Genomic DNA, 72,089 nt, shown 5'->3' on the forward strand with positions numbered 1-72,089 from the left:
AACTGTAGGTCAAGCACTTCGTATTTAATAAGAACCAAGAGTGCACCCAGATGATCCCATGTAGTTCTGAGAAACATCCCTAAGGTGGGTTTTATTCTCACTGCACAGGAGAGGAGCCTGCAGCACACAGAGGGCAAGCACCTTGCTCCAATGTCAGCACTAGGAAGGGGCAGAGGTGGGTCTGCACCCAGACCTCACGGAGGCCCTGACTGGCTCTTCCCTGGACCCGACCATAGTGAGGTCACCAGGCAGCTTACCGCCAGAGTTCACTTTTGCAATCTGCTCAACTGCCTGTAACAAAATGAAGAAATATTGGGGGAGGGCAGTAATGACCCCAAAATACTCTAAAAACTTGACAAAGCAGAGTTAATATTCAGAACGCTAGCAGTCTATACCCTTTTAAGTCCTTCGTGCATGTTTGTGGCTCCTGAAGGCACTATACTCCGAAGTCTGTTAAGACCTTCCTGTATTTTTTTTCTGAAAAAACAATGAAAGAGGTTGTGGTAGAAGGAGGAGTTGACCATTGCAAACAGCCCTGAGCTGTCCTGACCCCATTTTGCTGACATGCCTGGATGGGAGCGGACCAGGCAAGCAACCGTGTCATGGCCCTTTTGCCCTGTCTTTGATATGGACAAGCCTTGTCCAGGCCCACCCTGTTCTCCATTTGGTGAGCACTGGATGAGGCTGGGAGAGACTGCTCTGCTGGTCCCAAGATTATGGCCTGGCTTCCTGTGCCCTCATTCCTGTGTCAGGCATACAGACCTCATGGGTCCTCACCAAAGGCCCTGTCTTGACCATTCCAGGTCAGAGTGGGGAGCTTCCATGGATGTGCAGTGTGAACCCCAACCTCCAACATGACTGGCAGCATGTGAAGCTCCTAAGAGGCCCCTCATGTGGACACACTCCTCCAAAAGAGAAGGCTGAGTTTGGGAAAGGTCATCCTGCTAATCTCCTGCCCTGTCCTCTCCTCCCCTGCCACAGACTCTGACGTTGACTCAGTCTCCAGAAGCCCCTTTCCCTTCTGGATCAGTGCTACAGGAAGTAGCCATGCTGCTTAATTCCAGTGCTAGGGCTCCTAGCCATCATGAGCTCCGGAAGTCCAAAAGCTGGGGAAGTGGCCCTGAGGGCTATCCATGCAGGCGGAAGAGCAGTGAACCACAGGCTGCCTCGGGTATGTGGCCTGTCAGCCACTGTTAAAGCAGACAGCGAAGGCTGGAACTGGGACACCTAAAAGGTGGGGGCTACGTTCCGGCTAATCCAATGTGACGGGGCTTAGTTTGCACACCAAGGTGAAGCTGAGCTTGGACTCTAAAGGCTGGCTTCTTGCCATGGGCAAAAGTGTTGCTGCCCTGGGGTTTGATCTGCGAGGCCCAGGTCCAGCCCTATCTGGCCCAGCTGAGGGGGCGAGGAGGACTGGGCCCCATGGCCAGTGGAGGCCAAGCCAGGCCCTGCCCCGCCCGGCACAAACACCCACCCCTCCTCTTACCACACTTCGGATGATTTATGGTTTGTCAATAGCAACTCAAAATATGCTTGAACGGTCAGCCCTCCCCAGTTCTGATCCAGAAGCCAGCTCGCCAGCCTTTGCTCCTTTTGGTGGCTCTTCATGGTGCTGCTGGTCGAGTTCTCCTCCCAGTTTTGCTCCTGGAAGGGACACCAGGCTCCGGTGCCCTCAGCAAGCACTCTTCCTCTTAAAATATCACTCTCTCACACACATGATTTCACATCTCTCCACTCCTGACACCCTCCCGCATCTAAGATGGCCCACTTTCACGCTTCGGAGTGGACCTGGGAGGCTCTCCACCAGTCTCTCCATGGCTTGTCCTGGTTGGCCCTGAGCCCCCTGTCTCAGAAGAGGCAGTGGTCTTCCTGTTGCCCAGGAGTCGCATTTCCACTAGAGGCACACCTCCAGCCCCCTCTGCCTTTCTCTCTGCCACCTCTCTCATCCACCTCAAACCCACTCAAGGTCTCTCTCTCATAAACAAACCACAAACTCACAAAAAATTAAGCCTTTCCATTGTTGAGAGAGCAGCCAGTCCCCTCCCTGATTCTCCTCAGAGCTAGGACTGGGTGCACTGTCCCCATGCACTGACACCACAATACCCTTTCCGTGCAGCCTGGCTGTTCCTGCTTCACTCGACGGCTCCTGATTCTCTCCAAAGTCCTGAACAGCAACTTTGTGCCACAAATTTTGGAACCCTTCTGTCTTACCTGTAAGTGTCCTTTAACCTCTCTTAGGTGCTTCTGTCATTCTGAATTGGGTTCCAGTCTTTTGCGTCCATGAGAATCTTAACTTCCCAGGTACTCAGAAGCTCCATAACCTCTCACCAGCGGGCCTTAGACATACCACTAAGGTATGGACATACCATTGGGCTTACCTATGGCCCACCTAGGATTCAGGCTTGTCATGCCTTCCTTAAGCACCCAGCCTAGCCTTGTGTTGAGGACCCCACTCATGGACTCTCCTGTCATAGACACACCAGGGGACTTAGCTCCCTTTCTTTGAAACCATCTATCCCTTCCACCCTGCTCTGTTACCTCTAGGATTCTGTTACCTCCAAAGCCCACAGGCCCAGAGCAGATAGTGACACACAACAGCGTGTGCCGAATACAGGCCAGCATTCACAAAGGATGCACAGATCTATTCTGCCAGACTCCAGGAGTCCTCATAGCCAGCCTGTTCTAAGAAAATGGAAGAAAGCCAAGGGAAAGGCTTGGGACAGGTAGAGGGCTGGGGAGCCAGGAATGGGGAATCAAGGTGGGTACTAAGGAGGATCCAGGCCAGCCCAGCCTGCACACCAGTGGGCCCCCCACTGAGGTCTCAGAGAACCTCTTACTCCCTGGCTCTCCCTGCAGCCTGGCCCACCAGCCCACCTTGGAAGATCACAGCAGCACTTACCTGTCTGAGGTGAGGCTCATGAAGGTGCTGCCCTGTGAGGAGTAGATGATGAAGGACATCCGCATATTCGGGCTGGGGAGGAAGCACTGCTCGTGACATGCCATAAATACGGGTTCAGTATAACACCAATGAGCAACCAGAGAGGTGTGTGGGGGAGTCATGACAACTTCCCTGTTTCTCATCCCAACTCTTCCATTTTGGGGCCCATTTCCCAAACCCCAGAAGTTCCCATAACTTTAGTGAAAGATTCTGAAACATTTGCAGATGATGGTCCTTCCTGGAAGAGTGCCAGGATGGGATTCTGCTGCATTTCTATGCTTTCAACATCCCCAAAGTCTTACACACTCATGTGTGCACATGCGTAAATACAGACACACACACAGGCATGTGCCCACACTCAGTGCACGCATAAGGAGGTAGACACACCCGGCATCCTGTACGAAGGCCTCCCAAATGGTCTCTTCTACTGTAAAATTATTTTGACCTTCACTACCCTTCCCTTTTCGCCTCCCTTCCTTGCCTCATCTTACTTTAAATTATTCTCACTCTTGACAACCATTCATATAAATCCCTCACTCTCCTCTTCCTGACCACCATCTTCATTATCTGCTGAGCTTCATTATCCTTTAGCTAAATGGCAACTGTAAGTCCTTAACTTTGCTTGCTACTGCTCCTAGCTCTTATTTCATTTTACCAATAATCATTAGACTTTTCTTCCTGGAATACAACTTTGATCATTTCATATTTCTGCTCAAGAATCATCCATAGCTCCCTATTGCTCACAGCAGAAAATTCAAGACTCTCAGCCTGGCATTATGAGCCTCTATGGCCTTAGTGCCAAGGTATCTAGTCTAGCCTCATCTCCCAGCCCTCTGGGTTAACCCCACTCTTTAGCCATACATACCACTCACTCCACAAAAGTCTCCTTGATGGTTCCTGTTATCCAGTCTTTCCCTATCCTTCAGGACCTAGTTTAACTTTCCATATCATCTGTGAACCCATCCTTACCTTTGTTTCCTAGGACTTCTTGTTTTTTCCTTTAAGTTGCCCTGTAAGTCCTTTGCCCTTTTATTTCGGCTCTCAGCATCATTTAACCAAGTGTTGAGTCACCGTTTGTTGAGTTACTAGTTTGCCTGTTTTCTATTCTGTGTGGCCCTCAATGGCAGTTTGTGTTCTGTGTACTATGACCTGACTCCTAGTGAAGAGCCAAACAAAGTTGCTGAGACCCAATGGAACCCGTATGATCTGTCCTTCCTCCCTGCTTCAGAATACCACCTAGGGTTCTGTGCCCCTGACCCGATAGACTAATGCATACTGAGTGTAAACAGCTGTTTACTCTTCCTGGAATAGGAAAACACCCTCCAACGCGAAGAAGCCATACTTGTCAAACTTCCGTACCACGCCCTCCACAAGATTGCAAACATGCATCCAGTTGTTGTTCACACTGCCCGACCTGAAAATGAAGACTGTGTCAGAGGGATGAGGCACCTCCATCATGTGGGCATGTTTCTGTCTCCCCCATTCCAGCAGGCCCTTTATCAAGCTCCTCCCCACTGCTTGTAGTTGAAGGCTGCCACGCACCCTCAGTGACTTCAGTGGGGCACCCTGGTGGTGACTTACATCACTGTGAGTCGTAAGAATGTTGACCAACCAGACCTATGTGTTTGGGACTGAGGGGCTTTCAGGGATGAGGGACACAAACCAGGATGGTTGGTCATGCTAGGTGGGCCTGTTAGATAAGAAATGAGGTAAGATGCATTGGTTGGAAAAGCCTCTCGTGATTCTGATATGTTGGATCTCCTGGTCCCACTTCCTTTTGGAAATAAACATTCCCAGCTGTCTACTCCTCTCCTACCCCTTGAAGGTGTGTATGGATGGGTGGGGTGCAGGACTCTTGGCTCCACATTGCAGCAAAAAGCTCCTGGCTTTTTCTGTCATTCCTTCTGCCTCATCTTTTAAAAGAGTCAACAGATTGTGAGGAAACTAATGATAGATAATTCTAACAATTTGAAGGTTAGCATTTATTGAACACATATGTACCAGGTAGTTTACATACAGGATTTCAATTCCAGAGCAACCCTATGATATCAGCCTTATTTCCATTTTACATATGAGAAAACTGAGGCTCTCACAGGTCTTTGAATTTGCCACAATTTCCATTCCTAGCATGGGTCTGAACCGAGTTCCAGCCTCAAAACCCATGGATCTACCTATTACCCTAAGCAGATGGGGGTGGCACTGCTGAGTTAGACAATTCTGGATAGCAAAGCACTAGACACTCACAATCCACCAACAATACAGATTCTGTATTGGAAGATCCCATGCCAAAGTTCAAGGCAACTGTTACCTTAACTAATGTTGGCACTTTCCACTTTCCTTCTTATTACTTCTCTCCACTTTTTTCCCTGAGTGAAAAAGGTCTTCCAAAAAAGATTTACAAAAAACAAGTCTTCAACTCATCCACCTACTCTGGGAAAGTTTCAGTTTGTGATGATTTTGAAGGAAGGTCTAGATTCTAGAACACAGTTCTAGAACATGAGTTCTCATGGGCAATGGAAAATACCAGAGACCTACTCGTCCCTAGGAAGGAAGCTCTGTGGGAGAGAGCAACCACATGGAGCACAATCATGTTTTAGTGCTCTGCTCTTAAGTGAGAATGCAGGATCACCAGACATTTGAGGACATCTCTATGTAAAACTTGAAGCCAAAACATCCTAGTGATATACTATGCTAGATGAATGGAAATGGTGGGAACAAAATTATGAGGGGAGCTGAGCTATAAGAATACTAAGTTCTCTTCCCCCATAGAAAGAAGTTAATAGAGAATGTTCAACCTCAAACAGCAAGAAACAGCAGTTAGTACAAGTCTGGTATTAAAATCATTGTCATAATACCAGGAGAAATGTGTTAAAGATTTGTAAGTGGCTGTTCTGGGGAGTGGGATTAGAAGTGTGGAAGAGTGGGGCAGGAACCTTGAATTTTTTGTTGTGAACTTTGTAATGGTGTTTGATTTTAAATTTATGCTCAAGCATTTCCTCAATAAATGTAAAAATAAAATTACAAACAAAAACTTGTAGTATAAAGTGATGTCAGCAAAATGGCAGACTCAGAAGCTCCAAGCCCTGTTTTCCCAACAGCATCATTCAACAAACAGAGGCCAAAAGTGGACAGAGCATACCACCATGGAACACCAATCTATAAAAGTAGGCAGAAACAGAGAGAAAGGAAACAAAAATACAAAAAAAAAAAAAAGAAAGCAATCAATAAGATGACGGTAGCAAGTCCTCACATATCAGCAATCAGTGTAAACATAAATAGATTAAATTTACCAACCAAAATGCACAGTCACTTGATGGAAAAAAACAAAACAAGACCCACTCTATGCTGCCTATAAGAGACAAATTCATTTTTAAAGACACATATAGTTTCAAAGGGAAGGAATGAAAGGAGATATTCCATGCAACAGAAAACCAAAAGATATTGGATAGCCATACTTTACTTGAAATAAAATTTAAGTAAAAATGTACAAGAGTCAAAGAAGGTCATTATAGAATCATAAAGGGGTCAATACATCAAGAAGATCCAACAATTGTAAATATATATTTACCCAACATCTGAGAACCTAAATATATTAAGCAAATATAAACAGATCAGAAGAGAGAAAAGGCAGTAATAGTAAGGGACTTCAATACCCCATTTTCAGCAATGACTTGGTCATTCAGACAAAACATCAACAAGGAAACCTTGGAATTGAATCATCCTATGACCAAATAGACTTAATAGACATATTAGAGCATTCCATCCAACTGCAGCAGAATGCACATTCTGCACAGTCCTCACAGATTACTCTCCAAGATTGATCAAAAGATAGGACACAAAACAAATCTTAGGAAATTTAAGAATATTGAAATCATACCAGCTTTCTTTTCCAACTAAATGGTATAAAACTAGAAATCAACAAGAGGAAAGCTGGAAAATCTACATAGGTGTGGAAATTAAACAACACACTTTTGAACAACCAATGAGTAAAGGAAGAATAAATGGGAAATAAAAGCATTTTGAAACTGAAAATGGAAACACAACATGCCATAACCTATGGTATCCTGCAAAAGCAATTCTGAGAGAAAAATTTATAGTGATAAGTGCATATATTAAGAAATTAATACACCTAACTACACCTCAAGGAATTAAAAAAACAAACAATATCAGAATAAAATCAAAGTTAGCAGAAGGAGAAAAGAATAAACATTAGAGTGGACATAAATGAAATAAAGAACAGTAAAATAATAGAAAGGATCAACAAAACTGAGAGCTGTTTCTTTTTAAAAAAAAAATAAACAAATTCAGAAATACAATTAAAAATAGGAAAGGAATCAAATAAATAAAATTAGAAATAAAAGAGGAAACATTACAACTGATACTCCAAAAATACATTGGGTCATAAGAAACTACTCTGAAAATTTATATGCCAATGAATTAGATAACCTACAAGAAATGGATAAATTCCTAGGAACACACAACCTAGCAAGACTGGGTTAAAAAGAAACAGAAAATATGAATAAACCAATAATGAGTAAAGAGGTTGAATCAGTAATCAAAACTTCCCAATGCAGAAAACCCTGAACTAGATGGCTTCATGGGTGAATACACCAAACATTGAAAGAGAAATGAAAGCCAACCCTTCTCAAACTCTTTCAATAAATTGAAAAAGAGGGAATGCTTGCATACTTATTCAAGAAGGCAGCATTACCCTGATACCAAAACCAGATGAGGACGCTTCAAGAAAAGAAAACTATAGACAAATCTCTGATGAATATAGATGCAAAAAGTCTCAACAAATTATTGGGAAACTGAATTCAAGAAAACATTAAAGGGATTATATACCATGACAAAGTGAGATTTATCCCTGACATGCAAGAATATTTCAACATATGCCAATCAATAATTAGGATACAGTACATTAATAGAATGAAAGATAAAAATTATCTGATCATCTCAATAGATGCAGAAAAAGCATTTGACAAAATACAATAAACTTTCATGAAAAAAAACCCAAACAGATTGGATAAAGAAGGAATGTACTAGAGCATAATTAAGGCCATATATAACAAACCATTTATACTCAATGGTGAAAAATTGAAAGCTTTTCCTTTAAGATCAGGCACAAGACAAGATGTCTACTCTCACCACTCTTAATCAATATAGTACTGAAAGTCACAGCTAGAGCAATTAGGGAAGACAAAGAAATAGAATTATCCAAATCAGAAAGAAAGAAGTAAACTTGTCATTATTTGCAAATGATATGACTTTATATATAGAAAATCCCAAAGACTCAATCAAAAATATGTTGGAACTAATTAACAAATCCAGTAAAAATGCAGAATATAAAATCAATACATAGAAATCAGTTGCATGTGAGACATCGGAAAGAGAAATAAAGAAAACCATCACATTCACAATAGCGTCAAAATCAATAAAATACCTTGGTATAAATTTAACCAAGGAATTAAAATGTCTGTAAAATGAAAACTGTAAGAAACAAACAAATAAAAGATATCTCATATCCCCAGATCAGAAGAATTAATATTGTTAAAATGTCTATACTACTCAAAGCCATCTATAGATGCAATACAATCCCTATTAAAATTCCAACAGCATTTACAGATAGAGAAAAAAATAACCCTAAAATTTGTATGAAACCACGAAGGATCCCAAAATACCTAAAGCAATCCTGAGAAAGAAGAAGAAGGCAGGAAGCGTCACACTTCCTGATATCAAAGTATACTACAAAGCTGTAGTAATTAAAACAGTATGGTACTGGCATAAAAATAAACACACAGGCAAATGGAACAGAATAGAGAGCCCAGAATACCCACCAGGGAAAGAATAATGTCTTCAATGTATTATGCTGGGAAAAGTGAATAAATACATGCAGAAAAATAAAAATGGACCCATCTTACGTCACTCTCTAAAATTAATGTCAAATGGATCAAAGAATTAAACATAAGACTTCAAATCATATAATTCCTAGAAAATAAGTGTAGTAAAGAAGCTCCTTAAAATTGATCTTGGCAGTAATGACATAAAAAAAGCACAAAGAACAAAAGCAAAAATCAATAAGTAGGACTACATCAAACTTAAAAGTTTCTGCACAGCAAAGGCAACAGTCAACAAAATGAAAAGTCAAACTAGAATGGGAGAAAATATTTGCAAGCCGTATATCAGATAATGGGATTAATATCCAAAATGTATAAAGAACTTGCATAACTCAATATATAAAAAACAAAACAATCTGATTAAAAAAAAAATGGGCTGAGGACCTAAATAGACATTTTTCTAAAGAGGACATACAAATGGCCAACAGACCTGAAAAAATGCTCAACATCACTAATCATCAGAGAAATGCAAATCAAAACCACAATGATGTATCACCTCACAACTGTTAGAATGGCTATCATCAAGAAGACAAGAGATAACAAGTGTTGGTGAGGATGTGGAGAAAAGAGAACCTTTGTACACTGTTGGTGGGAATGTAAATTGGTTTAGCCATCCGGCCGCCCCACAATATAATTAATTGATTGAAGAAACCATACTACATGATCATTTCAGCTGATGCGGAAAAAGCATTTGATAAAATTCAACACTTTTTTTATACAAACACTCAACTTAGAATAGAGAAAACTTCTATGATGATAATGATAAAGTCCACATATGAAAAACCCACAGCTAACATCACAGTGGTGAAAAACTAAAAGCTTTTCCCCTAAGATCAAGAGTAATACAAAGATGTCCACTTACATCACTTTTATTCAATATGGTATTGGAAGTTCTAGCCAGAGCAACTAAGCCATAAAATGAAATAAAGGCATTTAATCGAAAAGGAAGATGCAAAATTATCTCTGTTCTTAGATGATATGATATGTAGAAAACCCCAAATATTTCACGAAATAACTATTTGAGCTAATACAGAAATTCAGCAAAGTTGATGGATACAAAATTGACATAAAAATCAACTGCATTTCTATATAGTACAATGAATATTCCAAAAAGGAAATAAATAAAACAGTGCTATGACAATATCATAAAACAGAACAAAATGTTATGAATAAATTTAACCAAGAAGGCAAAAGACTGGTACACTGAAAACTACAATACATTGGTGAAAGAAGTTTTAAAAAAGCATGAATCATTGGAAAGACATCATATATTCATGGATTAGAAGAACTACTATTGTTAAGCAAGCAATATTAGCCAAGGCTATCTAGAGATTCAGTGCAATCTCTATAAAAATCTCAACCGCATTGCTTTTGCAGAAATTGATCAATATACCCTAAAATTTATATGGAATCTCAAGGGATTTCAAATAGCTTTAAACATGATGAGTAACAACAAAGTTGGCAGACTCAAATATTCTGATTTCAAAATTTATTACAAAGCTGCAACAACAAACCAAGTGTGGTACTGACATAGGACAGACATATAGACCAATGGAGTTAGATAGGGAGCCCAGAAATCAACTGTAGCGTTCAATTAATTTTCAACAAGTGTGCCAAGACCACTCAATGTAGGAAAGGACAGTTTTTTCAACAAACAGTACTAGGAAAACTAGATGTCAACGTGCAACAGAATGCAGTTGGACTCTTACATTACACCATATATAAAAATTAACTTAAAATGAATTAAAGAGCTAAGTGTAAGATCTAAAACCATTAAACTCTTAGAAGAAAACACAAAGGAAAAGCTTTATGATATTGGATTTGATAATGGTTTGGGACATGACACCAAAACCATAGTCAATAAAATAAAAAAAAATGAATGAAACACACTTCATCAAAATTTTAAAAATTTGTGTGAAAGATATTGTTAACAAAGTGAAAACGTAACCCCCCAAGAATGAGAGAGAATATTTGCAATCATATACCTGATAAGGAAATGATGTCCAAAATATATAAAGAACTCCTACACTCAGTAACAAAAACAAACAATCCAATTAAAGAATGGATGAAAGACAAGTAGACATTTCTGAAAATAAATAAATAAAATGGGCAATAAGCACCTAAAGATAATCAACATCACTAGTCTTTAGGGAAATGCAAATCAAAACCATAATAAGATATCACTCTACATCCACTGGATAGCTATTATCAAAAACAAAACAAAACAAAACAAAACAAAAAACTTGGAAAATAACAAATGTTGGAGAGAATGTAGAGAAATTGGAACTCTTGTGCATTGCTTATGGGAATGTAAAAAGGTGCAGCCACTGTGGAAACAGCATGGCATAGTTAACATAGTTAAACACAGAATTACTGTATGGTCCAGCAATTCCACTCCTAGGCATATGCCCAGAAAACATGGAAGCAGGGACTCAAATAGATAAAGATACAACAATGTTCACAGCAGCATTATTCACAATAGCTCCAAAGTGGAAACAACCCAACTCTCATTGACAGATGAATGGGTACAGAAAATGTGGTATACAATGGAATATACAGCCATAAAAAGAAATAAATTTCTGAGAAATGCTACAACATGAGTAGACCTCAAAAACATTTTGCTAAGTGAAAGAACCATACACAAATGGCCAACTATTATTGTATAATTCAGCTTATATGAAGTACCTAGCATAGGCAAATTCACAGATACACAAAATATAATAGAGATTACCAGAGGTTAGGGAGGAATGAATGGTGAGTTATTGTTTATTATGCACAGGTTTCAATGCCCGCTGCACCCGCCAAAGCACATAAACCATGGGCACCTGTGAAAGTTTGGGACTGGTCCTGAGAAGGAGAAAACAAGAGACATTGGGATGACCCTCCAAAAGGGGATCACAGATCAACAGCCTGGCCTGCACAACCCTGTTCTTCGCTTCATCCAGGCTTGAGTGGCCACTGTGAAGGACACATACATGCTGAGTCCAGATGCTCTTTTGAAGATGCTCCTTCAGCTGTCAGCCCCTTTGAGAACTCCCAACTGGCAGACTTGCCTTGCCCAAGACCACACCTTTTCCGGGGCAGCCACCTGGCTCAATCACTTGGCCCAAATTTGGAGAGCTTCGAGAGCACCTGTAAGTTCCAAAGCTCCCCACTTGTTAGCTGAGGCTGTCAGGCCTTCATCAAGGCCCCTCTGAATCTGATTTCTGCCCATCCTCGTGCACAGGTGTGGATGACAAAGCACTCTCTAATGAGCCTCCTGCACAGGTTGTGTCCCTGGTCAGAATGGATCATGGAGCTCTGCTTCTCTCCTCTGCTAGCCCCACTTCCTCCTCCTCTGCAGCTCATGTGGATGCCCCCTGGGTTTGGTCTCATTCTCCTCTCATTGGGCAAACCTACCTGGGCTCCCACCTGCCTTTCCCTGGCCGTTCAGGCCCCAACCCTTCCCCTTTTTACTCCAGCTGCACTTCTGTTATTCCCCCTTCCAGTCCATCAACCCTAAGGCAGCCAAGAGGCTTTTTCTAAAACACGGATCTGATCCATCTCTCTGCTGATAAAAGTCTTTCTTTCAGTGACCCGCAAATGCCTTAGAGGTGAAGAACACACCTCCCACTGGGCCCAGGGACCACCCTCTTTCTTTAACTTTCTCCCTCTCCCTCCTCACACTCAGATCTTCTGGGATCATCTGAGGACATTATTGCTCAGGTCATTGCACAGGCCACTCCCTCAGCCTGGGCATCCCTGCCCTCAAAGGCCACTGGCCAATACTCAGGGCACATGGGAGGATGCATTCATTTTCACTCAATTCAATGCTATGAATGAACAAATGAACAAGGAATCTAATAAATGACCTGGGAGCAAACCATTCAAGACCTTTCTACATGTGACAGATCGGTTTTTGCCCTCCAATCTGCTACCCACAGGGATTTGCCCAGCTACCACAGGGATTTTCAGGGACCCACACAGCCTCGGAGTTTTTGGAATTAGCTTGGGTATCAGAAATTTCAGTTTCATTGCTGGATTGATTTTCTTATCTGAGGATTTGGGTGGGTCAACTTCTAGCCCTGAGCGGTCTCCTTCCCTAATATGTAAAATAAGGGTGATAATGTTTATTCACAATTACGAGGAAATGCAGTAAGTAATGAAGCTGCTACCTCCCCCTCCCCTTACCCCCGGCCAGGGCCACACCTGGTATCCCCCCAACAAATCTGTGGGCAATCTTATGGCCTGGATCTGTACACCAGACCCAGACTCTCCTCACTCATAATCTCTACTCTTACCCTACAGGTCCATACCCCAGCTTCTCCTCTCTGGATCCCTGCACCAACCAGCCCCCTCACTGGTGTCCCCACATGCTCTGCCTTTGTACCCTTCAACTGTGGTCTTTTGAGAACAAGATCCAATCAAACACCTCCTCTGCTTAAAAAACACCCAGTCCCTCACCCCCTTACCTTCCAGTGTGTGCAGGGGATTGCCCTGACCACTCCTAGAACAGACCCTCCATTTGCACTGCCCATCCTCTTGCCCTGATTTCCCCCCTGGCACTTATCCCCACATAACACACTGCTTTCTCTCCTCTTTTATCTATTTCCGGTCTCTCCACTTAAATGGGAGCTCCAAGAGGGCAAGGACTTTGCCGAGTTTTGTTTGTTGCCTTATATCCCCATTGCCCCAAATAGTGGCTGACAAATAGCAGTTGCTCAGTAATTATTTGTGAATGGATAAATTAATAAGGGAACAAAGGAATGAATAGGACTTCTCACCACATGGGTGAAAGGTCCCAGAGAACTATGGAGCGCTACCAGCCGAGGCCTCTGACTAGAACCCCTCCTCATCCCCAGAGGGCCCATGAGAAGAAAGTCAGAGAGTCAGGGCTGGATCAGTGGCCCCTGCAGTACAGGGGAGTTCTCAGAGTGTCTGGCTCTGCCTTACCTGGCAGCTCATTTCATACTCATCCTCCATGATTGCATCTTTCGTTATGCTGTACAAACTACCTACAAACGCCCTGTCGTGCGGGGTGTCCGGCGGGGCGGCCTGCGGGGTCTCTGTTCCCGCTCCCCACATAAGAACGCAGGACATGGTGAGGCCAAAAAGGAACACCCACGGAGCCATAGGTAGGGAAGTCATACCGCTATGGTCTCACTGGAGGCTGGGTTTACACGACGTGCGATCTGCTGTCCGCTTTGCTGCCAACCGACCAACTGTCCTCGACTCTCCTTACTCTCCCTCAGTCTCCTCCTTCACTCTCCTCAGCTCCCCTCCGTAGCCGAGGCAGTTATATCAGTGGCCAATGGCTTGATGGCTACAGCTGATGGCTAAACCAGCCACAGCTGACAGCCATCCACTATCCGAGCCAGCACCTCTCCACATGAGGCCGAGAGCCTGGAAACTGCTTTCTGGGGCTCTGTCCCCACACGCCCCTTCATCCTCATCACAACCTGGTGAGGTGGGGGTGAAGGCCCACCTGAAGAAATGGGACATCGAGGCACTGGAGATGAAGTGACTTGCGTAAGGCTGCCTGACTGCTGAGGGGAGTTTGCCTGGTGCAAAGCTGCGGCTGCCTCCTCAGTGGTCATTATTCCCTTTCCCCAGAGCATCAGGGAGCAGCCGCCGGAGGGAGTAAGTCTCATTCTCCAAGAACTTCTCACCAAGCTGGGCCCCCAGGGCAGCAAGGCCTTCAGTGATGGGTGGGCAAAGATCCAGGGAGATGGGGTTATTTCCCTGGGCCGAGGGGTGTGCTGTAGTGTCAGACAGCCTTGCCTGGCCTGCTGTGCCACATTTTCAGGGTATGCTTCACTGATGGCCTAAGGCTGGGAAATGGGGGTGTGAGGGTGCTTTCTGGGACCCCCTCAGCACCTCCTTCCCTTTGTAGAGTCACTAGGATTCCGTCCTGCCAGGTGAATGGCAAGTGTCAAGAATGACAGTGAGTAAGGGTCCAGGCAACAGCCTCAGGCCTGGAACCTGGCTGGTTACAAGGGACTTAAGTGGCTCCCCTTCCTCCCCTGTCCTCCCAGCTTTCAGGGCAAGGCCCATGCCCTTCACATGGAGCTATAGCTGCAGTCATCTGTGCCTGAGGGACCTGTGCTGCGCCAGCATTTAGAAGCCAAAGGGGCAAGAGGTGGGGGAGGGGAGATGAAAGGGGTGGGAAGAGAGGGTGCTCTGGCTCAGGAAACCATTTCTGTGGTGACTTTCTAGTCCCCACACCTCACTCCCTCCTTGGGAGAATGAATAGGGGAGCATTCTCCTACTACCTAATGTTGTGCAGCAACTTAGCTTGGATTCACATCGAGCAAATCACTAGCCCCTTCCAGCCTCACTTTTATCAACCTAAAATAGGGAGATACAATCTACTCCCTCAAGCTCGTGGGAGGCCCCAGTGGTCAGCACATTGCCTGGCACATAGTAAGTGTTCAATTAATATAATTTCTATGACCCTCCTGTGCCCACAGCCCTTCCCCACCCATCCCAGGGCTAGGCTGTGCGCACACTGGTCCTAACAGCAGAGACCAAGGGCATGGGCAGCGGCACCACTGTAAGAGGATGGCAGCTGAGAGGACCCTTTGAGTCATTATTACTCTGTGGAAAGGCTGACCCAAGAGGCAGTGAGCCCCCACTATGCCCCTCCATCACCAACCCCAATACCCAAGAAGGGAATCACCACCCCCTTTGGTAAGGATCAACCTTGAAGACTTGTCCAGGGCATCTCAGAATTCCCTCCGTGGACAGTGAGGAAGGACTTGTGTTCTGGTGGGCAGGATGTCTCCCAGCTCTGCTGACTTTGCTCAGCAGCTGGTGGGCTATGCACACCTGCCCCCAGTCATCAGTATCCAGGAGAATCAGAGGAATCAGAGGCAGTACAACCTGGGATGCTGGAATGAGGGCAGCACAGGAAGCCTGAGTTCTGTCAGCACCAGCATCCTCTGGGCTACTTCCTCCCACGTCTAGGAGCTGCCTCCTTTCCAGGAGATTGCATATGCAAACACCTTCCCTACTCTACATCCCAGTATTCTGAGGATGACAGAAGTGCCGTGAAAGGCCATTGGGAACTGTAAAGTGATTCAATGACACTATTACCCAAATGCACGGTCCTGCTTCCTAGGGACACACCCAGACAGAACAAACTGTTCTGAAAGCACACACAAACTGTAATGTGGGTCTCCAGGATGTTAACAAAAGCAAAAACACTTAGCAGTAGCAAAGCAAAAGACTGTCTAAGCAGTAACACTATGGGAATGCCTCACAGAAGCACACAGCAATCTCTCTGGAGTCGAGTAAAAATGAAGTCCTTTGGGTGAAAAACAACACCAAACAACAAAACCCAAAACCCACCTGAGCTTGTAAATGCTGCTGAGAGGAAGCTCCTAGGAATCACCTGCCCATCCCGTTGTTTAAGGGGCATGTGGGCAACAGATCCTGGCCAAGGTGAAGGAGGACTGAGAGCCAGCCAGAAACCCCAGTGTCCTTTTCTACCTTTCTAAATGAAAAAGCCCCAGGGAACAAATGCCTAGGGTATTCCTTTTGCCTCAGGAACAAAGAGGCCACAGAGGTCTGTTTCTTGGGTCTGATGAAGACTAAGCTTGCTTCCCCTCTCTCAGATGCTGGGGTCCCCTCTAACCATGTCCTGCCCATATTGTCCCTAGGAACAGCAGCACCCTAAGGGTCACCCGGGAGGCCCACTCACCTGTCCAAGACGAAGTAGAGGTCATATGAACTATGGCAGGATTTCTTGTTTTTTGCACCTTTGTCTTGCTGCCAGACACCTGGGCTGCGGCGGTGGTAAAGGGCTCCCCCGTCCTGGCTGAGGTGGCTATGGAGGCTTCCCCAGCTTGGGCCAACGTGGTAGAAATCTCTGGATCCTGGGACGCTGTACAGGAAACTCCCTTTGCTCATTAGAAAAGGTGGCAGCGCCAGGAGGAGGAACAATGCAGGACCTGGCACTCGGGGGCCACCAGTTCCCATTTTCCTGGCTGTTTCTGCTGCCACGCTGAATGCCAGGCCACCTCAGGCCACCACAGATTTCCTTCTCTGCTGCCTCTGCCCATGCCCAGGGGCCTCGGCCCTTCAGCCCTTTCACCAAGGCACTGCGAGTCTCCACTTGGTATCTGTCCTGTGGGTGGAAGAGGCAAGTGGCTGGTTCTGGGGCGAGGCCCCCACCACCTGCAGGCCCTTCCCCCACCCTGCAGAGGGAGAATGCCCTGTTGTTATGATGAACAGGAAGGTTGGCATGGTGACTTTGTGACCTGCAGTGTCCTGCCTTTTGACAACTCCAGAGGAGCGTCATAACATCTGGAGGGATGGTAAAAGGAGGCCTCCATTTGTCTCTTATCTCAAACCCTCACAGGTGACCATTAAAATCTTGGAGAAAACTTACCCTTTTCTAAACTGCAAGAGGTGAGTGAGATAAGGATATCACTGTGGGTGAGGACGCTAATAACTAGAGACTTCAGGGTTGTAATTGTCATTTGTGTAGACACTGTCACACTTGGGATGGAAGTGTCCAGAAGGAGAAGAAGGTCATGCAAGGGGGCCAAGTCCTTTGTGCATTAGGGACATTCCAGTTATCTATTGTTGTGAAACATTCCCAAACCTAGTGACATAAAACAAGAACCATATTATTATGCTCACAAGTTCTGTGGACCAGAAATTCAGAGAGGGCTGAGTGCGGATGGCTTGTCTCTGCTCCATGGAAATACGTGGGCACAGAGACTCTGAGTCACAAGTGATTCAAAAACTCAGATTGGGACTGTAAAAAGTTTTTAACAGTATCTTAACCAATTTATTTTCCTTGTTTTTGTCAGCACAAAAGAAGAGTGATATATGCTAAAAACTCTTTTTTAATAAGCATAAAACAGGTTTTTCAATATGTATAACTAAAATTACAAGTGATAAAAACATTGCATTGGCGGTTGTTATTGTTGTTTTGGAGTATATAAAATAATGGACTATCTTAAATAACTGACATTTTAGAATTGATGAAATTTGGTATACTTCTCCCAACGGCATAATAGGTTTACCTTGTTTGACATCGTTCATGACACTTAGTATTGTTATATTTTATATATTTACATATTAATTAGACATCTCACTGTGGTCTTATTTGCATTCCCCTAATTACTGTTCAAGAGATTTGGAATTACTCATTTTTCTCATTTGTGAAGTACCTGTTCCTGCCTGTATCCATTCTCTGATTCCGGTGTTCATCTTTATCATATTGATTCTGTATCATTCCTTATATATTTGGGATACTAATCCTTTAACAACTGTTGCAAATATCTTCTTCCAGTGCATGGCTTGTTTTATTCACTCTGTTTATTGCCTTTTAATAAAACAGAAGGTTTAAATTTTTAATTTTTTGTTTTTAATTTTAACATAATTGAATTTGTCACTTTTTTAAACTTTTAAGATTTGCAGTTTGTAACTTAAAAAATTCTTGCCTGATACAGGTTTAGGACATTATATCTGAAAAGTTTTAAAGATTTGCCTTTCCCATTCAGTATTTAATCCATTTGGAATTAATTTACAAGTGTGATTTGTGTCAGGGACACAAAATATGATTTCGTATTTTGCCATTTATAAATTGCCCAGCATCATTTGTTGACTGCTCCATCTTTTTCTCCGTGATTTGCATGTCACCTCTGATGTGTTTTAACTTCCATAGGTGTGGGTCTGGTTCCATGCTCTCTGTTCCATTCCCTTTATCTGCCTACTGGTTTATATTGATAGTATCAATTGCACAGTACCTTAATTGTTGTAGGGTGGACCATTGCATTACTGTTCCTCACTGTCTTCCTCTTCAGGGAAGCGTTGTGCTTCTGTGCCACATACATGGCAGGTTTGGACTTGATTCCACCAATGAAATGTCAATAGAAGTTACATATGCCACTTTTGGACAGCATCTTTAAGAATCTAGGTATGATTCAGGTGAACCCAACAGTCTGGTACCTGAGCAACTATGATATGCAGGGCACTTTTGGAAACCTGAAATAAATTGTACATATGGAACAGTGAGACATATGAGTGGGAAATAAAGTTTGTGTTTTTAACTGATCAGAGGTGGGGGCTTTTGTTACCATCAGAAAACCCAGCAGAATCTGATACATACAGGGTATCAATTACCTGACTTAACATACATAGACTTCTACAGCAAGCCTAGATAGAATAGGCTAAATCACTCACCTTCTTTTTCTTATGGTAATTGTTGGCCATTTGCTCTTTAAGTATTTTTTCTTTCATTTTTTTTTTAAATTAAAATTTATTGGGGTGACAATAGTTAGTAAAGTTATATAGGTTTCAAGGGTACAATTTTGTAATATATATCACATTGTGTGTTTCCCACCCAGAGTCAGTTCTCCTTTCATCACCATACATTTTATCCCCTTTACCCTCATCTACCACCCCCCACCCCCTTATCCTCTGGTAACTACTAAACTATTGTCTGTGTCTGAGTTTTTATTTCTTTTTTTATTTCTTTTTTTAATTAATTGGGGTGACAATTGTTAGTGAAATTACATAGATTTCAGGTGTACAATTCTGTATTACATCATCTATAAATCCCATTGTGTGTTCACCACCCAGAGTCAGTTCTCCTTCCGTCACCATATATTTGATCCCCCTTACCCTCATCTCCCTTCCCCTACCCCCTTTATCCTCTAGTAACCACTAAACTATTATCTGTGTCTATGAGTTTTTGTTTCTCATTTGTTTGTCTTGTTCTTTTGTTGTTTTTGGTTTATATACCGCGTATCAGTGAAATCATAGGGTTCTCTGCTTTTTCTGTCTGACTTATTTCTCTTAGAATTATACTCTCAAGATCCATCCATGTTGTCACAAATGTTCCTGTATCATCTTTTCTTACTGCCGAATAGTATTCCATTGTGTATATATACCACAACTTCTTTATCCATTCATCTATCGAAGAACATTTTGGTTATTTCCATGTCTTGGCCACCGTAAACAAAGCTGCAATGAACAGTGGAGCATACGTGTCTTTAAGTATAGATGTTTTCAAATTTTTTGTGTAGATACCCAGGAGAGGGATTGCTGGGTCATATGGTAATTCTATTCATAATTTTTTGAGGAACCTCCACACTGCGTTCCATAACGGCTTCACCAATCTGCATTCCCACCAACAGTGTATGAGGGTTCCTTTTTCTCCACAGCCTCTCCAACACTTGTTACTATTTGTCTTGTTGATGATAGCCATTCTGACTGGGGTGAGATGATATCTCATTGTGATTTTTATTTACATTTCTCTGATGATTAGTGATGTTGAGCATTTTTTCATATGTCTATTTGCCATTTGTATGTCCTCTTTGGGGAAATGCCTCTTCAGGTCCTCTGCCCATTTTTCAATTGGGTTGTTTGTTTTTTTTGTTGTTGACCTTCATGAGTTCCTTGTATATTTTGGATATTAGCCCCTTATCGGAGACATTGTTTGCAAAAATCTTCTCCCATTCAGTTGGTTGCCTCTTTATTTTGTCAATGGTTTCTTTTGCTGTGCAGAAGCTTTTTAGTTTGATATAATTCTTCTTTAATTTCTCTCTTCAATGTCCTATAATTTTCTAAGTACAAGTCTTTTACTTCCTTGGTTAAATTTATTCCTAGGTATATTTTTTATGCAATTGCAAACAGGATTATTTTCTTAATTTCTCTTTCTAACAGTTTGTTATTCGTGTATAAAAATTCAACTGATTTCTGAATATTAATGTTATATTCTACTACTTTACTGAATTCATTTATCAGTTCTAATAGTTTTTGTTTTTGGTGGAATCTTTGGGGTTCTCTCCATATAGCATCATGTCATTTGCAAATAATGACAATTTTGCTTTTATTTCTTTTACTTGTCTGATTGCCATGGCCAGGACTGCCAGTATTATGTTGAATAAAAGTGGTGAAAGTGGACATCCATGTCTTGTTCCTGATCTTTAAGAGAAGGCTTTTAGCTTTTCCCCACTGAGTAGAATGTTAGCTGTGGGTTTGTCATATATGACCTTTACTATGTTGAGGTATGTTCTCTCTATTCCCACTTTGCTGAGACTTTTTTTATTGTAAATCGATGCTGGATTTTGTTAAATGCTTTTTCTGCATCTATTGATATGATCATATGATTTTTATTTTTTGTTTTGTTTATATGGTATATCACATCAATTGATTTGGAGATGTTGAACCAATCTTGCATCCCAAGAATAAATCCCGTTTGATTGTAGTACCAGATCTTTTTAATGTATTGCTGAATTTGGTTTGCTAATATTTTGTTGAAGATTTTGGCATCTATGTTCATCAGGGATATCGGTATATATAATGTCTTGTCTGGTTTTGGTTTTGGAATCAGGTAATGGTGGTCTTGTAGCATGAGCTTGAATATTTTGGAATAGTTTGAGAAGAATAGGTGTTACTTTTTTTGAATGTTTGGTAAAATTCACCTGTGAAGTCATCTAGTCCAGGACTTTTGCTTATTGGGAGCTTGCTGGTTACTGATTTGATTTAATTAGTAATTGGTTGGTTCAGATTTTCTGTTTCTTCTTAATTCAGCCTTGGAAGATTGTATGCTTCTAGTAATTTATCAATTTCTTCCAGATTGTCCAATTTGTTGGCATATAAGAGCCTGTAGTTTTTTCTTATTTTATTTTATTTTTTTAACATTTCTGTAGCATCCATTGTCTCTTCTCTTGTTTTATTTCTGATTTTAAGTTTTTGGGTCCTCTTTTTTTGAGCTTTGTTTGCTGTTGTTCTTCCAGTTCCCTTAGGTGTAAAGTGTTTATTTGAGATTTTTCTTGTATCTTTAGGTAGGACTGCATTGCTTTGAATTTCCCTCTTAGGACTGCTTTCTCTGTGTCCCATAGATTTAGGGTTGTTGTGTTTTCATTTTTGTTTATCTCAAGGTATCTTTTGATTTCTTCCTTAATCTCATTGTTAACCCATTCATTGTTTAGTAGCATGTTATTTAGCCTCCATGTGTTTGTGTGTTTTCTATTTTTTTTAAATTGATTTTGTTTCATACCATTGTAGTCAGAGAAGATGCTTTTATGATTTCAACTTCTTCAATTTATTGAGACTTGTTTTGTGGTCTAACATGTGTTGTAGCTTGGAATATGTTCCATGTGTACTTGAAAAGAATGTATGTTCTGCTGCTTTTTGGTTTAAATGCTCTAAAAATATCAATTTAATCCATCCGGTCTAGTGTGTCATTTAAGGCTATGGTTTCCTTGTTGATTTTCTGTCTGGAAAATCTGTCCATTGGTGTCAGTGGGGAGATAAAGTCATTTACTATGATTGTGTTACTGTTAATCTCTGTTTTTATGTCGGTCAAGTTTTGTTTTATATTTTACATGCTCCTATGTTGGGTGAATAAATGTTTACTAGCATTATGTTTTCTTGTTGGATTGATCCCTTTATGTGACGTCTTTCTTTGTCTCTTATTATAGTCTTCGTGTTAAAGTTTATTTTGTCTGATATAAGTATTGCTCTTCCAGCTTTTTTTTCCCCATTTGCTTGAAATATCTTTTCCTATCCCTTTACTGTCAGTCTATATGTATCTTTTGATCTGAGGTGTGGGTCTCTGTTAGACAGCACATGTATTTGGTGTTGTTTTCTTATTCATTCAGCTACCCTATGTCTTTTGATTAGAGTATTTAATTTATTTACATTTAAAGTGATTATTGATAGGTAGGTAGTTATTGCCATTTTATTATTCATAGTTTTGATTGTCTTTTGTCCCCTACCCCTTTATCTTCTTAAAAAAGTCCCTTTAACATTTGTAATAGTGGTTTTAATAGTGGTAACACTTGTAATAGTGGTTTGGTGATAATAAATTCCTTTAGCTTTTTCTTGTCTGGGAAGCTCTTTATCTCTCAATTCTAAATGATAGCATTGCTGGGTAGAGTAGTCTGTTGTAGGCCCTAGTTTTTCATCACTTTGAATATTTCTGGCCTGCAATGTTTCTCCTGAAAAATCAGCTGACAGTTTTATGGGAGCTCCCTTGTAAGTAACTAGTTGCCTTTCTCTTGCTGCTTTTAGGATTCTCTCTTTGTCTTTAACTTTTGACATTTTAATTATAATGATTCTTGGTGTGGGCCTGTTTGGGTTCATCTTGTTTACGACTTTTTGTGGTTCCTGGGCTTGTCTATTTCTATTATTAGGTTAGTAAAGTTTTCAGTCATCATTTCTTTAGATAGGTCCTTGATCCCTCACTCTTTCTCTCCTACTTCTAGTATTCCTATGATATGAACATTGTTACGCTTCATCTTGTCCCAAAGGTCCCTTAAATATCTTTGTTTTTTAAAATTCTTTTTTCTTTTTTCTTGTTCTTATTGGGTGTTTTCTGCTATCTTGTCTTCTAAATTGCTGATTTGATCCTCTGTTTCATCTAATCTGCTGTTGATTCCTTCTAGTGTATTCTTTATTTCAGTTATTATATTCTTTAGTTCTTACTTTTTGTTTTTAATGGTTTCTATGACCTTCTTTATGCTTACTATCTCTTTGTTGAAATTCTCACTAAGTTTCTTAAGCATTCTTATAACCATTCTTGGTTTGCTACAAATCATAAATCAGTGTTGCATTTATTAAAAAAATTTTAAGGCATATCCAACTTGGCTACAATAATTTTTAAAACACTGCTGGATTGAATTCACTATTAATTTACATTTTTTTCCTCTGATCATAAGAGAGGCTGGCTGATAATACTCTATTTTTTCACTGTCCTTATGTGGTATTGATATAATGTAATGCTAGTCTTATAAAATATACTAGGTAGTGTTTTTACCTTCTTTCTCCTTGGAAAGGCTTTGAACAAATCCTAATAATCCGCTTTTTGAATGTTCGTTATGTCATCTGTGACTGTTATATTTTTCATGGGAAGTCTTTAAACTACCAATTTTTAAAAAAATATTTATTGAATGTTATGGACTGAGTTGTGTCTCACACTCCCCATTTCATATTTTGAAGCCCTAATCGCTAATGTGACTGTATATGGAGATAGGGCCTTTCAGGAAGTGATTAAGGTGAAATGAGGCCATAATGGTAGGGCCGTAATCCCCTAGGACTGGTGTCATTACGAGAAGAGACATCAGAGTTCTCTTTCCACCCACAACAGAGAAAAAGCCACTTGAGGACACTGCAAGGAGGCAGCTGTCTGCAATCCAGGAAAAGAGGCCTCATTAGAAACCACCCCTACTGGCATTTTGACCTTGTACTTCTAGCCTCTAGAATGGTGAGAAAATAAAGTTCTGTAGTTTAAGCCTTCCAGCCTGTGGTTCTTTGTTACGGCAGCCTGAGAAGATGAACACTCTGGATTATTTAGGGCTTCTATTTCTTTTATAAGTCAGTTTTGATAGGAAATTGAACATTTATTCAGAAACATTGGTATAAAGTTGTTCAGATTATGTTTGATTTTTGTATTTCTTCTCTATGTGTAGTTATATTAACTTTAAAATTTTTATTATTACTTACTTGTGTATTTTGTTATTCTATGCATTCACCACAGGGAGACTATTACCCCAAGAAGTGAGAGTTAGTCTAAGTATGAACACAGTATATAAAGAGATGTATAGTATATCTGTGGTAGTAAAATTTCATGAGGGACTATAAGAAAAAACTGTTTAATAAAGCTCCTGGGAGGTTATAATAAAAAGGGAAGCACCACCTTGTTTTATGATCAATTTCATTAGAGAATTATTAATATCTAGATAAATTAAATTTTTAAATAGCCTTTGGCTTTGTGATTACTGTATTGAATTTTTGTTTTCTATTTAATTTATTTGTGCTTTCTTTCAAATCTTCTGTTTCACGTGTTTATTTTACTTTTTTTTTTAACTAATATTTTAAGGTCAATTATTAGCTCATTTATGTTCATCCTTTCTTTTCTGTAACATAAATCTTAGGGCCACAAATGTCCTCGAAGTTTCTCTTTCACTATATCTGAGAAGTTTTTGGATGTCATATTTTATTATTTGATTTTAAGAATATTTTAATTTAGGTTTTGATTTGTTTTTTGATCCATAATTATTTTAACATATGATTAAAAATTTTTAATTATGTATTTTTTACAAATCCTTTTTGTTATTGATTTCAACCTATTTGCATTGTGATCTGAGACCATGGTTTGTATGATATGATTTCTTTAAATGGTCCTTGCCAGCCACCATCTGCTTGCTTCCCCCTTTTTTTCTGCTAGCGTAGCCACAGCAGTTATATTAGTGGCCAATGGCTCACTGGTTACAGCTGATGGCCATCTGATTACAGTTGATGGCCATTTACTACCAGAGCCAGCACCTTTCTATGTGAGGCCGAGAGCCTGGAAGCTGCGCTCTTGGCTCTGTCCCCACAGGGATCATCCCCCAAAGTTCTAAGGTGTGTTCTGAATCTTGTTTTCCTTGCCTTGGACTTATCATTTTTGTCCTTTACAAACTAATCTTTGTAATAGATGCTCCAAAATCTTGGGAAAAGCCAACAGCTTTGTCATCTTACGGCCCACTGTTTCCCCTCCACCCCCACGGGTGTTCAGAACATTTGTAGAGTGACTGAATGAAGGAATGAAAGACCTGGGACTAAAGGCTGGTTTTGTGTTTTTTTTGTGTGTCAGCCTCTCAAGTATTCTCTCTTCCCCAATCTAATCTGCTTGCTCTGTACCCCTGACTCAAAAAACATGACCCACACATCTGGCTGCAATTGTACCAGCAATTCTGGTTACCTGGGACTCTACCCCCATCTTCTCTCACTAAAGGGAAAATTGTAGGTTGTTCAAGTGCTGGCAGAAACTTCACACACTTAAACACCATTTCCCCCCGTTTCCCCTACCCTTTTCACCGTGGCTTGTCCCATCTTTCCTGGGTAATTTCTCCAACACTTTGCATTCTGTGAGGTCACAGAACTCACCGTTACCTTGCACAATGCTGCCATTTCACAACTGAGGAGGCTCAGGAAAGGCAGAGAGGCAGAAGGATAGTTTCAGTGAAATCTGGGTGTATTTTGGACACCCTAAAGATGCAGCTGGCATGGTCACTCAATAGGGAAAAGGATGGGCTGTCTGGAACTGTGATGGGGTCTTCTTGCCATGCATGGAGGATCTGTTGCCCCTGGGTCCAGATCACCTGAGCCGACATCCCTTCTGTTACCTGGGTCCTGTAGACCCAAGACAGGGGAGGATGCAGTGCCCAGCATGAGTGAGAAGTGGCAAGTGCACCCTCCACCTTGGCCTGGGCACCACTTTCAAACACAACAGGGGGATGAAAGCACCATGGAGGCAGCCTATTCCAGGAAGTCCTGCTACATCCTCCAGCTGAGAGGAATCCAGCTTTGGCCGGAGACAGCTGGGATGGTGGGACTGCATTTCAGGATCTGATTCTGTGGTCAGTGTCCTGAGATGGGTAATTAACATAAAAACACACTTTTAACACTGTGGACTCAATGAGGTTTCATGTCTCAGAATGTAGAACTTCCCACATTTGTCAGTAGAATCCTGATTGGTGGCCCAGGAGGGTTGGGAGCCTGATAAAGAAACATCCCCACGTAGAAAAGGCTGGATGTGGTTAGACACCTGTGGATGTGGGAGCTCAGTTCCAGAGGGTTTCAAATATCATCACTCCGTGATCCTACGACTAAAGGATCAGACAAGGTTGGAGAGTCTGGGATTGAAATCAGGTTCTTTTAATTGGAAGAACATGGAGTGGTACTGAAATAGATTTTGAGGTTCCGAGGGTGTGTTGCTGAGTTCGGACTGCAAGAACCAAGGAGGTCAAGCAGAGCCCCTTTCAGGGCATACATAGTGAAGTGACAAGGACCTATAAATGGTGTCGGGGTGGAGAGCCCAGAATGAACTGAGGCTATCGAGGAGATCAGAGGACAGCAAACTCTCCCTTAATTTGGATGGGAGCAATGAGAACAAAGGACTGCATAGACCCATTGGCTGCCAGGGAGGCTTGTGTCTTATAAAAAGAAGTTTGTAACTTTTGGCCACCTTTACCCATCCGCACCCTTTCCTCTGCCAACAACCAATCTGTTCTCTATATTTATGAGTTCAGGTGGGTTTTTTTTTATTCCCTCCCTCCCTCCTTCCCTCCCTCCCTCCCCTCCTCCTCTTCCTCCTCCTTCTCCTCCTCCTCCTCCTCCTCCTCCTTCTTCTTCTTCTCTCTCTCTCTCTCTCTCTCTCTCTCTCTCTCTCTCTCTCTCTCTCTCTTTGGATTTCACAAGTGAGATCATGCATTATCTGTTTTTCTCTGTCTGACTTATTTCATTAGGTATAATACCCTAAAGGTCTATGATGAAGTGGCTGCTTGGCCCGGCAACAGTTACTCAACATCGTCTGCATACCTCTAATGTGAAATTTTCAGACAGATTGTTTCATATGGAAAAATATGCAGTAGGGATAGATCACATTTATGGATTTCTTTATGTTGAACTATCCTTTCATTTCAGGGAGAATCCCATTTAACTAGGTATAAGACCTTTTTAATGTGCTGCTGAATTTGGCTTGCTAGTTGAAAATTTTTACATTGTATTCACCAGGGATATTAGTCTGTAGTTTTCTTTCTTGTAGTGTCCTTATCTGGCTTTGGTATAAGAGTAATTCTAGCTTTGTAAAATGAGTTCCTCTTCAATTTTTAGAAGAGTTTGATAAGGATTGGTGTTAATTCTTCAAATGTTTAAATAGTATTCACCAGTGAATCCATCTCGTTCTGGGCTTTCTTTTTTGGGACGTTTTTGATTACTTATTTAATCTCCTTACTCATTATTAATATGTTCAGAATTCTATTTCTCTATGATTTAGTTTTGGTAGGTTGTATTTTCTAGTTTTCCATTTCTTCCACATTGTCCAATTTGTTGATGTGTAGTTGTTCAGAGTAGAATTTTATGATTCTTTGTATTTCTGTGGTATCAGTTCTAATGTCTTCCCTTTCATTTATAATTGTATTTATTTGGGTTTTATTTCTTTTTTTATTAGTCAGTCTAAAAGTTTGTCAATTTTGTTTATCTTTTCAAAGAACCAACTCTTACTTTTTTTAATCTATTGTTTTCTTCTTTTCTTTTTATTTATTCCTTCTCCAATCTTCATTAGATCCTTCTGCTAATTTTTTGCTTAGGTTTTTTTTTTTTTTTTTAAGTGTAAACTAAGGTTGTTTATTTGAAATATTTCTTTTTTCTTTTTATCAATGTTTATTGGGGTGATAAGTATTAGTAAAGTTACATAGGTTTCAGGTGTACAATTCTGTAATAAATCATCTATATATCTTTTTTCTTAATGTATGTATTTATTACAATTAACTTCCTTCTTAACCTACTTTTACTGAATCCCGTTTGTTTTGGTATACTTTTCCATTTCCATTTTTTAAGATGTATATATTTTTTTATTTTCCTTTTGATTTCCTCTTGATCCACTGGTTATTCAAGAGTGTGTTGTTTAATTTTCATGTATTTGTTATTTTACAGCTTTCTTCAAGTTATTAATTTCTAGCTTTATACCATTGTGTTTGGAAAAGATACATAGTTTGATTTCAATCTTCTTAAATTTGCTTAGGCCTACCATATAATCTATCCTAAAAAAAACATTCCACAGGTCCTTTGAGAAAATGTTCATTCTGCTTCTGTTGGATGAAATTTTTTTATTTCTTATTTTTTTTTTAATTAAAGTTTATTGGGGTGACAATTATTAGTAAAGTTACATAGGTTTCCAGTGTACAATTCTGTAATACATCATCTATATATCACATTATGTGTTCATCACCCAGAGTCAGTTTTCCTTCCATCACCATATGTTTGATCCTTTTTACCCTCATCTACCACCCTCCTCCCCCCTTAGCCTTTGGTAACCACTAAACTATTGTCTGTATCTATGAGGTTTTGTTTCTTCATTTGTTTGCCTTGTTCCTTTGTTGTCTTCAGTTTTATATACCACATACCAGTGAAATCATATGGTTCTTAACTTTTTCTGTCTGACTTATTTCGAAACCATCAACAAAATAAAGAGGCAACCAACCGAATGGGAGATTTTTGTAAACAATGTCTCCAATAAGGGGCTAAAATATATAAAATATATTTTATATATATAATATATTATATTATATAAAAAATATAAATATATAAAAATATCCAATATTTTGGATATTTTAAGGATATTATAAGGAACTCATACAACTCAAGAACAATAAAAAAACAAACAATCCAATTAAAAAATGGGCAGAGGACCTGAAGAGACATTTTTCCAAAGAGGACATACAAATGGCAGACATATGAAAAAATGGTCAACGTCACTAATTATCAGAGAAATGCAAATAAAAACCACAAAGAGATATCACCTCACCCCAGTCAGAATGGCTATCATCAACAAGACAAATAGTAACTTGTTACAAATAGTAACAAGTGTTGGAGAGGCTGTGGAGAAAAAGGAACCCTCATACACTGTTGGTGGGAATGCAGATTGGTGCAGCCACTATGGAAGGCAGTGTGGAGATTCCTCAAAAAATTATGAATGGAATTACCATATGACCCAGCAATCCCTCTCCTGGGTATTTACCTCCAAAATCTGAAAACATTTATCCATAAAGACATGTGTGCTCCAATGTTTATTGCAGCTTTGTTTACGGTGGCCAAGACATGGAAACAACCAAAAGGTCCTTCGATAGATGAATGGATAAAGAAGCTGTGGTATATATACACAATGGAATACTATTCGGCAGTAAGAAAAGATGAAATAGTACCATTTGTGACAACATGGATGGATATTGAGATTATAATGCTAAGCATAATATGTTAGACAGAAAAAGTAGAGAACCACATGATTTCACTGATATGTGGTATGTAAAACTGAAAACAACAAACGAACAAGACAAACAAATGAAGAAACAAAAACTCATAGACACAGATAATAGTTTAGTGGTTACCAGAGGGTAAGGGGGAAGGGGACTCTAGAAGAGTGTAAATGGGGTCCAATAAATGGTGATGGAAAGAGAACTGACTGGGTGGTGAACACAATCTGAGAAACAGATATTGTATTACAGATTGTACACCTGAAATCTATGTAACTTTACTAACAATTGTCACCCCAATAAAGCTTAATTAAAAAAAACCGGGTAATACAATAGTAATAATATAATAATATAATATAATATAATATAATACCTGGTCTTATATTAATTTTTGCTCCAAAAGACGCATAGGAGCTGATTGTCTGGCTAGGTCTTATTTTCTGGGGAAACAAGGTAGAAGTCGCAAGGTACAGGGCGAATGAATTCCGCAAGTGAAAAGCCTGGGCCATTGCCATGCACCACTTCCAGAGGCAGTCGGGGCTGCAGGTACCGCTAGGGGACTGCATCCTGGATACTTCTTCAGTCCCGCAGCTGCGAGGCGCCTGGCAAAGGCCAAGGCAGCTGGCATCTCAGGCCTGGGTTGCAGAGCTGAGCTCCGGGGAGGGCCGGGCCCGTGGAGCGGCCAGGGTGCAGGAGTACGCTTGGAGTCCGGAGCTCTGGCCAGTAGTGCCCTTGAAGTGAGTCCCCTTTGGGCCCCGCTGAGCAGGTTCGGTCGAGTGACAGGTTGCTCCGGGAAAACCCGGGGCCGCTGGAGTTGGGCGTGGCCAGAGGCCCCGCCCCTGAAGAGGGATCGGTCGGGAAGGCGGTGTCCCGCCCGCCCCCAGGGCTCGCGTTCCAAGTTCCCACCCGAGTGGCGCGGCGCTCGACCCGGAGGCGGCCAGGCTACAAGTGCGTCCCCAGCGCCGAGGGAGAGCCGAGGTGAGACGCGCTGTCCTGCGCCCCCGCCCCCCCCACTCCCCCTCCGCCCGGGACCGAGCTGCTAGTGGCCGTAGGGGTCGCGATTCCTCTTGTTTCTACCGGCCTTTCCTCGGGGCAGAGTTTTAGTGCCGTCTTTAACTGCCTGATTCTTCCCTTCCCTCTGTCACCTGCTTTCTCCACCGCTCTCTTTTTTTCTCCCAGTGCCACCCTGTCTCTGCCCTCTGCCTCTGTCTTTTGTTTCCTTGTTTCTTCCTGTTTTTCTCTCTCATCTATCTCACTTTTTCTGGTCTCTGTCTCTCTGTCTGTCTCTGTCTCTCTCTCTCTCATTCTCTCTCTCATTCTCTCTCTCATTCTCTCTCTCTCTCTCTCTCATTCTCTCTCTCTCTCTCTCTCTCTCTCTCTCTCTCTCTCTCTCTCTCTCTCTCTCTCTCTCATTCTCTCTCTCTCTTCCTCCCACCCTTTGCCGCAAGAAATCTGCCTTGGATTTTTCCTTCTCCTATGTGGGGCTTTCTTCTTCTTGGACTGCAATTCTTTTCATCTACCCACCTACCCACTCATCCTGTTGCTCAGTTATTCTTAGTCAGGGCTTGTGCCGGCTCTAGAGTAATAAAAGTGCATCAGATCCTTTCTCCAACAGATTCTGTCCAAAGATCTGGGTGTATAACACGATCAGTGCCTGTTGTGGGGAAAATACATAAATAATCAAGTTATAAATCTCTGAGTTTTCAGGGTGAGTTGAAAGAAAATATTTGGCTTTAGAGACAAGGCATTGATTGAATCCTTTTCTGGACATTTGACTTTAGTAATAGGCATAGACAGCACCCCAGGAAGCAAAACCTTGCAAGAACATTTAGGGCCCACTGGGGCCCACACCATCCTTTGTGGAGGCAGTGCAAGGCCAGGTTGGTAAGGAGGAAAGGAGTGGGATTTAGAGCTCAGTTGTGGAGAGACAATAGGGAGTCCAGGGCTTTGCATGTGAAACATTTGGGCAAGAGATGAAATAAGAAATTCACTGTATATTTCCAAAATATATACTTTTCAATGCTGATGTGCAGAAATTAAACTACATGATTACTGTTGAATGAGACAGACATTTTATAGCAATTATTGTGGCATTCGAAATTAATGTTTTTGACTCATAGACACAGACAATAATTTAGTGGTTACCAGAGGGTAAGGGGGTGGGGGGTGGGTGATGAGGGTAAAGGGGATCAAATATATGGTGATGGAAGGAGAACTGACTCTGGGTGGTGAACACACAATGGGATTTACAGACGATGTAATACAGAATTGTACACCTGAAATCTATGTAAATTTACTAACAATTGTCACCCCAATAAAATTAATTAAAAAAAAAAAGAAATTAATGTTTTTGTATACATTAGGTAGGACTATGGTGGAAATATTTCCTCTTAATATCAAAGATTATCTTAGATACATTCTAAGTGAAGAAATCTGGATAAACAGATCTGAATAATTTTTGAGGAATAAAATAGAAGTATTGTATAGCAAAGCAATTTTTTGCTTTTGGTTAAAATTTAATTCTGTCAGAACGACATGATTTCCTTACTTGATATTTTATAACATATAGCTATATATTCAAGCACGCATATACTCAAACTACATAATATATATTCCTGTGTGTGTATATATATATATTTATATATATATATAAAAATACACACACAAAGTTGTAAAAAGAAAACATTTGTTTTAAAACGTTTGTTTTTAAAAAGTTGTAAAAAGAAAACCTTTAAAAAATGTTTGTTTTTAAACATTTGCTTTTAAAGTTATTAATTACCACTAACACTTGAAACTTTGGCTTCTTATAAATAATTTAACCTGTGTTTTTAGTTTATTATGATGTTTAATGGTACTTCAGCTCATTTAACTGTTCAGTTGATATAGAAAAGGAAATTTGTCAGTAGATAAGTCACACAGAAGTGAACAAAAATTAAATATGATGGAAGAGGATTGCAATGTGTTTATTGAAAGAATTTTTCATTTTAGATCAGAGAATGTTGGACAAATTCCTAGGTATATGCATGAAACTTTGATTTGGGAAACTGTTTTCTGGATTGGAGAGTTAAATTGTCATTTTAACCACTGACTTACAATGTATTAGAATTCTGGGGTGGGGTGGGGTGAAAGGGATGCTTTTCAAATGAGTTGGAATTATCATTTGTATTTTGCTTAGAAGATTTCTTTTTTTCTGGAACCCAAGAGGTCACAATTTTTCTTTAAAATAGAAAATCACACTATTTAAAAAAATTCAAAGTTAAATCTTGAACTGCATGCAATGCTTTTAAATTTCTTTTTAAAAATTTTTCTGTAAGTAGGCTGTAACACTCCTTTCTAGAAGATAACACTATGGTTGGCGTTAGGTGGATTCTGGCTGGGAAGTCTGATATACAAATTTGGTCCACGTGGCCAAGCTGTGTTAGGACTCCAGCTGACCTCATTGTGAGCCTGGGTTGGCTGCATCTTGGGAATCCTGCATTTGGTTTTGCTTCAACACAGCAGATGTTGATGCTGGAGGTGTGTAGGCATAGTTGGACATGGAACCTATGGAGGCTGGCCAGGAAGCCCTCCTCTCCCCCAGCTCCATAGCACCACCAGCCAGTCTCTAGGGAAGCGTGGGTATCTCGTAAGTTTTTAATTTTCTCAGGTTTCCATGGTTAGGAGGATGCCTAGAAAATGTGTGTTTCTCTTCTCAAGGAAACCCAGGATTTCACAATCCATATGTAGAAGAGATGGATAGATGTGATTATCCTCTGGAATCTTCCAAAAGTGTCTGAGAAGAATCTCCAGAGTTTAGGGAAACAAAGGATTGGATCACAGGAAATATTTGCTATGCTTGTTTGTTTTAGCTGAAGAGGAAGAAAGACACAGGAAGGCACTGGCTGGTGGTGTAGATGGTGTCACTGAATAAGATCTAGGTTCTGAGCTATAGGTTGGAACTACTCGAGGTTGACCAGCTGACTTGGGGTGGAGAGTACTTTAGATATCTCAGGAAAGTGAGGTCTCCCAGTTGTTTGCTAAGAGCTCTTTTCTCTGTAAGGGGAGGGGGATGGAGGAAAATGCCCGGCCATTTGGTGATTCATTAAACATTATTGAGCACGGGTCCCCGGGAGCACATAAGTAGAGGGAAGGCGGCCATGACTTTGACTCTGACCCTTTGCACTAGTATAATAATAAATGGATAAATTGATACTGCCTAACAGTTATTGAACCAGGCTCTTTGGCACGTTAGATATGTTAATCTATCTAATCTTTATACCCCCTGATGAAGTGGGCACCAAGGTGATCCTTTTCTATAAATGAGAAAACAGGCAGGGAGAAGATCAGCACCTTACCCAGGGTCACAGGTTTGGTAAGCGAGAGCCAGATTTGATCCAAGCATCTGACCTGAGAGCCTGTGCACTTAACCTCTATGTGTGATGCAAAGCTTGATGCTTGCATGGGATGGCCTAGTTATGGCATGAAAAGGAAAGTAATATGTGCGAATGTGGCCAGTGCTTTCCAGATGAAGGAATGATCAGCATCTGCTGTCAGTGCCCTGGGAATGGGTAATAAACAAAGAAACATGTGCTCTTAACATCATGGTGTGAGTGAAGCTGGGTGAAGCTTTATTTCTGAGTGTAGCACTTCCCATGTTGGTCAGTAAATCCCTGGTTGGTGGCCCAGGTGGGTTGGGATCCTGAAGGAGAAGCATCCTAATGGTTGGGAAGGCTGGATATGGTTAGACACCTGTGGATGTGGGAGCTCAGTTTCAGAGGGTTTCAGATAATCTTTGTAATCCCGTGATCTAATGATTCAGAAAATGTTGGAGAGTTTGAGATTGAAGTCAGGTTCTTTTAATAAGAGGAACATTGGCTGGTACTGAAAGATGTCTGTGAGGCTCAGAGTCACATTGCTGATCTCAGACTGAAAGAACCTAGGAGGACAAGAAGAGCCCCTTCTCAGGACACACATGATAGAGTGATGAGGAACAGTAAATAGTATCAGGGGGTGAGAGCCCAGAATGAACTGAGGCTATTGAAGGGAGAGAAAGACACCAATGGGTTCATTGATACTGGTTGGGAGCACAGAGAACAAGGGCTGCATAGATCCACTGGCTGCCAAGGCAGCTGGTGTCTGTGCAAGGAGAAAGAAGGAGCAGCTTCGCCTTGCCTACAGACAGAGAACCATCCTCCATTTTCAAAGGGCATTGGAAAGTCCAGGAAGGGAAGGAGGAGTAAGATAGTGCATGTGATCTCTTGACCCACAACTAACTGGCCAGGGTATGGAGTGACCTCAGAAATGACATCACATATCTGCGGTGGTCAGAGTGGTGTTGGGGTACGTGACAGAGATACATGTAGCTTGGAGATGGATAAGACTCAAAGTCTAATGCTGACCCTGGGAAAGAGCCTGGGAATCTATCAACAAGAAGAGATGAGTATTAGGAGGGAGCGGAGGCTCACTGGGTACAAGCTATGTCACACTTATGTCGTTTTCCATTTTGAGAAGTTCAGATCTGGTGATGGTTGTAGACAAGGGGGGCTGAGGTAGATGGGGCCCCAGACAGAGTTCTGTAGGACATTCTTTGCAATTGCCTGAGTGACCTTACTCCAGCAATGCTGATTCACGTGACAGTGGTGACCCTTAGGGAGGTTGGGAAGCATACCAAAGGTCCCCCGGTCAGCATCTTTGTCCCCTCCTTTTCTTCCTCCTCCTCTTGATGATGATGATGATGATGATGATGATGTCATCTCCTTTCCTTCCTTCTCTTCCTTCTCATTCTCATTATTAAGATTTGTTTGATGGCACTGATGGAGGGTGAAGTTGGATGAATATTAACACAGCAGTTGGCAGAATCCAGATCCACAGTGGTCTCAAAATGCTGGAATGTGGCGCTGAATTTAGTGGCATGGTATTTGGCAGAGTGTAGATGAATGTCCTTGGGTTGAGACATGCAACTTTTCTCAGATGGTTGTTGCGAAAATTCCATTCCTCTGGCATGTAGACACTTATGCTGTCAATGAACAGTGACTTCTATTCTTACATCATGAAGGATCCTGATATTCCATCATGCAGTAAGACGACACGTCCGAAACTTTAGTGCTGAGAAGAGGGCTGTCACATCTATGGTTCAGGGCACTCTGGACAGTTCTGGCAATGGGCTCTACACGGCTGTGGTTGGCAAAGCTTGCCTGAGCTGTAAAGGTAGCCCAGTGGGGCTGTCTGCAGAGGGATGTTTGGGTGCAGCAGGGCCAGGAGGACAGCAGGGAGGCTCCTACCCAGGCCCGGGAAAGATAGCATGTGGTTCTAAACTGTCATCTGGAGAACTGTTTGAGAGAAAGAGAGATGGGGATGCCAATATGTGTGCTGCGTGCATTATATATGTGTGTGAGTGTGTGCGTGTGTGTGCGTGCATTGTGTGTGTGTGTGAGTGTGCGTGTATGTGTGAGGGTGGAATATGCCTGGTGTGCGTTTGTAGAACTCATGGAGGCTTGGCGATAGGGCTTCAAGCCAATGACTCTTTGAGAAATGGGGAGAACTGGCTTCACCCCAATTAGAGTCATGCATTGGTAGGTCTGGGAAGGACTGTGGAAATAATGTAGCCCAACCCTAGTCTGTAGTTGGGAAATTGAGGCTGAGGGATGTGGGCTGGTCAGTTCGGGGGCAGTGGGTGGCCTGATGTGGCCACTTTCATTTCTCCAAGAAACATTGGCCGGCACTAATCTCTGATGTCAACGGCATCCCCTCTGAGGAATTAGTTTGGAAGGGATGTTAAGAAAGGCCCTCAGATCCCCCTGGCAGCACAGTTTGGGCTTGGTGTTCATGGCCAGGGACACTGTGAGGGCGACATGGACAAGGCAACCAAAGCTGGCCTCGGGGACACACTCTTGGGTTTGAATCCCAGCTGCACTTCCTACTTGCAGGTGACATCTGACATATCTAGCTTTCCAGAACTCGTGTCCTCCTATCTGTGAAAGGGGGAAGATAGAAGGAGGTAACGTATGCATAACACCTGTCACAGACTCCTGCCACCAAGATAGAGAGAGGGAGGGTGGGTGCCTGCGCTTCCTTTTCCATGTGGGGCAGGAGGCAGTGCGAGAGGAAGTAACAGACCTGAGCCCACGTGGTTACTCACGTAAAACAAGCCCCAGGAAGTCCCTGTGAAGGAGAAGCTCAGCCGCCCACTCCTGAGGGTCCTCCTGGGCCTGGGGATAAATATTTTCTAAGATGAAAACTGGGAGCACTCAGTGGAGTGTGGATCTGCAGTACTGCTCACCAGCTGACGGGGGCGCTTGACGATGGGTTTCTTGTTTCAAGAACTTGCTGGTGGAGCTGATTAGGGAAAGGCTGGGATGAATGTCTTCCCAGCAGTGCTGATGGCACCCTTTCCTCTTCCGTGCCACCTTCACTCCATGTCTCTTCTCAAAACTATGAGAGCAAAGTGGAGGACGGTCCACCTGAGTATGCCCAGCAAGTGGGCACAAGAGGACAACTGACATTTGTCAGGTGAGCAGAAGAAAAACAAGTGGCTTAATGTGTGAAGAGAACCAAGTGTCGATCATACTTCTGGTAGAGACAGGAGAGACCCCTGCTTGCTCCAGGGGTAGGCCAGGCAGAGAAGTGGCTGCCCCCCAGGGGCAGAGGCCAGGCGCAGCCCCAGACCCTCCCTGCCGTGCCTGGGTATTTATTCCTTCAGCTTTTAGCTCTCTTGACACCTGTGCCTGCAGCAACTCCTGTCCCAAGGGGCGTGAAGTTCTTGGCACTTCTGATGATTTGGGGGGAGATTGGCAGGCTGAGTAGCAATGAATGAAAACTGCCCTAAATCAGAGTGCAAACATGTGAGAGCTGTCAACAAAGTCAGAACTGGCTGGTGGCGGCCTTGTGTGCTCTGTAGGACAGCAGTGCTGCCTGGATGCTGACAGGTGTGGAGGCAGTACTGAGCTGCGTCTCTGGGTGGCAGCGTCGTGCAGTGTGATCTTTCCTCCCTGATGGAGTCCCAGAGGTGAAAGGTGGCGTAGCGCTCTGAGATGGTGAGTTGTGGCATCTATAGTAGTCAGGGTTCTTTGGATGCAAATAACAACTAGTGACGAGTACCTCTCTCACTGCCTGTTGCTTCCTCTCTCTGCAGAGTCCTGCGGTCGAAGTGGCTAGCCCAGCCATCAGGGGTGCCCTTCAATCTCATAGTTCTTCATAGGCCAAGCCCCCCAGACTGCCAAAGCCCCGAACACGACAGCCGCTGGAGTGTCCACGTTGTTTAGCTGTCCCAGGCCCTGCTAGTCAACATGGCTGCTGGGAAGGGGGCTCTGCGCATCCCTTCAGCTAAAAACAGATGGCAGCTTAGTGAACCTGAGCAGGGCCGCAGCTGCAAGCCCATGCTGCGAGAGAAAACAAGCCCCCTGGGTTCTGAGGCTGCCAAGGACGTTGGTGGCCAGGATGAGTCCTACACTGAGCTGGCGCTGTCAGCAACCACAGGCGAGTTCAGCTTGGGAAAGCCACTGGCTCAGAAGGTGTGCTGGGAACAGGGGCAGAGCGCCTTTACAGAGGTGCCTCAGCTCAACGAAAGGCTGGAGGGCAGGCCGGCCAAAGAGAGGAAGGATGATGACCTCACAGGCCAGCCTGGCCCCCAGCAGCTGACCCAGGACATTCCCAGGGAGCCAGGTGGCAGCGTGGTCTTCTCTGCATGGCCCAGCAGAGCCCCAGGGCAGCAGAGAAGCGCCTTCAGCAAACCAGCCAGGTGTCCATCAGGGCAACCTGGGTCCACCTCTGTCTTCCAGGCAGGCAGACCTGCAGATGCGCTGGGGGAGCTGATGGGACTCGTCAAGACAGTAGATGTTCCTTGTTGGGGTCGACTTTCGAACTCCAAGCTTTTGATAGGTGATTTCTGGAACCTGCACACATTGCCACAGAATGCCCCTCTCGGCAGTGCTTTCTTGGGTGCTCCCACACTGTGGCTAAAGTGTGCCATGGCCCAGATACCCACACCTTTGTCACCTTCCTTCACTCCCTCATGGGCCCTCCTGCCACCCAAATTCACCCCCCTGGGCTTATCCACCCAGAACTGGTGTGCAAAGTGCAACCTCTCCTTTCGACTGACCTCAGACCTGGTTTTCCATATGCGGTCCCACCACAAAAAGGAACATGCAGGGCCTGACCTGCATTCTAAGAAGCTGAGAGAAGAGGCCCTTGCATGCCCCATTTGCCATGAGTACTTCCGGGAGCGCCACCATCTCTCGCGGCACATGACTTCTCACAGTTAACAGGCTGTGGAACAATCCTTAGGTGCAGTGTCCAGCATTTGGCAATGAGGCAGAGATGACTCACCGGGGCTTCCCTTGAAAAGGATATCTGCAGTTGTCTGCAGGGTTGTCTACATTGGAAAGCGCAGATGAACAGCTCAGCCATAATTTGAGAAAGACAGCATTTGACTGTGATGTGTTTTGCAGTAAATAATGTCATGAAATAAAATGATGCTCGTTGCTAACCCAGGGTATTGGGACTACTAGGCACAACGTGTTTTTAACATCTTCAAGAAGAGGGCCCTGCTCCTGTCACCATTCCTTTTGCTCCACATGGAACCAGCATGGACTTTGGAGACAGACAAACCTGGATTTGAGTCTTGACCCTTTTGCACATTAGACCTGACTTTGGACAAATTGCTTTAATTGTCTGTGCCCCAGTTTCCTTATCTGTAAAATGGCAATCATGACACCTTTGTTTTAGGGATGTCATCAGGGTTACATGGAAAGACGTGTGGGAAGTGATCAGCACGACACCTGGCACAGTGAGACCACTGAGTAAATGATATTTGTTATTATTGTCCCCATTAGCCAGCTTTTGTTACTTAACCCAATCCAAGTGGCAAACAACCACTTAGTATTTCTCACTTGCATGCGTGTGGGTTGGCTGGGGTTGAGCTGGTCTTGGCTGGGTTTGGCACCAGGTCGCATATTTAGGTCCATGCTCTTAGGACTGATGGGCTACCCAGATCATGTGTTTCTCATGGTTATACCAAGATCACAAGAGGGCAAGTCCAAATACACAAACATGCCTCAGGCCTCTGCTTTGGTCACTTCTGCTAACATGCCCCTGGCCAAAGCAAGTCAATGGCTAAGCCCAAGGTTAAGGAGTGAAATGGGCATGCTGCCTATGGTGAAGTCGTGACGAGGGAGTGGGTGTTTTGTGCCCCCTGTAGGGGCATGAAGAATTGGGGTCAATAATTCAACCGTGGTCCTTCACATTCTGAATATGTGAAAAGGGAAAAAAATGGAACAAGACATATCCCTTAGCTCTCTGGAAGAGAGCGTGAGCAAAAGCTTAAGGCTTAAAACATTGTGAGAATTGGGAGAGTTTTGGGTCCCATTATTGTCTATTCTGTTTATCCATGTTTGTCTTTGCAAACTTCAGGTCATAAACTCTGATGTCACATGGGCCAGTTTGTGTGAAAGCCACTTGTTGGGACTTCTTTCTAATCAATGCAATTCTTTTGAGTGATTTCCACTTCGCTTTCAGGATTTGTTCATTTGACCTGCAGTTTGAAGCCCTCTGGTGGGGCCTCCATCACAGAGCTCAGGCTTGTGGTTGGGAAAGAGCTGGTGGGGGTACCATGAGGGTGGCATGACTAAGTCAGACTCATGGGGAGGGGAGTGCGGTACCCCCAGAGGCCTCCTGAGGAGTGGGGGCATGAGCTGAGCCTCAAAGTCCGGCAGGGACTGGTGATTCAACAGGGCAGTGGCTAGGGAGGAGGGGTGGTACTGAGCTGTAGAGTCCTAGGGAGCTGCAAGGCCACTGTGAGGAGAAGTGAGTGGGGGAGGTGGCCCTAAGGAGGTGATGGGACACACGAAGGACTCAGAGGAGAGGAGTTTGCACCAGGGGCAGGAGGGCTGGTTCCGAGAGGCGCTTTAAGGGGGCCTCTAGCTGCAGCAGGAAGGGCGGCCTGGACGAGCCATGAACCCCTGAGCTGTTCCCCTTTGCATTTGGAAGAAGCCATGGGTGCTCCCTGCAGATACCAATGGAGTACCTCCATTCTCACAGGGAGGCTTGGAAGTCCCACTCTCCCTGAGAGACCAGGAATGGTCTACAGGCTGGCCCCTTTGGGATCTGTGTGGTGGCAGAATTTGCCCACAGAGAGGCTGTGCCTAAATTGGGCTGAAGCTGCAGGGAGCCTCCCTCCCCTGCTGCCCCATGGGAGGGCAGGAAAGGGTACCTCAAAAGGTTTGAACCTGAGGCTCATATCCCCAACAGCTATGGAGAGATGGAGGAAGAGCTGGTCTTCTCCTCTGGTGCTCCAGTCCAGCTTAAAGAGAGAGGACCTGAGGGATTTCTCGGCTGTCCCCTTCACACTCTTTCCTGGGCGGGTCCCTGGCCCCTACTGCCTTGGGTGTCTGGTGAATCAGGTCTTCAGCAAGGATCCTGATGAGGGAGGTCACCTTTTCTCCTAACTATATAGAGCTTGGCAGATGTATGGCTTGTTTCTGTCAGAACACACCCAGGACGCAGTGTCAACCTTCCATCCTGTCCACCCTGGCCTGTGCTGCCAGCCCCTGGTCAGGGACAGATGTGCTCTGCTGTGCCCTAAAGAGCATGGTACCTAGTCCCCACCCCCTGCTGCTCACATCTGGTCCCCTAGGGCTTCTCTGCCTCTACCACCTGCTGTGGCTGGCCTGATGTCCCTAGGATCTGCCCCAAGGTGGGGGGCAGGTGGAGTAGAGTGTTCTTTTCTCCACATAATGACCCCATGGTTTGGCTGCCCAGAGGGTGGTCGTCTGGGTTTGGTAAATGATAGGGAAGCCTCCTGTCCTGTCTTGTCCCAGAGAGCCAGCTTTGAGAGTCCTTCAGGTCCTTTATAATGTATTTGTCACTTGAGTTGTCACAACGCAGCTCAGCTGGAGTCCTGTGGCCCCTCCAGCACCCCTGGATGCAGGTTAAAGGGGCTGCCCTTAGCCCTCCCTGTTCACTCTTGACTGATCTCCGTCCTCACCATGTTTCCAGGAGGAGCAGAGAAATAAAACCCCTTGAGTGTCTGCATCACATAATAATGCCCTTTCTGCGGAGAGGGACCTCATTCATTCATTCATTCATTCATTCATTCATTCATTCATTCATTCATGGTGTGCTGAGCCCTTCTCACCAGATGCCAGGTTTGTTTGGGCTGGAGGAGCAGAGACCACCAGGCTAAGTTCCCGTCTCTGAGGGCCCCACAGAACAGTCGGGGAGACTGATGATGCCAGAGGGACAAGCACTGTGGCAGGGGTGCCCAGGCGACTGAGGAAGTGCAGAAAGAAGTCAAGGGACTTAATCTGACCAGGTGACGCCAGAGCAGGTCCTGGGGAGCAGAGGGCGTTAGAGAGCATGGGAGACCTGACACACTGCAGGCCATCTCCTGAGGTTGGGGTCCAGGTATCCACAGGCCAGGGAAAAGCCCAGGGGGTGGGGAGACAGACGACAGCCTGGCCCAGACCCTCTCACTACCAGGCAGGCAGTGGGCACAGAAGGGTCCTCAAGCTGGGGGAGCCATGAGAAGGTTGCATGGCAGAGCAGTACCTCTGGCTGTAGGCCGAGGCACAGAAATGGGCAGGAGGCTACGGTGGGAATTAGGCATAGAGCCAGGACCACAAGACAGGAGAGAGGGATGGCAGGTGGGCCTAGAACAGTGCTGTCAGCTCAGATAACTGTCCTGGGGTCCTGATGATTGTGTGGGCACATGGTGGAGGGGTGGGCGGCAGACAGGAGAAAGTAAGGGGTGGCTCCCAGATCTCTGGCCTGATTTTTGGAGGGAGTTGTGAGTATGTGCAAGTTGGTGATGTGTGGGCAGGAGCAGGCCTTGGCCAGGCAGCGTGGGGAGGGCGCAGTGACGATCTCATACTGGGCATGGAGAGTTTAGAGAGCCTGCAGTTTAGAGGGCTCGTTAGCACAGTGACTACAGAAATGATCCCAGGGCACAGTAGGGGGGTGCTCTAATGGGGGAAACGCAGATGACGGGAAGGCAGAGTGAGGACAGTGTGCTAGGCTGTGGGGGCCCCTTCCCTCTGGGCCTGCACTATCCCACACAAGGGAGCCACCGGCTACGGGTGACTTGTAGACATGCAGGGCGTGAGACGGTACTGTGCGCTAAGATTTCAAAGACTGTACAAAAACATCTCATTTATAATAATTTTTTACTGAGTATATGTTGAAATGATACTACTGTGAATATAGTGGGTTAAATAACTCATATTATTGAAATTAATTTCACCTGCTTCTTTTTACGTTTCTAAATGTGGCTACAAAAAAATTGTAAATTGAGACATGTGCCTGGCATCTGTGGCTCATGTTGTAACTATAGGACAAAGCTGCTCTAGCTGACAGCGTGGGGGTGGGGGAGACTGGTGATTAGGCTTCATGGGAGTGGGTAGACCAGGACTTCACCTTCCCCAAATAACTACTGTGGAGAGGGCGAGCTTCCTGTCCCTGGGTGTTCAAACAGGGGATGCAGGCAGGGGTGACCATGCAGGGTGGATGAGCCCCAATGGTCCTTCCAACTCTAAGGCTGATCGGAGCTCAGCAGGCTCCTTTCCTGCCCCATGGGGGACTCAGGCAGACCCCTTTGACCTGCATCCAGGGGTGCTGGAGTGGCCACAGGACGTGCCTGCGTGCCCTTGGTGTGTGGCCCAGAGGTCCCGCCTGCCCTAGGACTCTGGCCACGGAAGCTCCCCCGGGGGCTGCACCCTTCTCAGAGGTGCTGGAGCATCTCCCTGGCTCCCGTGAGGGCTGCTTCTGCAGGGACAGCCACGTGGGTACCACACCCACCCCTTCCCAGGAGCTGCCGCCCGCAGCCCCCACTGAGCGGGCAGTGGGGATGGTGTTGTAGAGGTGGGTGTCATCCACGTGGTAGGTTTGTGGAGGCTGGCAGCCCCTGCTGGTCACCTCCCCAATAACCAGTGCCCGGCCCAGCCTCTTCATGATGTAGGTAAATTCCTCCGCAACACCAGCGGTCACACCGCTGGTCAGAATGACCACGTTCTTCTTGGAGCCATAGCGTTCACCTGCAAGAGAGGAGGCCTTTCAAGATGGAGAGTCAAGTCACCATCCTGGGAGACCTGCCTTCTCCATCGGGGCTGGACCCACAGAGAGGAGGTTCTGTGACTTAGTTTTGCACCCTTGTGTTCACACAAGAGTCTCTCCACTTTTCTGAGCCCCCGTTTCTGCATCTGTAAAATGGGGATAAGAAAGTATGCCCAATTCTGAGTATTTAAAGTGCTTCCAAGCCCTCTACCCCCAACACGGCTTCTTTTATCACCAAGTAATGGGAAAAGGCTCGACTTTTCTGAGAAAAGAGAGTGTTTCCTTTTTATGAACAATGAGAACAACTAACTTGAAGAAGAGCCAAATTTGTGACGTCCAATAGAAATGCAACATGAGCCAGAATGTGAGCCACAGAATTCATTGTAAGTCTTGTAGGAGGCACATTAAACAAGTAAAAAATGAAAAAGATGAAATGAATTTTAATGATGTTTTATTTAACTCAATATATCCAAAATATGTTCACTTCAAAAAACTAATCAATAAAATTATTGATGGGATATTTTAAGTGCTTTTCTGGCATCCATTTTACACTTTACACGTCACAGTTTATATGAGCCACATATCCACGCTCAGAGGCTCCCACGTTGGATGTCACAGTTCTAGGACCCCATGACGTGAAAAGCTGAGTCTATTTTTAACTTCTTGTCTTCAAAGTCTATTTCAATTTAGAATTCACCTGGTTCTGATTTTTTATTTACATTTTACAATGTTATATGAATGTGTGTCTTGGAAGCTCCTCCCAAATTCTTGTGTGATAAGGAAGTGTACAAAGGAAAGTTGTGGGGTGCTTTTCTGGTCATATCCGTATACCTATTGGTGAAGGGAGTACGGGTTCCTTGGTTTTGTGCACTGCGCAAGGGGGAGGGAGTGAGGCTATCCACTAGAGGAGGTGCTGGGAGAGTCGTGGCTCTGTGAAGTATGGGGCCCGCGCTGCTCCTGTAGCCACTGCTCTGGGCCCAGGACAGCTAACAGAAGCCCCGGCAGCATCAGAACTTTCTTTAGGCAGGTGTGCTGAGCTGCTGCTGAGAGTTCAGGTAAGATAAGCACTGGAAACCCTGTGGGGTTTGGTGATGGGGAGGAGGGATCCTTCTAGTTCTACATTTGTTTTTCAGGCTGATGGCTGTCGTGGGGAGAATTGGAGGCATTTAGGTTTTAGATAAACCTTATTAGCTGAGTGATGTTACTTACACAGGATATTCTATCCAGCTGAGACTCATTTTTCTCTTCTAGAAAATGGACATAATGGAATGAGTTTTGTAGGGATTAAAGATCTTATGTGCACATTGCATGGCATAAGGCAGGGACTTAAATTCCACTTACTATTATTTTTACCTAAACCCAAACTGTCTTTCTTTAATTTTTGGAAGCTTCTAGAATGAGAAAAGGAAGGGGAAGGCTTCTGCATGCACCTCCAAGCTAGGTGTGGGTCCAGAGCTCAGTGATGGAATCATTGGACCGGCTATAGATTTTGTCCAACAGAATGGAAGGGCCTTCCTCGAAGAAGTAGGAGCACAGGGCAGAGATGGAGGAGGTTGGGCCACCGATGTTAAACCTGAGGGAAGGCAGTGGAGGGTACCCAGGGCGGAGCTCACAGTGAGGTGCTAGGTGTCCCTCTGGGAGTCCCCTATCTTTGTCCTGTGGAGGGTTCTAATTCCAGGCGGCCTCAGTCTAGTGCGCCTTCCTCCTCCTACAGAATTCTTTGGTTGGCATTCCCCAGAGTACTAGTCTCTTGAGAACAAGAGACTTTGTGGTCAAATTCATTTAGAATATGCTGCATGCCATACCCACCCCTTCTGATCACATATTAATACATTGTGTGATACATATTGTATAATTGCATTAAAGGCTCTGACAAAGTCCTGTAGTCAGGAACTTATTGATAAATTTCCCCCACTTACTGACCATGGATTAATCCCCTGCACCCATGCTGTCTGTAAGCAGAACACATTTTGGGAACATGGTCCTCCCCAGGTGCATTCTCGATAATTTCACAAAACCCACTAGGCATCTTAGTTGAGGTGTCCTAATATGGCACGTAGTGTGGTGGAGTGCTCAGAGTTGTGGAACTACATTGTAACTGAGGGAGCCTGTGTCCGTCCCAGACCATACAGATTTACCCCATGTTGTGACCTCCCTGGGACCCTACCTCTCTATCTGGGAAATGAAGAGTGCTGGGCTGGCAGTGTGTTAGGAGCCTCTTCTGGTTGATAGTCTAGGATGGCCTGGCCTGGGTTCAGGGCACATGACCTCAGCATCTGAACCTCCAAACCTGAGGTTGGAAGGGCTGTTAAGCAAAGCACACCTGTGGGCTGGGCCTCCCCCTATTTAAAAATGTGGATGGCACAGTTAAGCAAATAGGGACTTAGCATGAGGTTTGTTGGGATGTTTAATAGAGCATTTGAAGAATAAAGAGATCAGAGGTACACACAGAAGCCTCTGAGCTCCAGTTCTGGGCACACATCCATTTCTCTTCCAGGGAGGAGAACCAGACTCTGGGCTCCAGACCCACATGGTGAGTGCTAAGAACCATGGGACTGCTGCAGGCCAGCTCCCAGAGCTGGAGTCTCCATCTCAGCCAATCCCAGCTGCGGCTCTCTAGTAGTGGAGGTGGGTGGGAGTAAGAATTGTCTGTATTCCAGGGGAGCAGCTTGCCCCACCCCATGCGATGGAAGGTGCCCAAAGCAAGCCTGCCAGTGGACCTGGGCGGGGCCTGGTCCTGGCCACTACCCGAAGGCGTTCTTCCACCTCCCCTCTCCCCTGTTCTCTGAGGGAAACACACCTCTTTGAGGCACAGAAGGGTGGTAGCTGGCTGAAAGTATCCCTCCAACAATCCTTTTGTGAGGTAAAGAATTCTTTTTTGCAATAATAGTGGCTATTTGAAAATTCTCTCTGGGACTCTGGCTTCCTCATTTTCATGACGAGGGTGGTCGTGGGCTGACTGTATGACGTGAGCCATAACCACAGGGGGAGGCCTACCTGTGCCAAACGTGACTCATGTTCAGAACACCTGGGATGGAACGTGTCAAATACATAGATCATCGGTTGTCACCCTGGAGTTTTGGACTCAGTATGGCTGGGCTGGGGCACTGGAAACAGTGTTCTTCCTGTCTCTCTTCCCTCTCTCTCTCAAGGAATCCTATGACCAGGCACATTTGGGGAACACTGAATCAGCCCAGTAATTCTCAGCCTGGAATGCACATTGGGATCATTGGAGGAGCTTGAAAAATCTAGCAGTGCTGGGTTCTCACCCAGTCAATTTAACCAGAACCCCTGGGCTAGCTGGCCAGAGCCCCGATAGCTAGGTGACCTAGTCTCGTTCAGCTGCTGTCCTGTGTCCTGGGGCCCTTTTTCTTCCTGCTTGGGCCCATAGCTTTGACTGTCTTCTGGCAGCTTCCCTGACGTGGCAAGGAACCACTGACCACCGGGCCACTGACCTCATGTCAATAATCATGGTGTCCGTGTGTACAATCTTCTTCCAGATGTGCTCCACCAGCAGCTCTGAGACCTGGGTGAGCAGCTCACAGTCTCCAAACATGTCGAACCTCAAGTAGCCAATGCTGTCCTCAAGCACATTAGTGTGGAAGGAAAACTTGATCAGGTCTTCAAAAACATCAGCGGAAGGGATCTGGAATATTGGGAGGTCCCGCTCAATGTCAGGAGAGGAGCAGAGTTTAAAATCAGGGCAAGAAAACACCATGGATTTCCTTCACAGCATGAGAAATACTAAGGGCCTGTGAAGGGAACATTTCTGAAAGAGGTAGTAAGTACCAGGACCTTTTCAGATGGTGTGGGGGTTATGTGGGCAGTGGCCCGAGGGTATGAACCCACGTGTGGTCGTCAGCTTCCTTACTGAGAACGCTCACGTGTGCCAACCCCAAGCCCTGGTGTCCAGAGCTCAAAGACCCCGCACTGTCTCTACTTTGTCTTCCCTGACCAGACACTTTTTAATGCCCCTGAACTTATTTTCCTCTCTCCTAGGATAGGGAGAGGGGCGTCATTAGCTCCTGGGCCCCTGAGTCATTCCCAGGGCCTTGGTCCTGTGCTTAGCATTTTGCAGCACTTACCATCATTCCATGGCCACCCTGTGGAGAAGACACCATTATCCCCCTATTTTCAATGAGGAACTTAAGCACAAGAGTGATTAAGCCCAAGCTCACACAGCCAGTAATTGGTAGAGCCAGAATCTGAATCCACATGTGAACTCTGACTGAGTGAATCCTCAGTTGGAATCTGGAGGCCCTGTGAGCCTAGCACAGTGCTGGCCCTTACAAGGCTCCCTCAACATGCCTGGACCACCCTCCTTTCTCTCCAAGGCTGCTAGAAGGCCATAGGCTCTGTGAGCTGGACTGAAAGCCAAGAGCTAACATGGATGACACTGTTGCCTGGGACACATAGTCTGTAAGCCCTGCTCTGCCCTCAGTCACAAGCTCTTTGGCCACAGGCCACTCTCCCCTGCACCCTTTTGGGCCTCAGTTCCCCTTTTCATAAAATGGGATTATAATTCTGCAGTTGATGATTTTGGTGCCATCAGCCCTCCTGTGATTTCAGCTGCAACTGGACCCCAGGTGACAGGGCCTTGTGTCCAGCACACCCCTGTTTTTCTACTCTCTACTTCTGGAACTTCTCCAAGCTTCCCCAGAGTTTGAGAGAGTTCATGTCCCTTGGGGGACCCTCAGCCAGTGGAGAACAGGGACTTCAGAGGGACGGCTCCGGGAGGCATTCCTCACACTTGGCAAGGTCTTGTTGGAATCCTCAGAAGCAACAGTCTCAAGAATGCGCCCACCTGTCAGAGTTTTCTCCTTTCCTCCCACTCTCCCTGTTCCCTCGCTCCTGCTTTAGCAACTACCTCCCACATGAATTACCTGCACTCAAGCCCTTGTCTCAGGCCCTGCTTTCAAGGAAACCCACGATAACTGCTGTCTTGACTATGCAGTGAAATCACAGATGACAAACAATGTGCTATCAATGCTGCTTTTGATGGGGCTCTATGCTGATGGAAGTACCTGGTGAATCTTATGCTTTACCTTGGCCACTCTCCTGGAGAACTTTCCCTCATCCACCCAGCAGCAAAGCTCCTCAGCAATGATTCACCTTTTCAGTGTTTCCAAAGACTTCAGTGCTGGCTTCATATGTTCTGACCACAACAGCCCCACTCAGAATTTCCCTTCCAGCTGGCTCTTGGATCAGTCCACATGTCCACCAAGGGGGCAGCTCCTCCAGGATGCAGTGCTTTGCATTGTGGGAGGGGAGGAGAAGGCAGTCGGTGCCTAACCAAGCAAAACCCACGGCTGTGGTTCTCTGGGCTGTGCACCGGCACCCCTGACCACCCCAGGGCCTGTGTCCAGGCTGCACGCTTTAGCTCCAAGGCATTGTGAGGCCAGGCCCTTTGCCTGCTTCCCTGTCTCCATCCCCCCAACTCATGCACACAAACGGTGGACCTCTGAGGCAGGCAGATGGGGAGCATTAACACAAACCCCACATTTCCAGAGGAGGAAGTCGTAGTGCTCTCATTTGTGACCTATTTGTCTGTCAATGAGAAGCCCTGCAAACACTTGCCTTCCACTCAGCCGAGAGTGAAGCTCCTTCTATACCAGGAATTTTCAAACTGAGTTCCTATGGGTACCAATGTTCTACAGAGGTGCTCAGGGACCCCCCGGTCATGGGGAGTCCATAGGATAACAGTGCGAGAGAGAAAACGATGTGACTGGTGAAAACTTAAGCATGAAAACAAGTCTGGAAGCCATTGTCTTGAAGCATGCTCAGAGCCCTGGATGTGAGGACAGTTGGTCAGCTCCTTCCTGGGACTGTGCTGGGCCAAGTCTCCCTTATATCTCACCTGCATGGGCACAATCCCAGGAATGTGGTCCTTGGCATCCTCAGGGATATGCGCTGTCTTCAGGTGTGGACCCCCGGACAGCATCTGCAGGTCAGCCCCCAGCATCTCAGCCAGGGCCCCTTCTGAGGTCACCCTTGAATAGCGGCTCTGCAGACGGCTTAGTTTGGCAGCCATCTTGGCCCCCAGCTCATGGGAGGCATAGTTATCGGCAACCAGCTTCCCGGTCGTCTGCATCACAGTGGGCTCCTTGGCATGCAGGGCCACTATGTCCTGAGCTGTGGAGAGGGCCTCGGTCATGGGCACAATGATGTCAGGCTCCACTCCCGCTAGGTCCCAGGCCTCACCTGTGCTGGTGCTCAGGGCCGTCTGTGTGGGCATGGAGGCATACAAGGGGCTGCTGCCCACCTGGTAGATACCCACAGAGAGTGCCCCTCCAGCTGTGGGCTCCCCGATGACTGTGGCCCGCTGCAGGTCCTGCATGGTGTGAGCAAAAGCCTCAGCCGCCAACCCGCTGGTATGGCTCATCAGGATGTAGAGGTCCTTGTCGGGGCCGTAGCGCTGGCCAGTCACCTGGGGCAGGGTCCACACCTTCGTGACCCTCGAGGTGGCCCTGTCAAAGACAGGGTAGAGGTGCTGGCGGGATTCCACATCAAAAAAGTAGGAGCAGAGTAGGGGCACAGCTGTGGAGTAGCTACCAGGGTTGTAGCGCAGGTCAATGACCAGTGCGGCTGTGTCCACCAGCCCCTGACACACCAGCTGTACCAGCTGTGACCCAATGGCCTTCACCGTCTCCAGCTTGGCCATGGCGTCAAAACACAAGTAGCCCAGCTGGCCTGGCAGCACCTCTGTCTTGAAAAGGGCCTTGATGAGGTACGAGAGCTTCTCTGGGGAGAACACAGCAGGGGGTGGTGGGGGCACTTCCTCTGCTGCCAGCTCGCCAGGGCTGTGGCACACCAGTAGACGATGCTCCCCAGACATCTCCTGCAGGTTAGCTGTGAGCTGAGAGGCCGGGGAGTCCAGGTCCACGGCTGTGCGGTAGGCCCCCTGGGCCAGCTTGGCTCGAAGCAGGTAGGCTGTCTTCCCGACAACCTCTGGCCGTGCATAGTGGGCCTCCAGCCCTGTGCCTGTGCCCTGTGCCTTCTACCAAGGCCCCCTGGGCTCTGTGCAGAGCCTCCTCGGCCACCACACTGCCCCCCAGCCAGCTCTTCCCATGGTTGTCGATGAAGGTAAGCACAGGCACGGGGAGCGCCAGGCTGCCTTCCAGCGTCTCCAGCAGGGGCACGGTGCAGGTGGGTAGCAGGCTGCCCGCGGTGATCTCGCCCACCAGTGTGGCCCAGCCCAGTGACTGCATGAGGAAGGCCAGCTCTTCAGCGGCCGTGGCTGTGCGGTGGCTCGTGGGCAGGTACACCCCACATTGGGAGCCGTAGCGCTGGCCCAGCAGCTCCGTGCGGCTGAAGGGCTCCTGCGTGACATTGGTGCGGCGGTCATAAGTGGTGAAGAGATGCACGGGGCCTGCGTCTGGGCCCTGAAAGTAGGACGGCAGCAGGGGCACCGCAGAGGATGGCCCCCCGGGGTTCTGGCACAGGTCCATAATGAGGTGCTGCGTGTCCTGCAGGGGCTCCCACACCTGGCGCAGGATGTACGGGCCCAGCACCCCCAGCACGGAGGCGTCGGCAAACCTGTCGAAATGCAGGTAACCCCCATTGCCCGGCAGCACGGACACCTGGAATACGGAGTCCACCAGGGCCTGCCGCGCTACCTCATCCTCCGGCACTTCTGCTGCCGCCTCGGGGGGTTCATCGGTTCCAGTCTCGGCCCAGAGGAGGTTTCTTCGGGCCTCAGGGCCCGCACCATGAGCCTAGGGTCCTCAGACACAGCGTGGAGACCGGCGTTGAGCTTAGTGACCAGATCTTCTTCAGAGACGACGGCAGCAAAGTCCATGCTGGCCAGGTGGTGCAGGAGGGCGGGCACACGGTCCACCAGAGTGTAAGAGTCCTGCAGGACCTCCTGAAGGCGCCGCAGGACTTCCGGCAGTGCCCTGCGCAGCGTGAGGATGGCCAGGGCCTTCTCTAGGGCCTGCTCTGCAGATGTCCCCACACCGGGCAGCACCCCTCTGCCCTCCCAGGTCTGGCTGCACCCACCCAAGTGTCCCAAGAACCTGGACACAGGCACCGTGAGGAAGAAGTCAGACTGGCCTATCCTCAGCTTCTCCAGGTCCAGGGCGCCCCCTATAGTCCTCTCTCCCACCACGATGGCCCTGCGCCTCTGTGTGAGGATGTAAGCAATGTCCTCGGCCACTCCTCCCGTGTGGCCACTGGTGAGGACCATCACATCCTTGTCAGCACTGTATCTCTCTCCCAGGACCTGAGGAAGGGTCCAGATCTCAGTGGTCGTATTTGAGGGGCGATCATAGATGGTGTCTACGTGCAGGACCGTGTTCCCTGGGTGCAGGTAGGAGATGACATAGGGGATGCCGGAAACGTGGCCTCTGGTGCAGTGCCGGAGGTCCAGCACCAAGGCAGAGGTGTCTATGAGCTTCCTCCAGATATTGGCCACCAGGAAGCCCCCCAGCTTGCTCACCACCTCCTGGCTCGGGACGTCGTCCATCTGCAGGTAGCCCACGTTGCCCTCCAGAACATCATGGCGGATGACCTTCTGCAGCTGGGCCAGCAGTTCATCTTCTGTGAGGTTGGTGAGCGCTGGGGCTTGCTGGGGAGCCACGAGGGCACTGGGCTCATACGAGATGACCAGGCGAGAGTCGTTCAAAGAGCTCTGCAAGCCCGCTGTCAGGACATGGGTCAGGGTCTGAGGGTCTGAGATGCCTAGGATCTCACGACTCTTGATGGCCTGCTCAATGGTTTCTTGCATCCCCATCAGGTTCTCCGGGAAGTAGTAGTTATCCAGGAGGACCGTGGTCATGTTCAGCACCAGGCTTGGCTGGAAGAGGTGTGTGGAGCCAGCCAGGCCACAGAGCAGTGTGGAGAAGAGCAGAGCCTATTCTCTTGTCATGGGGATGCAGAAGGAGGGCCGGCTCCTGCACTAAAGCTCCCTTGACTGCGTGCAAGCCACAGCACTGCCCTGTGTGTCTCCCTTTCTTCCTTGCCCTTCTCAGCTGGCAGAGAGAAGGTCTGGGGCTAAATGCGGGAGCTGGGTTGCGGCTTCCACTTCCAGTAATCCTTTAATCCTGTCTAATTCAAGCATAACAGCCCCGGGAACTGTGCAGAAGGGGCCGAGGTAGTTTGACCCAGAGGGTATGTTAAATATCATCTTGCTGTGTCATCTCTGTATAGTAATTTGAAAAAACTCCCATTTACTTGTGAGTCCCTGCTACATGCAGGCACTGTACTCCATGCTTTACAAGCTGACAAGCATCCTTACGAAGTAGAGTTATTAACCTGCAAGTAAATAGCATTTCCCCACTACACTGAGTGATCCATGCCTCTGGAATTAGGTAGAATTCATTGGAGGCATGGTTTTGCAACTCTGCTCTGTGGCCTTTGGGAAGTGTCTCATTTATTGTGAGTAAAGCACTTCACAGTGGTAATCGAGAAGGAAGTACTCAATTACTGAGAAGTTCTCCTTGTTAGTTATTATCTCTGTTTTATAGCTGAAGAATCAGCTTAGTAGGTGGGTAGATGTGGGAGTGGAGAGAAAAAGCCTGTGGGGTCACCGGCTCAGACAGTGTAGAGGTTGAGTCTAAGGCTTTCATCAAATTCAGGGCTTGAAGTTTATGTCTTGCTAATGACTCCAGGGAACCAGAGTAGTCTCCCGACAGCTTTCAAACTATAGAAATGACATGTCTGGACTTCAGTGTGGGGTTTGGTGAGTGCGGAGGGGACCTGCTTTCCAGATATCATGGAACCAGTGATTTCAGGCCAGATGAAGTTAGCTCTGAGATCCAAGGGGTGTCCATTCTCCTGCTAGTTGAGGCCTTGGCTCACTGTCCACTGCCTGCAGGGAGAACTGAGTAGTAGGTCTTGGGTTGCTGTGGTCCCAGGCCCCACAGATAATTCAGATCACTCTCCCCACATGCACAGGGCACATGAGCCAGTTCCAGGTGAACCAACCGTTGGCCTCTCAGGTTCCCAGCTCCTGCTCCTTCACATAGAATGGTTGCGGGTCCTGCCTATAACCTAGAACTCCTGCTTTTTCTCTGCATTCCTCCAGGGGTGGACATTTCTCTCACTTAACAGATGAGACAACTATGGTTCAGAGACAATTACAGCCCAAAGCACAGTTGCACAGTCAGGGAAGAGTGCTCAGAGAGCGGCCTGGCTCTACTATCATTTCGCCCTGTTATCTCCACCACACACTTCTTGGGCTGTTTGGACAGCAGGCAGGCACACATGTGTGCCTCAGCAGGCAGCCAGAGGAGATGGCCCTGGGGTCAGGGGGGCTTTGTCAGCACACTTGAGAGTCACAGTGTGCACTCTGGAAATCATTATCTGAGGATGTTTACGAAGGCCAAAGAGGTCAATTAGCTAACAGAAACATATTTTTTAGCTCATTAGGATTTGTTTAATGCCCGGTGACATATGGTCACATCACTCCACCATTTGCAGCCAATGAAGTGAGCCTGATTTATTATAATAATAAGGCCCCCTTAATCCCTGCTGGGAAGACTGGGCCTTCTGCTCTGCCTCCACGTGGGGAATCACAGCTCTGAGCATGCATCCCAGTCTTCTGAGGAGTAAGTCTCTTTTAGGGAAAGTGCTCCTCCCAGACTCTTACTACAAAGCAGTCTCAGGATGGGATGCTTGGGGCTGTTGCTGCATCTTGATTTTAGTCGATGGCTCAGAACCTCACAGAGGAGAAACTGAACTGGGGTCTGTTGCAAGTTACTGGGGTGCCAGAGTTAGACAGTGCCTGCAAGAAGAGGTAACCTGTCCTGCTTGGTGTGGCCTGAGCTCAGTGGGAGGAAATTCTGTCCTGGAGTTCTCCATACTCTCCAGGAGCCAGGTATGTCCTGGCCCCCACATAAGAGAACATGAGCAGGTGGCAGCGGCTGAGGAGAGCATGTTCTCGGCAAGTCCCAGAGTGGGAGACAGGAGATGCTCTCCACCTCTCCATCCGGCCTTGTTGGCTATTGGCCCAGGGGCTACAGAGTCCCATTGTGATCTTGGGGTTTGAGTTTGGCGTTGGGATGGAGTCAGAAGCCCCTGCGTTCTCCCTCACTTTTACAAACAGGTACGTGGGCAGAAGTTTCAAGAGTGTGGGCTTAGGAGGCCCCCCAACACTACTGCTTTCTAGGGCAGAGACCTAGATTAGGTGACATGGCTCTGTGTTGTCTTCCTCCGAAGGAGAAAAGCCTCAGAGTATTGTTGTACTAGTGTTAGTGGGTATAAAGAAAAAACCGAGGATGCAGTAGGAGTTGGTGAATGGAAGCCTGTGATCAGAGCTCCTCGGTGGGTTTGGGGAGATATAAGCAAAGACTCAGAGGTTGCCTTTAAGACCCTGGGTTACTGAGTGCTTCTGAGGTCCCAAACCTTTTGCAGGCCTCTGTCTGTAGAGTCTGTACGCCTCAGAAATGCCCAGACTTGGTGCTCACTCCAGAGCACACCCCGCAGAGACCACAGCATAAGATTGAATGACTCAAAAGGTGTGCTGCTGTAGGGATAGTCCAAAGGAGCATGCCTGCAACCTGGGCAATTCAGGAAGCAGTCAGCTGTCTGTTACATTGAGAATTCACTTTCTGCAGTGGCCAGAGCCCTTGTCTCTGTGGCTGTTTATCCACCCACTCACCCAGCCACCCAGCCACATCTATCTATCTATCTATCTATCTATCTATCTATCTATCTATCATCATCATCTATCATCTATCATTTGTCTATCTAATTTATCATCCATGTTAGCTTTTTCCTTGAAACTCATTATGGACATTTTCAAATGGTACAGCAAATATCCATATGCTATCTATCTAGATTCCACCACTGACATTTTATTATGCTTTCTTTATTTTATATCTTACCTCTGTCTCTTTGGATCCCTCTCTAACCCTCAAGCCAACATATTTTTTGGGATGCATTTCAGAGCAAGTTGAACCTTGTCTTTATTGTATTTTAATTAGTTTTCTTTTAACTTTTTTAAAAATAAGAGTAAAACATATTCATTTTTACAAGTTAAATAGTGTACAAATATGTGAAAAATCTTTTTTTTTAAAGCCTTTTTTAAAGCCTTTCTAACCCAGCCAATAGTAACAGTTTAATGTGTAGCTGTCTTAACCTTTCTCTGTTCATATGTGGAAGAACATATGTAGGAAATTTATGCTTCTCTACGTATGGATGCTTGTCTATCTATCCATCTATCTTGTGTCATCTCATAATAGTATCCAAAGTAATTTGCAATTTTTTCACTTAAACGTCCTTCCAAGTTGAAGCCTATACATAAAGTTTATCCTTTTAATGGCTGCATAACAGTCTCTGATAACTTATTGACCCATTCATTTAGTGAGGGATAGTGTAACTTTTTTTTTTTTAATGTCAAACTCTTTCTGGTGTATTCTAGGTGGTAGGGATGGAGGGTTTCAGTACAAGAATCTGTAACTTATCCCATTGCTAAATTGCATTTAGGCATCTCCTTTATTTTCCCTTCCTATCCCCCCCAGATCTTTTGAGGAAGACTCTTCTTCTGGGTCATTATCTCTTTACTGTTCTCTTGATGCATGACTCCAGCAGGAAGATGGTTTCATCCTCTTGGATCTCACTGGCATCCAACTTGTTGACATTACACTTCAGGGTCTCTAGCTGCTGGAGTTCAGGGGCTATGATTATCTCTATTTCTTGCAGCTTTTCCTCCTCTGCACATGTAGACTGCATAGATGCAATGATGGCTTCTATCCTCTGAGACTTTTCTAGTAGATGCTTGTTCTCTTTTGTTGCAAATTGCCTCCTATAATCAGGTTGGCTATGCTCTGGAGTGATACAATATTTTCTGAGAGTGTCTTATAAAGCATATCCTTCGCCTCCTTTGCTGGAATCATTGCAAAGTCTTCTACCTGCTTTTGCTCCAGGTGTTTCTTTTGCAAAACTAGAAGGAATATTCTGGCATAGTGAGACCCAATCTCTCCTGTAGATTGACTCCAGAGTGGCTGTGGCTAGGGATCCTTATGGAGGTTGATGACACACATTCCTCCACCACTGTCTCCAGGCTTTCCAATAAACTCTAGTGGATCATCTGCCAGCAGAGTGAGATAATGATCAAGAACTTGCTTTGAGGTGTTATAGCCAACATGTAGGGATCTGACGATCCCACTGGAAGACAATGGCTGGGTGAAGGGGGCACTTGGAGGGGGTGGTGATCTCAGTCACCTGGACCATGGTCCTTATAATCTCGCTGCTGGTCTGCTCCATTCTGTTGGCAACTGCACGGACAATGGCTTGGTCTCGGAAGTGCTGGTGGGATCTGTCAAGGTTGGCCTGCCAATAAATCCTATCATCTGGAATGGGCTCTTCCTTATCTGTGGTGTGTTTTTGTCTCTTGGCCTTGGGCTCCCCAGTAGCTTCGTCCTCAGATGATCTCCTTTTTCTTTTTCCTATCAAGCTTAGTTTAGGAACCAGGTACATGTTCTATTCATTGGTGGCAAGAGTTGGGCAGGTGGCAGTGGCCCAGGATCTGAATTCTTGGTGGCAGGCACCAATGCACAACGCTGCACAAAATGTGTGTCTGGTAGGGACACAAGGTGGTCTTTCCATCCTTCATGGTCTCTGTGAGCTAATCTGCCACTTTCTTCCCAATGGCTGACATAGTCATTTTGTCATTCAACAGCAGCTCCTCATCAATCAGCTCCCCAGTGTCACTACACAATGTGTTGGCAGTATAGATATACCGCGGTACCTGAGTACTTACAATACCCCACCGCACTGGCCTTCACAGTCCCCCACACCACGTTGGTGCACTTGATCTATCACCACGTTATGTTGGAAGAGGACACAAAGGGCTTTTTAAAAACCTGGTCCAGTGATGTTCCTGTGTCACGGGCCACTTACTCTAGCGGCTGGCTGCCAATTCTGATTAGGTGGACTCCAATTTTTCCATGATCTCCCCAAAATGCTCTTGCAGCAACAAAGAGCACAGTTTAGTTTCTGCTTGACTCATTGTCCTGAGGGGTCTCAGAGCTCTGGGGTCAATGCAATCCAGTGCCACCGAATTCCCTGCTGAGAGCCTTCAGCTCTTTCTTGCAAGAGCGAGTTGTTTCTGCTTTTGATCCTATAAACAATATTGTGATAAATGTTCTCGAACACATGTCGTTAAGGATTAGTGCTTCTTGTTTCTGTAGAATTAATTTCGAAACCTGGGCTTGCTGAAGCAAAGGGAATGTGCACTTGTTCATTTGATCATTTTCTTTATTATATTTTTCATTAACTTCCAAATTATATAATAAATGCATACTTTTTCTGTTTTTAACAACTTGGTATATAATTGACACACAATAAACTGCCCATACTTGAAGTGCAAGATTTGGTGCATTTTGGCAAGTGTATGCACCCATGAAACCATCTCCACAATCAAGGAAATATATATTGTTCCACCCCCAAATTTTCCACATGCACTTTGCATCTCCATCTCCAGAAAACACTATGGGTTAGTTCGCATTTTCTAGGATTGTGTGTAAATGGAATTATGCCACATATGTTACTTTTGTCTGTCTTCTTTTACGTACTTCTTTTACTTTAATGATTTTGAGATTTACCCATGTTGTTGAGTGTACCATTAATTCATGAATTTTATTGCTGAGTGGTAGTCCATTCTATAGCTACACCACAGTTTGTTATCCACTCACCTTTGATAGACCTCGCTTCCAGTGCATGTTTATTAGAAATATGCTGCTGTGAAAATTTGAATGTAACTCTTTGTGTGGACATATGTTTTCATTTTCACTAGGAAAGAAATGCATGTTTAATGTCTTAAAAGACTACATAACTGTTTTCCAAAATTTAAATCTCTACCCTCAACATATGAGACTTCTAAATCCTCCACATCAATACCAACAATTGGTATGGTCAGACTTTTTAATTTTAGCCATTCAAATGGGCATAGAATGGTTTCTCCTTGTGATTTCAAGTTGTATATTCTTGATGATTAATGGTGTTGAACATCTTTTTATACATTTATTAGCCAGTTGTATGGTAAAATGTCTGTTTAAATCTTTTGCTCATTTGTTGGGGGTTGTTTGTTTTATTATTGATAAATTAAGAGTTATTTTTATATTCTGGATGAGTCTTTTGCCTGATACATGTGTACGTGTATCCCAATCTGTGGCTTGTCTTTTCATGCTCTTAATAATGAAATTTGAAGGTCGAGTTTTCATGTTCAATAAATTCCAATTTATCAAATTTTCTCTTATGCTTTATATTTTTGGTGCCGTCTCTTAAGAAATCTTTGCCTGTCTCAAGGTCACAAAACTTGTCTTTAATGTTTTTTCTAGAAGTTCTATATAGTTTTAGGTTTCACATCTATAATCCTTTTGAGTTAATTTTTGTGTACAGTGTGAAGTAGGAGGTCAAAGTTTATTTTTTTCCATGTGAATATCCAGTTGATCTAGCACTAGCTTTTGAAAAAGCTTCCATTGAATTGACTTGGCATTTGGTCAAAGAGTGATTAACTACATATGTGTGGGTCTATTTCTGTACTCTGTTCTGTTACATTCCTCTGCTTCCCTGTCTTTTCACCAATACCACACTGTCTTGGTTACAATAGTTTATAGTGTGTCTTGAAATCATGCAGTGTGAGATTTCCAACTTTGTTATTCTTTATCAAAATTATTTTGGCTCTTTTAGTTCCTTTGATTATCCATATACATTTTAGATTCATATAATTGATTTTAGAATCAAACAGTTGATTGGGATTGAGTTAAATCTATAGATTAGTTTGGGGGATAATCAACATCTTAACAATACTGAGTCTTCCAACTCATTAATTAATATATCTCTTTATTTAGGTCTTCTTTAATTTATTTTATCAGTTTTGTATGATTTCAGTCTATAGGTCATGTAAAGTTTTGTTACAAATAGCTAAGCATTTCTTGCATTTTTAGGTGCCATTTGTAAATGATAGTTTCTCTTTAAATTTTCATTCCCTGTAGTTCATTGTGTATTGGTCGTATATTCTGCAATGAGGTTAAATTCATTTATTCATCCTGGTATGTTTTTGGACATTTCTTGGAACTTTCTAAGGGTTTATTCATGTTGTATTTCTTCCTTTTCCATCTACAGACTGCATCTCTTGTTCTTGCCTTATTGTACTCGGTAGGACCTCCAGTATCTAGATCCTGATTTTCGGGTGAAACATTCATTCTTTCATCAGTAAGTTAGATTGCGTTTTGTAGATGCTCTTTATCAGTTTAAGAAAGTTCTTGTTTGGGGGCTGTCATGTGATGACAGAAGCAGAGATCAGAGTGGTGAAGCTGTGAGCTGAGGAGGGCCAAGAACTGATGGCCATCCCCAGAAGCCAGCAAAAGGCAAAGACTGATTCGCCTTGTGTCTCAGAGATATTCCCAGGGTGTTAATTACATCTATGTATTGTGACACGCACAAGGAGTGTTTACAGCATTCAAGTTTTCCAAACTTATAAGACTGTAATGGAACAGGCATCTAAACAAAGAAGTTTGGGTTGAGAATAAAAAGATAAACTATTTAAAGTGTTTAAGAGGAAAGAAAAAGGAATTCAGAAGGTTATAGATGAAGAAATATCTTGAAGATAAACTTACTTTCTCTATGAAGTGTTTTCCCAGGAAACACGTATTAGAATGATGTGCTTAATTAAGCAAAACGGAACTGTGCTGACTTTTCAGGCTCTACAATTTATCAACTAATCTACTGTTTTTTCCAACTGGCATCCTTGTGCCATTGGAGCACAGAAGGGATGATGCACTTTATTTTCGCTACTCTAATTTATGTATACTCTCTGCTTTCCCTTTCCCCTTCTGTAAAGATGGCTTACTTAATGAAGGTGCTTTTATGTGAGAGGAAACAAAACTGTTTAAAGTAACAACCCATAAAGAATCAAAGCAATTTAAGAAATTTGAAAAATTAGTAGAAACAGCTTTTATGCATGAAGGGGGACTATGTAAATTATAGCAAAACTTCTGACATTTAGAACTTTTATAAAATTATAAAACTTCATAAATTACTATCAATCAGATTATCACATTTAAAATTAAAAGGGAATCTAGAAATTATCTCTGGTGATCATATTGACATTTTTGTTCCCTAGAAGACTCTCTTGAAGTAAGAACTTTCTGGTGCAAGTTTTTTATCTCCTGGCGTATGGTATAAATAAACCACTGCCAACGACTTTGACGAGTACTGATCTAGTCAATACTCTTTGTTTTATAAATGAGGAAATAAACTGAGATAGGTCTTACTAGCCTTCAAATAAATCTTTATTCAAGCATTCAGCACTTATGTAAAGATTACTAGACCATTTCATCATTAGAATTTTTGGAGGTGGAAGTGGGGTATTATTTCCTATTTCCAGTTGGAGAAAAAGAAAATTAACATGTTCATGAATAAGAAAGGCAGTGTGGAAGTTCCTCAAAAAATTACAAGTAGAATTACCATATGACCCAGCAATCCCTCTCCTGGGTATCTACCCCCAAAATTTGAAAACATCTATACATAAAGACACGTGTGCTCCAATGTTCATTGCAGCTTTGTTTACGGTGGCCAAGACATGGAAACAACCAAAATGTCTTTCGATAGATGAATGAATAAAGAAGTTGTGGTATATATACACAATGGAATACTATTCAGTGGTAAGAAAAGATGATATAGGAATATTTGTGACAACGTGGATGGATCTTGAGAGTATAATGCTAAGTGAAATAAGTCAGACAGAAAAAGCAGAGAACCCTATGATTTCACTGACATGTGGTATATAAACCAAAAACAACAAAAGAACAAGAGAAACAAATGAGAAACAAGAACTCATAGACACAGACAATAGTTTAGTGGTTACCAGAGGGTAAGGGGGTTGGGGGAGGGAGATGAGGGTAAGGGGAATCAAATATATGGTGATGGAAGGAGAACTGACTCTGGGTTGTGAACACACAATGGGATTTATAGACAATGTAATCAGAATTGTACACCTGAAATCTATGTAATTTCACTAACAATTGTCACCCCAATAAATTTTTTAAAAAAGAAAGTTTAACTTTGTAAAGATATCAGTTTTTCCTAAATTAATCTATAATCATAATGAAATTCTATTTAAAATTCCAATGTAATAATTTTGAGAATTGAACAAAGTAACACTAAAACTTTTGGAAGACTAAGTATCAGTGAATAATTAAGACAAAACTAAAAGTGAAGAGGGGGAGACTTATCTGACTAGATGATAAAATATTGTTTTACCAGACAGATAGTCAGATTATGTTTGTGTATCTATATCTATATCTATATCATCTATATATACACGTACATAGTAGTGGTGGCTTCATAACTAAGAAAAATGATTATTTAGTAAATTCTATTGGGAAATGGACTTCATCCTTGCAACTATAAGAAATAAAAATAAAAATTGATTAAAGAACCATACATGAAAGGAAATGTTATTTAACTGTTAGAACAAAATTCAGAAGAATGTAATTATGACCTTGTATCTGGGGAAGATTTCTTAAACAAGAAACAAATGGATTAATCATACATAGAGGAAGATTAATGGGTTTGATTATAGTAACATTAATGACTTCTGTTTAACAGTGGGTACTATATGTAAACATTAAAAACAAGCAACTGGAAGAATATGTTTTCAAAATATGTAAATAAAGGAGGTTTAAAACTTAAAAAATTCTTGTATGTTCATAGTATTTTGGGAGTTTTTAGAAAAATCATGAATGAGTACTTAGTATTGTGAAATGCGTCTATTGAGATGATCATGTTTCTCTTCTTTAGTTTGTTAATATGGTTGATTAGATCAATTGGTTTTCTAATTTTAAGCAGTCTTGCATTTGTGGTATAAATGTCACTTGGTCATGATGGATTATACTTTTTTATATGTTGTTGGATTTAACTGACTACTGTTTTGCTGAGGATTTTGCATGCTCATGAGGGATATCCACCTGTTATCTTTTCTTTTGGCTTTGGTATCAAGGCAATACCGAACTTTAAGGTGAGTTGGAAAGTATTCTATCCTCTTCCTATTCCTTCATTTTTCTATTTTATGGGACAGTTCATGTAGAATTATAATTATTTCAATTATTTGAAGAGCTGAAAATTACTGCTCTAGGCAAGGAAGGAGGGCTAGTTTTATTTATTTCTTATTCCCAATTCTCAGCTGGTCATGTTAGCAGTTTTGTGCCATGTAAGCAAAACAATAACTGAAGTCCGAGAATGTAGATAATTCCATCTGTTAATCATTCCTCTCAGGAAGTGTTCACAGCCTGAAGATGACATCATTTGACGATATGAAGGCAGAAGGGAACTGGAGTAACTGCAGGTGCAGTTCCCACCAGCGCCTGCAGGGGGCACTGTGTATCAGGCTATGAGCCCGGCAAGGTCAGGGACCTCGAACTGGGATCAATTCTGAGGTGTGTCAGGAGCTCTGACTGAATAGTGACCAAGGTCTTATCATCAGTGGGAACATGCCCACATGTTTTCTCTGCAGGGTGAAAACCTCTCTGAAGAACATGGTTATACTGCTCCTTCTCTGCACCAAACATTTTCTGTGCAGTAGGGCAGAAATTCAAGTTTACGGAAACGAAGAGTAAATTGTGCCTAGAGGTGAGGCACAGGAGTACAAGGTCTAAGGAGGCTGTGGGAACGCACGCTTTTCCCAAATAAATGAGAAAGACATTTTGAATCTGGAGAGAATTCATGCTTAACAAATCATTTTTACCAGGAAGGTAGGTAACATGGTAAGAATAGTAACCAAGGTCAAGTCAATTTCCTGCTGCCCCAGAGCTCTGGGCCTTGTGCTGTCCTTGTTCCTGGTTGATGCCTCCAGTCAGAGGTCTCGTTCACACCCCTCATTGAAGGCGATATCTCCTAACCCACTGTTCCTCCTGTTGTGTGCATGAGGAAGCTGAGGCTCGGGGGTTTACAGAATTTGCACACGATCACAGAACTGAAAAGCAATGGACCAACTGAAGGGAGGACATCACCACCCTCTAGGGATTCTGCACCTGCTTACCTGGGCTTCACTTCCTGTGTCTGTGTCATAACCCCAGGCACGGATGTGTGGTGGGAGGTGGGGGCAGCATGAGCAGGGACTAGAGTCTCTGTGGCTTTAGTAACCCCAGCAACATCAGGTGTCTGATAACTCCAGGGCAGAAAGCATGCTAGATGCTGGGGCGAAGCCACCACTCCCTGCCCCCCGGGAACCCAGGTGATAAGATGGGATGGCATGGGGGTGGAGAGGAGAGTGATGGGAATGGTTAGTGGGCCACAGACTTGGACATCTAAGAGCAGGGGCCACCTGGGAGGCCTGGGAGCAGGTAGTGAGAGCAGACCCTGGAAAGCCTGGGGCCTAGGGATGGTTCAGGCCGAGGAAGTGAGGCTGGAGCCACTCACTAGGATGTGGGCCTGGCATGAGGACTGCCTCTGGGACAAGGCAGAGGGGTAGGAGCAGAGAAGAGCAGGGACTGCCCAGGAAGCAGCAGGAGGCCCACCCTCTCCACCTCTCTTGTCTAAGGTGCCTGTTGTGGGAGTGATCCTAGGAGGTGGGAATGCCTGTCCAGGAGCAGGGACTAGTGAGCACTCCTAAGAGTTCTTTTCCTCCTGAGTGTCCTCCTCCATCAGCACCACCGTTAGTTTCTGGTGGCTGAGTAGAGATTCCTGTACTGGGGACACTCACATTGCATGTCCTAAGCATGATCTGCAGGGGCATCTGGTCCCTGTTGTTGGACCTGGCTCTGAGGACAGCCTGGCTTGAGATTCTGAGGGATTGGAGGAGACACACAGAATCACAGAGAAGAAGGTGCAGGGCATAGAATTGATGGCTTTTGAAGGCAGAATGGATTTGAAAAATAATCACTTATTTCACTTCTCTTGTGTTTTATCACTGTTATGAACATAGTCTGATTTATTCCTTGCTTTAACAGCTTTATTGAGATATTCACATGCATACAATTTACCCAATGATTAAAGAGCACTATTCAATGCTTTTTAATTTATTCACAGAAATGAAACGCTATCATCACAATAATTTGAGAATGTTTTCATCACTTCAAAAGAAACCCTGTACCCTTTAGCTGTTACCCCTTATCTACCATCTCACATCTCAGGCCTAAGAAACACTCATCTATTTTCTGTCTTTATAGATTTCCCTGCTCTGGACTTTCATAGGAGTGGAATCACATAACGTGGTCTCTTGTGTCTGGCTTCTTTCACTTAATGTAATGTTTGAAAGACTCATCCACACTGTAGCATGGATCAGTACTTCATTCTCTTTATGCCTGAATAATATTCCATTATATGTATATATCACATTTTGCTTATCCATTCATCAGTTGATGGGCATTTAGGTTGTTTCCATCTTTGGCTATTGCGAATTATGGTGCTAAAAACATTGGTGTACAGTTTTTGTGTAGTCATACATTTTCATTTCTCTTGGGTATATGCCTAGGAGTGGAATTGGTGGGTCATATAGTAACTCTATGTTTAACTTTTTGCGGAACTACCAAACTGTTTTCCAAAGTGCCACTTTACATTCTCACCAGCAGTGTATACGGGTCTCAATTTCTCCATGTCCTCACCAACACTTTGTTACCAGCTCTCTGATTCTAGTCATCCTAGTGAGGAGAAGTGTCTTTATTTGCAAGTACGTGATAACTAAAGATATCAAGTACCTTTTCATGTGCTCATTGTCCATTTCTGTATCTTCCCTGGGCAAACGTTTATTCAGATCCTTTACCCATTTTTATATTGGGTCATGTGTCATTTTATTATTGAGCTGTAAGTATTCTTTCTATATTCTAGATATAAGTCCCTTATCAGGTATATTATTTGCAAATATTCCCTCCCATTTTGTGGGTTGTCTTTTCAGTTTCTTGATGGTGTTCTTTGAAGGACAATGTTCTTAATTTTGATGACGTCCACTTAACCTAATTTTTATTTTGTTGCTCTTGCTTTGGTTTCATACCTAAAGAATCCTAAAGAATGCCGATTCCAAGGTCATGAAAGGACATTCTTGATGTTCCTTGCACATCTGCTCTCCAGGGGTCTTCCTCCTACCCTCTCCAATTCTCTCTCTCTCTCTCTCTCTCTCTCTCTCTCTCTCTCTCTCTTCAGACACTAGGGAAAGTTGTGCTTTGTCTATTGCCCATCCGTCTGCTGGAAGACCAGGGAGCTAGTGCCCCTCCTACTATAATTCTACCAGCTTTCCCTCTCAATGGTGCTCTTCAGCCTGCTTTGCCCATAGTCTGCTTTTCCCCAGCCTGTCTTGTCTGGGGTGGCCTTAGCCTGTGTCTTGGATCACCAACATGCTGCTGCTGAGAAGGGACTGCCTGCTAGATGCCATCCTCACTTATGATAATTTCCCTCCAAGACGTAGCATTTTTTTTCTGCCATTTCCCAGGTCTGTCAGACATGTCTGTATATGTCTGAACCACAATAATTAACAGGTGTCAGGATCTTCTCTGTGAGACCCCGGGCCCAGGAAAATCAGGGAAGTGGAGAGTTGTCTCTGCGATCCCCAAGCATTTGGCTAAATTTTAGGTTTGGGTGCCAAACATATGGAGGACCTCTGGTATGTATGGGGGGGGGCACATGCTGATGGGCTGGACCCTCACTTCCAACTCAGGTATAGGTAGGAAGATCAAAGGTCCTGGGACACACGGGAGAGAAGATAAGGAGGGAGAGATAAAAAAGAGAATGAGGACAGAAATGCTTTCAGTGCAAAAGAGTGTAATGGAAGCAGAGTATACCAGAAAGTAATAGAGAAGCTCTAACATTTTCCTAAGCATTACGCAGAAAAGTGAGAGCCCAAGAGGACTTTTCTTAAGTAGCTGGAGGCATTTATATGTCATATTTTTGGGTGATAAGCAAGGACATTAGGCCTCAGTGAGCCCGTTCCCTTGACGTGACCATGAGCCAATAAGGGACCTGGTCAGGATCTGAGCCAGGGCAGGCTAACCCCACACCCCATGCTCTTCCCTCCACCCAACTGTTCCCAACTGGTCTCTGCTGTTGGCTCTGAGCAGCCTCTAAATATGGACATCACACATAACATGCTGTCCACAGAGGACCTAATATTATACAGGGTCACCAGGCATAAACCAGGACCATCCCTGGCAAACCAGGATGACGGTCACTGAGCTAGAGGAAGAGGCTGGCCAAGCACCTCCCAGTAGGAGCATTTTTCAGTCCAGGCGCTGACATGGATGACCCTGCTGGTGCTGGAGGCGGGGGCCCCACATGGCTGCCACAATCTGAGTGGGATACTGGGGTCCTCAGAAAGCACAGGGCTCACATACTCACCGTCCAGCTCTGCAGACCCAGCCCCCAGCTCCCAGTGGGTCCAGTGGGAACCAGGGCTGAGTCCAGCCCTGGGCTCAGTGCTGGGCGCCCAAAGACAAAACAAGTTCATTAGTGGGAGGACAATACATCAAAAGTTACTGTGAAGATGATAATAGAGACACTCCTGAGTGCTGTGGAGACCCTGTGGTGGGCCCAACGGACACTCCCTTCTAGGAGAGAAGAGGGACAGGTGAGGGTTGGCTGAGCTGTGGGACTGGATGCGGGCGTGGGGCAAGGCGCCTGTGCTGTGACAGCTGCTCTCAGGGGGGTCCCTAGTGACCAGACGTGTCTTTTTCCCCCGGTTGCTGCTATGACAGAGGCTGGGAGGGTGGACTTCTCTCATTTGAAACCTCTGTTGCAGCTTGGGTTGGCGAGTAGACCCCAGTCTAGTTAATGAAATATGGGCAAGAGCCTGCTAGGGGCCTCTGGATGAGCTTCCTGGCTGTTTCTTCTTGCGGCCATGAGGAGAGACGCGTGCGCTAAAGGCCAGAGCGTTGCTGAGATGCTGACTCTCATACCATCTAGCTCTTGACCAACACTAGGCAGCTGCCCACCTTCACAGCCATTTTGTGTGAGAAAAGCAAATTTCCTAGCAACTGAGCCCTGTTTTCTAAAGCCTGCTGCTGAAAGCATTCCTCACTGATACGTACATTAGGGAAACGAAGGCCTTTTCACGGCCTAGTCTTCAGAGCTTGGGCAAGCCCGTGTGGGTATTCACTGTGAGAAAGCTGGAGGCCCTGGGATTTAAAGGGCTTAAATAGAGGAGAAATCAAGTCTGCACAAGTCCACCCAGTAGGGCCACACCCGAGGATGCCCAATTCAGAGGGTGACACCTGAGTCTTCTGCCTGTTCAGAGGCCATGCAGAATGTTTTCTCATGCTTTGAATTTTTTTTAATTTTAAAAATACTTAAAATTACCAAATAAAATACTCACCCATATTTTAACCACCCCAAACCAACAGTCTCCCCACCAGTTTATTTACTTCCATTCTTGTTTCTGTGTGTGTATGTTTAATCATATAAATAAGGAAAAAAAGACCTTTATAGATTAAAGCCAAATGCCTTTTGGACCTTCCTCACCTTCCTGCTACTGGCTGTGTGTCTTTCTAGTACTTTGATAAACTTCTTCCTTATATGTAAGCGTATCTGTAGGATTCATGCAGACTTTGATGGGTTTTTGTATACGTAACTAATATCACACTATACATTCACTCTGCTGCTTGCTCTTTTCACTCAGCATTTTAGTTTTCACATCTAGACACACTGCTGCACATCAACTAGTAGGCTTTTCATTTGATCTGCGTCATCCACCACCTGCCTGTGACACCCTTTAGTCAACTACACGCCTACTGATGGATAGTTCGTCCGTCACAGGTCAGGTTCCGAGGGAAGCAGACTGAGACGGGACTGGAAGCACACAGGAGCTGGAAGCTTCAGGAGCTGCACCTGTCAGGGAGGGGAGGACACAGGACTGGACAGAGGGAGTAGTTCGATGTGATACAGCCAGGGGCCTCAGCCAAGAGGGAGCTCGGGAGCAGGGATAGCCTTCAGGAGCCAGGCCTTCATACCCCACACAACCAGTCATTGAATGGAGGTTGTCCCTGGGGAGGGGAAATAAACTCAGTGAGTTACTCCCTGTAGGCAGCTGGGGACAATTCCTGGGGAGAGGAAAGTTGTGAGCTGTCAGCAGACGGTCCTGAAGGCAGATCTGGGAGAGCACCTGGCACCCACTGCAAAGCCATCCCCAGTTTTTCACGATTATGAGGAGTGTTGCAAGGCGATCTTTGAGCTTCCCTTTGCTCATGTGCCCTTGCTAGAGTGGATATAAAGAAATGGAGTTTCTGGATCTCTCAGCTCTGACTGGTGCAGCTGAATTGTAACCTGGGGTGACCAAATTCACAGGCAGTCCCTCCAGCCACCTGTAACAGTACTCATTTCCTCCCTTGCCAGCGCCCACGTGTTATAGTCTCGCATGGTTTATTTATATATATATCTAAAGAGTATGGATAGGATGGAATCTCATCATCATTTCCATGACTGTGAATAAAGCTGAACACAGAAAACTGTTGGTAGCTAATTCTCTCATTTACATCTTACTTTGGCCCTGAATATAAACTGGACTATTCTCGCGCCTCCTTTCCCCTTTTCCTGGGTGGGTGTGCGTGAGAGGGCTGTCATTCCTGGTCTGGCCCTGCTTGAATCCAAACCTCTGTCATTTTCAGCTTAAGCACAGGCTGGCCTCCAAAGGCGACCTGAGCCTACACACTCTGCCATATCTTTCTTTCTGAGCTCAGCGGGCAGGCAGGTGTCCCCCTGTTCCCTCTCAGCTGTTGCCCCGGTGACTTCTGGAGAAAGATCTGATGCTCTCTATTTTCACCGTGAATCAGGCCAAGGGAAAAAGAGGAAAGAAACTAAACATAGTTCATTCAATTATTCTCCTATCTGTTGGTCATTTTAGATAGTTTCCTGTTTTTCACTATGAAAAGCAATGTTCAGTGAACATCAAGATTTTTCCATATTTAATAGTTTTTTAAGATGGAGACTCAGAGTCAGGATTCCTATTTCAAAGAGTATGAGCATTGTGAGGCTCTTTGATAGAACTTTCTAGTTCTTATCTGCATTTTTTTGATTAATGATAATAACAACCACCTTCACTGAGGCCTTACAGAGTGCCTGAACACTGAACTTCAGAGACCCTAGATTGGGGACCCAGACCATTTCTTAGGCCCCTTCTGGAGGTGATGCCTGCGTTTCTGCACAAATAAACAGGTGTTCTTGTCATTTGTGGGTTGGCTGTGCTGCTGCATTTTGTTGATGTGGGTACTTTCCTGGAGTTTTAGACACAGCGGGCCCCATCGGTTTCCTTCCCCAGCAAGGAGTCAGGAGGGCAGGTGGGAGGTTGGTATGGGTCCCAAGAAGGTAGGACATGCCTGGCCATGTGAGGATACATAGGTTTTGTCCCAAATCATATTTGAGAGTGAGAGCCATGGTCAAAGTCAGAGAGGAATGAGCAAATGGGCATTGCATGTTTGTCTGTGATGGGCAGGTGCTGGGAACAGGAGTACAAAGCCACACATTCTCAAAGCTTCGAGGAAGAGGACCAGGAAAGAGACCAGGTAGGAGGTTGGGGTGCTTTGGCCAGACCCTGGAGACCAGCGCTGCAGCTTGGCCCAGAAGTTGACAAGTTTTGGATGGAGACTGGGTGAGGCTGGCTCCCTTCACAGATGTGGTGTCATTGATGGGCACACCTTGGCTGTGGGACTCCCAGGTGCGTGGGTGGGGACCAAATCTAGGAGGAGCCAGGGACATGGGATTTCATAAGCCTATAATCACTGAAAAATCATTTGGAGAATCAATGCAGAGGTGTCAGTATTTTATTTTGCCAAACATACACATTATAAAACAAAACAAAACAAAACAAAACAAAACAAAAATATGAAAGCCTATTACCGACGAATGACATCATAGGAATGGCAGCAGTGAGGTGGTCTTCTTGAGTTCTCCTCTGGAACTTTCCACAAATTAAACATCTATAACTCATCAAATGACTCTGCTCATCAAACAGAACAGCTAAGAGACTCGTACGAGGATTACTTGAAGGTGGGCAAACTGGGCGAGCAGGGGAAGAAGGAAGGGAGACGTGGCCTGTATCCATGGCTGCGGAGAAGCAAGAGGCCCCAGGACAGAACAGATATCACAAAAGCCAGGAGGTGGGCTCTTTCCCTGGGTCCAACAACTGATCTCTCCTGCCGAGAGAACAGCATATCCAATGTCTGAGGCAGTAATCTCAGCTGAGAACTCCAGCTGGACCCTAGGTCTGGCAAAGAAGTAAATGCCATACCTGGGCCCCTCCCTCCACTCTCCCACAGCAATACTACCCCCGCCCTTCCAGAGTCTCAAGCTGGCCCCTGAACTGAGGAGTAGTGTCAGATTACAGAGGAACCCTAGCGCTCAGGATCTGGGTTTTGCTGCTGTGACCCAGGGAAGAGGCTGGGAAGAATGTGAAACTACTGGGCTGGGAGACATAAGACTCCTCCATGCCCAGCCTCCACCTTTTCTGGCCCTTCTAGGGCAGGACAATTACAACTGCAGAGGCACATCCAGGGGTCAGCAGCAGGTGGCAGAGGCAGCTCTGGGCTTTCAGCAGCTCAAAAAACTCTCACCCTCCACACACTCTTCACCCCCACGGATGAAGTGCCCTCAGACTCAGGAGACCTGGGCTGGCTGTGGTACTCTCAGCGCAAGTATGTGAAGGTGAGAGCAGAAACTGCACTGACTTTGTAAAAACTACCAACCACACCCCATAGCCCCACTAATCTAGAACTGCAGTGCCAGGGTCACTCTGGGCACCAGGTGACCGGCTCTGCCTGCACAAGATGCAGAGGACACTTTGTGCAGCAGAGGACAACATGGAGAGCTTAAGCCAAGAGTTGCGCTGCTTTCCTTTTTTTTTTTTTTTTTTTTTTTTGTATTTTTGATATTTTTGCCCGTGTTGAGTGCGGGTTATCGGTTGTTTTTCCGTGTGAGTGTATTTGGTTTTTTCTTTGCTGTTGTTGTTGTGCTTGGTGAATTGCTTTGTTCTGAAATTGCCCTACACCAGGGCCCAGCCAAAGAGGCACAAGATTCAACACACCCAAAGGCCAACTCCAGACCAAACCAGAGTATTACTGGGTTTGACCTACAAGTGACACACCCAGAGGGAATTCTCTACAGGTACAAGAGTCCATAGGGGCCAAGCCTCATTTGAGCAGTAAACCCTCACGCAGCAGATCATCCACTGTGGCCGGAGCCAAGTCTTTCACAATTAGTCAGCCTAGGAGTCAATCCCACCTACTGACAAGCCCAAAGCAATTAAAGCTCAACTTTAACAGGACAATATACACAACACAAGAGTCACCTTTGGAACACATATACAGGAGAATAGGAAGTGGTGCAAGTCAAATATAAAGGACACATACCACAGACGATAACCCAGCAAAGACCAAGAACCCTACGAGATCTACCTAATACATCAAAGCAAACACAGAGAGTCAGCCAGGATGGGGAAACAAAGAAACATGTCCCAAATAAAAGAACAGAAGAAACCTCCAGAATTGGAACCAAATGAAATGGAGGTAACCAACCTATCAGAGACAGAATTCAGAATACTGATGATAAGAATGTTTAAGGAGCTTAGGAATGACA

General features: G+C 44.7%; 2 protein-coding genes and 1 pseudogene across 3 annotated transcripts; 1 reads left to right on the forward strand and 2 right to left on the reverse strand.

Moving 5' to 3' along the window:
- The first annotated feature begins 30,478 nt into the window (after positions 1-30,478).
- On the forward strand, positions 30,479-42,187 carry ZNF488 (zinc finger protein 488). The gene is made up of 2 exons (XM_081074756.1): positions 30,479-30,551; positions 37,684-42,187. Exon 2 carries the CDS (start codon positions 37,838-37,840, stop codon positions 38,810-38,812), a length of 975 nt encoding a protein of 324 aa, XP_080930882.1. The 5' UTR covers positions 30,479-30,551; positions 37,684-37,837; the 3' UTR covers positions 38,813-42,187.
- Positions 42,188-42,308: 121 nt separating this feature from the next.
- RBP3 (retinol binding protein 3) lies at positions 42,309-55,212 on the reverse strand (the record flags this gene model as incomplete). The annotated part of the gene is given in 9 exon segments (XM_081075433.1): positions 42,309-43,328; positions 43,331-43,576; positions 45,026-45,032; positions 45,036-45,168; positions 47,051-47,241; positions 49,453-50,578; positions 50,580-51,273; positions 51,276-52,446; positions 55,195-55,212. Coding segments are annotated over 9 exon segments (3,651 nt in total). The 3' UTR covers positions 42,309-43,263.
- Positions 55,213-56,000: 788 nt separating this feature from the next.
- On the reverse strand, positions 56,001-58,811 carry LOC308508308 (DNA-directed RNA polymerase III subunit RPC3-like; annotated as a pseudogene). Its single transcript has one exon. The product of its transcript is annotated as a DNA-directed RNA polymerase III subunit RPC3-like (transcript).
- Between the last annotated feature and the right edge of the window lie 13,278 nt (positions 58,812-72,089).

Source organism: Rhinolophus hipposideros (assembly GCF_964194185.1).
Source record: "Rhinolophus hipposideros genome assembly, chromosome: 15".
NCBI classification, from domain to species: domain Eukaryota; kingdom Metazoa; phylum Chordata; class Mammalia; order Chiroptera; family Rhinolophidae; genus Rhinolophus; species Rhinolophus hipposideros.

Bases quoted from the DNA above. Each gene is read 5' to 3' on its own strand.
- ZNF488 (XM_081074756.1), top strand. From the start codon at position 37,838: ATGGCTGCTGGGAAGGGGGCTCTGCGCATCCCTTCAGCTAAAAACAGA.